The following is a 60,948-nucleotide window of genomic DNA, read 5'->3' as shown; positions in this document are numbered from 1 at the left end:
GTACATTTCCTTGACTGTACACAATAATTTAAGTTTTTTTCACTCAATACTGGTGGATCAGGCCGTTCCTTCTCTCTACATTCCATCAACTTGCTTTCTTCTCTTTAGCAGGCAGATTTTTACAGGCAATTAGAGGAAAACACACTGGAGGAGGGGACAGCTGCCGGTATAGTTGCATGTGCAGGCAGGCATACAAATGTTATGCCGTCCAAGTTTCTACTTTGAGCAACTTTTAGATCATTAAAAAAAAAAAAAAAATGTTGGAACTTTCAGAACGACGGCAGTTCAAAAGTTACAGCGAAGTCGTTACAGTAGAATTTGATCTTGAAGTTGTTCGATTTCACATACGAGCATTAACGACTAAAGCTTTGGGATCGTTTTTTTTATGAGATACTTGTAAATACTTCTCGTTCAACAAATGACAAGCATTCATCCATTAAAAACCTTTTTAATCTTTATTGATTGGAAAAACAATTACATTTTAGCATGTTGTTAATAAAATAAGTATTTGTTATAAATTAAACATTTTGAACATTAGTTTAAAATAATATTTATATGATTAGAGTTACAAAAATATAAGAATGTGAAGCATGAATGTGCTTAAAGTTTGCTGGGCTGTGTGACTGGGTTCACTCTCAGGACACCCTCCTGTGAACACGAGGCAGCCAGCACCCCGTCTCTCCTCCACAGTCGGCCCTGAACCAGTCCTCTGCTGCCCCCTGCAGGACACAACACAGACCACACGCTGGACTTCAAGCAGAATGCACAATGAACAAATACAGTTATTTAGACCTAACCAAAGTGTAATCCAATTTGAAAAGTGAAACATTTTTAAAAGACATTTTACTTGAAATACTGTAACATTAAAAACAATATTAAATAGCAATGTCTCTACTGTTTAAACAACTGTTTGTCTGTGCTTGGTGCCACAATATCACAGCGTGGTGTTCCGTTTAACATGTTAACCATATCTTTAATATCACATTCAAAATCATATGCTGTTTTGAATAGTTCTTAGCTTCATTCCTAATGTTCACATTCAAATGATAATCATGAATAACTTCAAGAAACGTTCTTCCCTCTCTGCCACTCTCTCAAACTGTTTATTTCCACAATCTGTATCTAACGAAACAGTCTGCTTCCAACCACATTCTAAAAAACTAAATCTTCACTGCAGTCAAAAACCCTCTCCCTTGCCACAGCAAAGCACGCACCTGAATTAATAAGCATGCGGTCTAGCAGCAATCCAACACCACCATAATTAAGATTTAACACAAATCATATATTTTTTCCCTCTTTTCTTGTGAAAGAGACAGTGAACTGGTTTGTCACTAAGTATTTAAAGTCCACTCGTCCCCCGTGCTGGTAAACGGGGCTCGGCAGGCGGACTGGCTCCTCCAGAAGCATCCTTAAATTAATCTAGAGATCGATTAAATAACATCTTAGCTCTGATAGGAAGTTAGTTAAAACTGCCCTAACATCGACGTAGGAGAAAACATTTGTTAAAATACGATCCTTCTGCCAATCGGCACAAACCTGCATGTGCAACAGAGTACTGTGAAAGCCTGTTCAGACAAACAACTAAAACACTGTGTAAACACAAAACGGTATAATTACATGTGCATATACTGTATGTAGCAAGTGTGACCTCCATTACTATTCACAACAGAAGCTGAATGACCCATAAAGTGGGGTGTAGCATTTGTCCGAGGTTTCCACTGTAGTCCCCCTTTTGCTGGTTCGGTTCGGTGTACGAGCTTCAATGGGTTTGATTCTATGCAAATTAAAAAGTAACCTACACCAGCAACCTGTGCCGATGGCGGGATGGCACTCGATCCAGCTTATGTTGGTTATTAATAAACAAAATGACAACTTCATTAACACATCGTCATGTTTGTTTATGAAAGAGCTAAAGAAAGAGGGCTCCATAGCCACTAGTGTCTGCATCAGCGCATCGAGCAGCAGGCTGTTTTTTGGACATCACGGATTCCTTCTGCACCCCCCCCCACCCCCCACCCCCCACAACTAAACTAAACTTTATGCACTTGCCAACCAGCAGTGACGACAAAGGTTCAGCTGTCGCCTTTTCAATATCACCGACACCAAGCAGAACCTAGATCTTAAGAGTTCAGGGTGAGGAAAGCACCAGGTCATTAAGGTGTTTAGGACCCTGTGGTGGATCTCCAGACACAACAAATGAAGTACAGCAGATAGGGAAGTGAACGACACACCGACCTGCCCAAGGGCTCTCGCACTCGTACAACATCCACTCGTCGGTGCGGAAAGTGCTGTGGAACCACATGGCGTGGTCCAGGGAGGCCGAGAAGTGGACCCTGTAGTTGGGATAGGGCAGCAGCGCCGTGCCCAGGAACGCATAGTCGGACACATAGGCAGCAACGCAGCAATGCAGCTTCATGTTGCCTTCGCCTGCATACATGCACAAATAAAACACTGTTTAGGTAGTAGTACACATTTTCAGTCAATCTCTTTGTGATCACAATATTATTTGCCTAGTGTGGACATTATTAGCTACTAAATGTTACAGCAAGATACTGGATTATTGTCATGCAACATAGTTGGTGGTAATTGTTTTGGTGCAGACACCACAAACCATTACACAAAAAGGTAACGCACGAACAACTAAAAGTTTAGCTCGAGTCCAGTACGGCAGAGTTGTGACCATTTCCAGTTTTGCCGGTCCGATTTTGCTGCAAACCGGCAGAACCAATTTTACTCATCAACGTAATATTGTGTTTGTTTATACGAGTGTCCGTTAGCAACAGAGGCGGCAATACGGAGATCAAATTTCAGTGGAAGCGGTATGTGCACGTTGTGTTTGTTTATCAGTAAAATCATTTTGGGGGGGGGGGGGTGATAATGAGACATGGCAGTTGCTCTCAACGAAAAATTCAACAATTTGGATTTGAAGCCGACGAAAGAGGAGAGGCAAAAACAGTCAAGGCCTCTATTTGTATATGCTCAGTATATAGTGTGTCATTGTTTTGTATGCTGGATCCTATTTTGGCTGCTTTAGTCATTCATCACCCCCAAAGGCACATTTAAAGTCAAGAGGCAAACAGAAGGCAATGTAAAGGAGAATACCTTTCTATTACTCAGTTTAGCATAAATGCTATTCAAACACTCGTGACGTCAACAATGCAAATGTGCATTTCATCCACTTTACCGATGTGCCCTCGTGCTCGCACCCAGAACAGCTTCTTCGGCTCACTTGCAGCGCGTCTGAAAGAGTGCGGTGGGTTGACTGGCTTCATCTCCATGGGGACCTCATTAGCCAGCAGTTTGTTCAGGCCTTGCTTCGATGTCTCCGCTAGGTCTGGTTCACTGTGGAACAGTAGAGGGAAATACAGATCAGGATCACAAAATGTGACCGCCAACCATAACCACACACACGCCCCCCACCCCCCCTTCGGCTGTTTAACAACTCAAACAAGGAATTCAAATAGCTCAACACAACTGATACTACAAGTGGTTTCTCCAAATTCAACACAAAATGCCACTTTCAATGACTACTGCAGTCTCAAAATTATTTAACCCCTTCACAACAAGCATCTTTAGTACTTAGAGCAGCCTTTTGCTGTTATGACCAGATGCAAACGGGATGACGGCGTTCCTGAGGAATCTGAGCTCTTTCCTCATGGGCCTCCAGTGGCCTCCAGCTCTCTGATATTCTTTAGGGGCAGGTTTCCAGTGCCAGAGGAAGCAAAGCAGCCCCAGAGCATCACCGAGCCACTGCCATGCTTCAGTGTAGGCAGGGTGTCCTTCTCAGCGTACGCTTCATTCTTCCCCCTCCAGACATACCGCTGATCCATAGGCCCGAAAAGTTCCAGTTTTGTTTCATCGCTCCACAGAACAGAATCCCAAAACTTCTGTGGCTTATTAATATGCTTTTGAGCATTTTGGAGTCGATTTTTTTCTTGTGCTTGTGGGTCAGTAGTGGTGTACGTCTCAGAGTTGGGGCATGGAGACCTTCAGCGTTTAGCAATGCACTAACTGTGGAAACTGAAACCTCAGTGCCTGCTGCCAGTCTTTTGCAGTCACTCAAGGGTTTTTGGCCACCTGCCTCCTCAGAAATCTGTGGCAGCCGTTGATACAGTAGCTTCCTCTTTCTGCCACGTCCAGGTAGTGTAGCCAGCGTTCCTTTAACTTTGAACTATGCTTCCAACGGTATCTCTAGGAACATCCAGTGCCTTTGCTATCGTTTTGTATCCTTTCCCTTGTTTGTGCAAGGCAACAATCTCTTCTCATTACTTTTTGGACAATTCTCTTGACTTACCCATATTTCTGATATGCAATCAAACGTCAGTCCAGGTATTCGATGTGTTCTATCCCAAGCACACCTGATACAACTAATGAGGCCCTTGATTAGTGGCACCTGATTTGCAAATGTGTGCTCTTATAAGGGATTCTATTAAGGGGTTGAATCATTTTTGAAACTGCAGTAGTCATTGAAAGTGGCATTTTGTGTTGAATTTGGAGAAACCACTTGTAACATTAGTTGTGTTGAACTATTTAAATTGTTCTTGTTTGAACACAGCTAGGGGTTGAATCATTTTGAGTTCAACTGTATACACACACGTGTAAGTGCCCCGTGTTTATAGGTTAGTGAGATGTAATAACGCCTAATGGTGCCCTCTAATCTAACCCACTGAGTATACAAATGACATGTAGGCCTTGTTGTGCAAGTATGTTTTTGTCTATTCAAGTCCCTTGTTCACATTGCTTTGTAACTAATAAAATAAACTGATTCTACCCGAGATCACGGCTGCAGCTAAAGAGTATTTCCATTATCGATCATTATCATCTCAAGTCATTCAGTTCATGATCACACATGACAAAGAAATGCGGCAAATCCTCACATTCGAGAGACAAATTAACCGATAACATAAAACAGTTGAACGCATTTTCTGCCGCCTGACTCATCGATGAATTGCGTAATCTCAGCAGCTTTACCGGAGATAAAGGTGAATGAGCTCCTCGACCGTGAGGAGGTCTTCGGGCTGCGGGACCACCGGCATGGTGAACTGGTGCTGCAGGGGACTCGGCTGCGGCATGTGGAAGGAGGCCTGGCATGTAAGTATAGGCTGCCCGTGCTGGATGGCCTTCACAGAGCGCACTGCGAAACTGCGTCCGTCTCTCGTGCGGTCCACCTGGTACAGCACGGGAACCTTAGGATCCCCTGGAAAACAAACACACACAAACAAAATACTGACTGGGACTGACTGCGGCCAATTTACCAGATCATTTCATTGATTATGATGCAACACAAGCCTTTTGTAGTTTCATTCATTCATTCAATCATAGATCTATTGAATCAACTATGAGCCAGAGATGGGCAAAAATACATCAAAATGTATTTTGATACAAAATACAAAATACCCCCAAATAAATGTATTACAACAAAATACAAAATACTGGTGCCAGAAAATGTAACAAAATACATGTATTTTGTATTTAAAATATAGGAAATACTTTTTTCTAGATTTTCTGTTTTCTCACAATTTGGTATAGCAGAGCATTCAGGTTTATATAATGTACACAAAGCTCTGGTGAACCGCACAAAAAGGAAGAACAGTCACAGAATGTCAGTGTAACTAAGCAAAGCTATTGAAAGACAACAACTTGATTATGTATATATATATTTTTATTAATACAGCCCATAAACTTTGGCTTTGTATCAACAAGAAAATATTCATCACATATGACATACAAGCTCCCAATCTCCCTCTTCCTATAGCTAGTGTTAGTGAAAGAGGACACAGACTAGACTGAACTCAATAGACTTAAAATCAAACAAAGTATTTATTCTTAACAGGAGTATTCTGACGCAGCAGATCGATACGAGCTCGGACCTAAATCAAAACTATCTGTGACAGCAAAGAAAAAGGCGCTCCCCAAGGGAGAACACAAAACTATATAGTCCTTAAGGGCATTTTTGTGATTGGTTGACTATTGTTGGAGGCAGCTCTTGGTTTAAACTTTCTGAGAGCCTCATTGGTGCACAGGACGTCCGTCCCTACCGGCACCCGGATAGCCGCTCCAGCGATGAGTCAGATCAGTGTGTGTGTGTGTGTGTTTGAGAGTGCGTTCTGAGGCCAAGGTCGCTTAACTGCTTCTTTGTTGAAACTGTTATTTTGTACCAAGCAGTGGCAAGACCGGGAGTACCTGGTTTCTGCTATTGGTCAGTTAACGATGGGCCTCTGCGTGGGTGAGAATCACTGCAGCCTCACTCTGTGACTTACACTTAAAGACATATTATGATTACTGCACATAGCATATGGTTTAAGCTTCACTAAATGTGTTTACGAATACATAGTGTTTACAAATATATAGCAGTGTTTACAAATATATAGCATATTTGTTAAGCTTATTCTTAATGTGTTTACACTAGCTACTCGACTGATAAGTTAACTTGCTAAACACTGGCTATGCACTAGCCTAGACAGCATGCTAGCGTTATTAGCATGTTAGCATCGATCGCTAGCTTGATATTATAACCATCACCATGTATATACAATAATAGGCTATGTAGCCAGACCCAGACATAAGTTATACATCAAGCTAGTTGACATCTGTCACACTCAGATACAATATTTAACTTGACAGACAATCCGTTGAACTTGAAGATCTGAAGACTGAACTCGTGAACTGTTTTTTGATTCGTGGAGAAAGTATTTTGAGTATTTTAAATACAAAATTACTCCACTCTAAAGTATTTTGTTACAAATTACGTTAGATTTTTAATCTGCCCTATCAAATACAAATTACAAAATACTCAAAAGTAATTGAAATACGTATTTCAAATACAAGTAATAGAAATACTGCCCATCTCTGCTATGAGCCCCCTTTTGAATATGTGGCCAGCACCTGTAAAATGACGCCACGTCTTACCTGCTCGTACGAAGTAGCAGTGGAGAGAATGGGCATAGAAATTATCGCCGACAGATTTGGCGGCGGCTACGAGGGCCTGACCCACTATTTGACCCCCAAACAAACGCTGACTGCGAGGCACCCAGTGGTGCGTCCCTCTGGGGGAAAAACATAAGAGAAGCAATTGAAATATATGTCCTGTAGCCTCACTAGAGGTAGGGTCGACGGTGAGAGGGAGCAACGTATTTAAAGCGTCATGAGCTCACTGGGTGGCCCTGTGCCCAAATGTATCGCCATCATATACTACTGTCATAAAATGCATTCTGTCTTTGTGAATTGAATTACTGCCCATAGACATTGTACCAACGAGGTGTCAATCAAAGATTTAACCTTTGAACCCTGGTGTCGTTGAATAGCTACATTACATTTATTGAGTTGATGGGTGTGTTCCAATATTCTCTCCCCCTTGAGCATGCCCATGGGAGTGTAATCAAATGACATTTTAACCTTTGCATGCTTCCAGTGTGGGCGTAAGTAACTGGATAGACATATACTGGTTTTGAAAAGGCTTCTAAAAAGGTTCTTCTTTTTATTATTGTGTTCTTGACCATACTGGGTAAACAGCAGAGGTAGTGGAGAAATCTCCATTATACGGAACTATTTCCCACAAAACACAAAAGTATGTAGCTAGTATATTTGTAGAATTGCCCCTCTCACTCTCATTGTTTTATATTGAATGTAACACTGTGCTTTGGCAATGTAACGCCAGTGAATTGGGGTTCAATTGCAATAAACGACGGTCGTTGTCTTATGGGGCGTCCATATTGGTTTGGTTTTCGAGAGCCTACGTATTATTAAATCAGACATATTGGAGCTTTTTAAACACATCCGAGTTGAAGGATATTCTTAAGTAACGTTAGGTGAGTGGTGGTAATTCAGAATTCATTTTGCAACTGTCGCCATTTAGGTAAAGTGACAAACTCCCCCCAGCTAGCTTACCTGTACAGGTCTACGTCGAGCTCTTCCAGGTTTAAAACGCTGGTGACCAGGACGCTTTTGAGGTCCTGGGCATGCTGAAACGGATCAGACTCTGAGCTCTCATCTTCAGGTGATTTCGTGGTCGGGTCGCTATCAACTGCTTCCCTCTCCGCCATGTTTCCACTTCTTTTTCTTCTTCTTCTTCTTTGGGGGTTGGGGGGGGTTTCTTCTTCTTCATTGGGGTTTATTGACGGTTGGCAAATATTGAAGTGCATTACCGCCACCAGCTGGTATGGAGTATGGATCGGGACGTCTGGTACTTGCATCATTTAATAATAAATAATAATACTGAATACTTATACTGAATTAGTACTCAATAACACATACTTCTTGCAGAATATCAATTAGATTAAGATGTATTTTTAACTTACTGAGGTTTTCAATTAGCTGCCGTTCCCCCCTCCTCATATTTCTGACAGTACAATAGCATGTACTGTTTCCTTTTGCACACTGTAGTCGCCTTTACCTGTATCAAGTTCAATTAATGAGCTTATTTTCATATGTCCCTGGGCAGGTTATTAGAAATTAGTGGCAAGCACATTACAACACAGTATGATGCAATACAATACACAGAGATGGGCAAAAATACATCAAAATGTATTTTGATACAAAATACAAAATACCCCCAAATAAATGTATTACAACAAAATACAAAATACAAAATACTGGTGCCAGAAAATGTAACAAAATACATGTATTTTGTATTTAAAATATAGGAAATACTTTTTTCTAGATTTTCTGTTTTCTCACAATTTGGTATAGCAGAGCATTCAGGTTTGGGCTATAATGTACACAAAGCTCTGGTGAACCCCACAAAAAGGAAGAACAGTCACAGAATGTCAGTGTAACTAAGCAAAGCTATTGAAAGACAACAACTTGATTATGTATATATATATTTTTATTAATACAGCCCATAAACTTTGGCTTTGTATCAACAAGAAAATATTCATCACATATGACATACAAGCTCCCAATCTCCCTCTTCCTATAGCTAGTGTTAGTGAAAGAGGACACAGACTAGACTGAACTCAATAGACTTAAAATCAAACAAAGTATTTATTCTTAACAGGAGTATTCTGACGCAGCAGATCGATACGAGCTCGGACCTAAATCAAAACTATCTGTGACAGCAAAGAAAAAGGCGCTCCCCAAGGGAGAACACAAAACTATATAGTCCTTAAGGGCATTTTTGTGATTGGTTGACTATTGTTGGAGGCAGCTCTTGGTTTAAACTTTCTGAGAGCCTCATTGGTGCACAGGACGTCCGTCCCTACCGGCACCCGGATAGCCGCTCCAGCGATGAGTCAGATCAGTGTGTGTGTGTGTGTGTTTGAGAGTGCGTTCTGAGGCCAAGGTCGCTTAACTGCTTCTTTGTTGAAACTGTTATTTTGTACCAAGCAGTGGCAAGACCGGGAGTACCTGGTTTCTGCTATTGGTCAGTTAACGATGGGCCTCTGCGTGGGTGAGAATCACTGCAGCCTCACTCTGTGACTTACACTTAAAGACATATTATGATTACTGCACATAGCATATGGTTTAAGCTTCACTAAATGTGTTTACGAATACATAGTGTTTACAAATATATAGCAGTGTTTACAAATATATAGCATATTTGTTAAGCTTATTCTTAATGTGTTTACACTAGCTACTCGACTGATAAGTTATAAACTGGTTCAGCCAAAGATTTTATTTTGTCAATAATCCAAAATCACATTGGCTTTTTGTCGAGGGAAACGGTAAGAGGCTAACTTCCGGGTTGGCCTACAAAGATGTCATCCCCGCAGCACTCTCTAGATGGCTCCATTCCTGACCAATAACCTGTGAATCAACTCCCAATGTACCCAGCTCCATCTGTTAGTTTATACCTAGTTTTGTTACATTTTATCTCTTTTTACTTTCACCCCTAATTTACAAACATTGCATATCATAGAAATACACATTTTCTAGATAATTTATCGTTGCCTCAGAAGAATCATGTGTGAAGGGAGCGTATGATATGTAAGTTGATGATAAAGAAGCTAAATTATAATGTACAGTTGTATTCAACAGATGGGGCTTTTGGTCAATACTGCTGTTGACAGATATTTTGCTTTCACTTCAACTAGATATGACCGCAGTGAGACTGGTCAACTCTAACAGCAGCTGCTCTGGAAGAGTAGAGATCTTCCACAACGGCAACTGGGGGACGGTGTGTGATGACGTTTGGGATGTGAATGACGCTCAGGTGGTGTGTCGCCAGCTGGGCTGTGGCAGGGCTCTGTCAGCACCAGGAAGTGCACATTTTGGACAAGGCATTGGACCAATCTGGCTGGATGACCTTCAGTGTTCAGGGAATGAGTCCTCACTAACAGACTGTACTCACAGTGGATTAGGAACTCACAACTGCCCAGTGAGCATTTTTCCGTTGAAAAGACGTTTAAAAGACGTCTACGCCCACCGTTGAAAAGACGTTCAGAATTGGTTCAAAAGTGAAAGTTTTTTCGCCGACTATTCATAGACGGTGATTGAACGTTCACGCTTAGACCAGATTTCAACGGGATTTGCAAAACTACAATTTTTCGTCCTCTACATTGTGCTAATAGTATATCCTCATATCCTGCCCGTCGTCCTTGCTCCCTAACGTGCTCCCGCACGTCGTCCTTGCTCCCTAACGTGCTCCCGCCCGTCGTCCTAGCTCCCTAACACGCTCTACTTGCTCCCTAACGCGCTCCCACCCGTCCTCCTTGCTCCCTAACACGCTCCCGCCCGTCGTCCTTGCTCCCTAACATGCTCCCGCCCGTCGTCCTTGCTCCCTAACACGCTCTCCTTGCTCCCTAACACGCTCCCGCCCGTCGTCCTTGCTCCCTAACACGCTCCCGCCCGTCGTCCTTGCTCCCTAACACGCTCTCCTTGCTCCCTAACACGCTCCCGCCCGTCGTCCTTGCTCCCTAACACGCTCCCGCCCGTCGTCCTTGCTCCCTAACACGCTCTCCTTGCTCCGTAACACGCTCCCACACGTCCTCCTTGCTCCCTAACTCGCTCCCGCCCAAGCCGGGGCTTCCAGGCCTTATAAGCCGGGGCTTCCAGGCTAAGAACACTTGCCTGCAAGCCGGGGCTTCCAGGCTAAGAACACTTGCCTGCAAGCCGGGGCTTCCACTATTTCACTGAATGAACACTAAAGAGTCCTCAAGGGCACAAATTTATCAAGGCTGTGAAATACTCTTCTCATTTTAACAGCAGTTAAAACATTTATAAGTGAATGCATCTTATCAATGGATTTGGATTTTTATCAACAATAAAAATCACAGGTGATTAGTGACATCATCTGTCTCTAATAGCTAAAGGTGGGGTGTTTAATTCTCTCAGAATTTCGACATACTATGACTTTTCTAAGACTTTTTTCGACATACTATACTATGACCGTTTTCTGACATACTATGTGTTTTTATAGCCAAACTTGGCATGCCTCTGCTCAACGTCAGGATGGCGAGCGGTCTAAGGCGCAGCGTTCAGGTCGCAGTCTCCCCTGGAGGCATGGGTTCGAATCCCACTTCCAACAAGCACCTTTTATGACCTTTCAACAAGCTATATAAGGCATTTATGATATGTTGTATAAACATTACAGTGGAAGCTGTGTATCGGGAGGTAGAACAGGTTGTCCACTGATTGCAGGTTTGGGGTTCAATGCCTAACTTAGGCAACACACTGAAACTGCTATTTGCGTGTGTGAATGGGTTAATGAGGAGCAAGCATTACAACTTTTTGTCCTATAACTGATTCCTTTTAGTGTAGCCCACCTACCTCTTTACACTCTGTATTGTAAGTGTAGTTCAATTACTTTTCTGTATGTTCTGTCTTAATATATTTGTGCTACTGTAGGCAAATATGTATATGCGTACCTTTGATCCAAAATGTGTTTCCTGGTAATATTTGTCATATAAATTAAACAATTTGTGGAACTGAACAGGTAAAAACTGCCTAAATTAGCCTAACTTACTCTACTATGATTTTTTTCCGACATGCTATACTATGACTTTTTTATACCTTTTTTCAACATACATTATATATATATTATATATATACATTAAATACTCTCCAGCTGTTAAAGCCGACTGACAGCTGATCCAGCTGTGATCAGAGCCGCCATCAGAAGCAGACGTCGCTTCACGTGACGCAACTGAGGAAAGGAAGTCTCATGTATCTTAAAACATGTTTCCTCGTTTTCTCTCTCCTCGCATGATTTCAAAGGACACAAGTGAGGGAAACGGGAATCCGATTAAGAGCTTTGGGATGTACCCGTGGATGCAATAGGCCCTTATCATCGCTGCCATTTTGACATGTAATTGCAGGGTGAACACAGGTGTGTTTAAAAAAATGGCTCTGTTCCATTTAGGTGGCTGGGGCCCTGGTATTGTGCATACTGGCTCACTGGAATGAATTTGAAACTAAATAGAATGGGACCTTCATCAGTTTGATCAATCACACCTGTGTTTACCCTGCAATTATGTGTCAGATTGGCTGCTGTGAAAAGGACATATAAAGAGACTTGGGATGTACCATGTGTTAGGATTGGTGTCAATCATTTAGCAAGCCAGAAGAGTCTGCTTTGATGCAGTTTGTCACAATGCCTCTTTTGTCCTATTCAGCAAGTGTGGGTGTTATCTCCTGGATGTGGCCCATGATGAGGGGGACTCGTGGAATGCTGTTGCTCCTGCTAATTCAGACGTTAACAGGATGGACAGGTAAAGTAATTGATGTATCATCAGGTTGAAGTTTAAATTGTTCTTTACATAAAGCTGCACTAATTGATAGTTTTATATCCACAATGGATCAAATCATTTATTGTAATGTGAAGGGAGTTGCAGAGAGAATGGAAACCACAGATAATTAGTTTTCAGTGGCAAAGTTCTGATCAACCCGCTGTACACTACCTGCCCTCTCGCTCTAAGGAGTTTGCTTTACTAATCGAGATAGTAAAGCAATTTACCTCAAAACAATAGATACTTTGCCTCAAACTCTCGCTTTACTGCTGGGGGGCATCATTCAGGATAACTACAAATATTGACTGAATTCCAAACTTTTTAAACATAAAATTGGTACGGTTGGCGTGAAATGCAACCACAGAGGCTGAAAGACCAATGGGTACACGCACATTTCTGAGTAGGTTTTCCACAATTAGTTTGTTCTATTTCATCACTTATTTCTAAAGGTGGTCATACACTACCGAATCACACATTATCCTGAATTAAGTATCCGGTTTATCACATTTGTGTAATATCTATATTTTCACAGTTGCTCAAACATCTGGTGCAGCATTGAGTCCTGCAGTAAGACTGGTCAACGCTAACAGCAGCTGCTCTGGCAGAGTGGAGATCTTCCACAACGGCAATTGGGGGACGGTCTGTGACGACATTTGGGATTGGAATGACGCTCAGGTGGTGTGTCAACAGCTGGGCTGTGGCAGGGCTCTGTCAGCACCCGGAAATGCACATTTTGGACAAGGAAGTGGACCAATCTGGCTGGATGACCTTCAGTGTTCAGGAACTGAGTCATCACTAATGGACTGTACACACAGTGGATTAGGAACCCACAACTGTGTTCATGCTGAGGATGCTGGTGTCATCTGTGAAGGTAACTTTGCCAATGTAAATTAAAAAAAAGAAATGTTCTACACAAATGTAACTGTGAAATAGAATGAAATCAGTAACCATGTTTTTCTAAATTCTCGAAACATTACTGCAATAACGTGCTGCTGGAAATGGTCCTAAAACCCTGCAATGAATTGAATTTTTAGACTCATTGAAGTCAATGGGATTTCTGATAAAATGCCTGAAATAAGGTTTGTGGTTAACACAAGATTAAGAGATTTTAACATGTTGTTCAATGACATAAAATTCATCAGTAAATATCCCACTTGTGAAATTTGACGCTTTTAAGTTTCTTAAGAGATGGTTACTGACAAGTGCCTAAATGAGACTAATGAACATCATCATGCTGAACTATAGTCTGTCTTTAGCTCAGTGGTGGCGGCGTGAAGTCATGAGACAGTAGTGTAGTCTGTTTATTGTCTTAACATTATCTCTTCACTCATGCCGATTGCATCTATGATTTAAATGACGAAAAGTGGTTTTCAATTGTGAAGCTGATTTTAGGAAACAAAGTGTTAGTACCATAAACTGGTTCAGCCAAAGATTTTATTGTCAGTAATCCAAAATCACATTGGCTTTTTGTCGAGGGAAACGGTAAGAGGCTAACTTCCGGGTTGGCCTACAAAGATGTCATCCCTGCAGCACTCTCTAGATGGCTCCATTCCTGACCAATAACCTGTGAATCAACTCCCAATGTACCCAGCTCCATCTGTTAGTTTATACCTAGTTTTGTTACATTTTATCTCTTTTTACTTTCACACCTAATTTACAAACATTGCATATCATAGAAATGCACATTTTCTAGATAATTTATCGTTGCCTCAGAAGAATCGTGTGTGAAGGGAGTGTATGATATGTAAGTTGATGATGATGATAAAGAAGCTAAATTATAATGTACAGTTACATTCAAGAGATGGGGCTTTTGCTCAATACTGCTGTTGACAGATATTTTGCTTTCACTTCAACTAGATATGACCGCAGTGAGGCTGGTCAACTCTAACAGCAGCTGCTCTGGAAGAGTAGAGATCTTCCACAACGGCAACTGGGGGACGGTGTGTGACGACGTTTGGGATGTGAATGACGCTCAGGTGGTGTGTCGCCAGCTGGGCTGTGGCAGGGCTCTGTCAGCACCAGGAAGTGCACATTTTGGACAAGGCATTGGACCAATCTGGCTGGATGACCTTCAGTGTTCAGGGAATGAGTCATCACTAACGGACTGTACACACAGTGGATTAGGAACCCACAACTGTGGTCATTCTAAGGATGCTGGTGTCATCTGTGAAGGTAACTTTGTAAATCTACACAATTGTTTTTTGTTTTTTTTCGAACAAATATAACTGGAGACTTGAGAAAAAATATGGTTATTAATTTCATTCAATGTCACAAACGATGCAGTAATATAGTTAGAATAAAGTGCTGTTGGAAATGGTCTTAAAACCAGTGGCAGGCCATGCATTTTATACTTGGGCCATCAGTGCTGTCCTACTACAGTTGAACCACCTCCTAATAACCGCACTATTACGCAGCATGACGGAATGCTTCGTCATTAACGTGCAATGCGTTTAGTCAAAATCAATGTAATTAACACCATGACGAGAACAAACTCAAGAACCAGTCTCGTACATTTCTTTGACAACAAAGCGGGTAGAATAACATAAAACCCAAATAACATGATTCAACAGGCCTCTGCACATTCTAGCAAAATTACGTTGCTAAAACACTCATTCCGTCCCACACTCGGGCACGGGGCCATTAAAATATTATTCACGTCAGAGAAAACAATATTAACAATTTCATAAAAACGATACAATAAAAATAGTTTAAACGGTAGTAATGATACTGCAGATGAAAAAGCAGTTTTTCAGAGTATGGAAACCACAGATAATTAGTTTTCAGTGGCAAAGTTCTGATCAACCCGCTGTACACTACCTGCCCTCTCGCTCTAAGGAGTTTGCTTTACTAATCGAGATAGTATAGCAATTTACCTCAAAACAATAGATACTTTGCCTCAAACTCTCACTTTACTGCTGGGGGGCATCATTCAGGATAACTACAAATATTGACTGAATTCCAAACTTTTTAAACATAAAATTGGTACGGTTGGCGTGAAATGCAACCACAGAGGCTGAAAGACCAATGGGTACACGCACATTTCTGAGTAGGTTTTCCACAATTAGTTTGTTCTATTTCATCACTTATTTCTAAAGGTGGTCATACACTACCAAATCACACATTATCCTGAATTAAGTATCCGGTTTATCACATTTGTGTAATATCTATATTTTCACAGTTCCTCAAACATCTGGTGCAGCATTGAGTCCTGCAGTAAGACTGGTCAACGCTAACAACAGCAGCTGCTCTGGCAGAGTGGAGATCTTCCACAACGGCAATTGGGGGACGGTCTGTGACGACATTTGGGATTGGAATGACGCTCAGGTGGTGTGTCAACAGCTGGGCTGTGGCAGGGCTCTGTCAGCACCTGGAAATGCACATTTTGGACAAGGAAGTGGACCAATCTGGCTGGATGACCTTCAGTGTTCAGGAACTGAGTCATCACTAACGGACTGTACACACAGTGGATTAGGAACCCACAACTGTGTTCATGCTGAGGATGCTGGTGTCATCTGTGAAGGTAACTTTGCCCATGTAAATTAAAAAAAAGAAATGTTCTACACAAATGTAACTGTGAAATAGAATGAAATCAGTAACCATGTTTTTCTAAATTCTCAAAACATTACTGCAATAAAGTGCTGCTGGAAATGGTCCTAAAACCCTGCAATGAATTGAATTTTTAGACTCATTGAAGTCAATGGGATTTGATAAAATGCCTGAAATAAGGTTTGTGGTTAACACAAGATTAAGAGATTTTAACATTTTGTTCAATGACATAAAATTCATCAGTAAATATCCCACTTGTGAAATTTGAAGCTTTTAAGTTTGTTAAGAGATGGTTACTGACAAGTGCCTAAATGAGACTAATGAACATCATCATGCTGAACTATAGTCTGTCTTTAGCTCAGTGGTGGCGGCGTGAAGTCATGAGACAGTAGTGTAGTCTGTTTATTGTCTTAACATTATCTCTTCACTCATGCTGATTGCATCTATGATTTAAATGACGAAAAGTGGTTTAAAATTGTGAAGCTGATTTTAGGAAAAGAAATGTGTTAGTACCATAAACTGGCTCAGCCAAAGATTTTATTGTCAATAATCCAAAATCAAATTGGCTTTTTGTCGAGGGAAACGGTAAGAGGCTAACTTCCGGGTTGGCCTACAAAGATGTCATCCCCGCAGCACTCTCTAGATGGCTCCATTCCTGACCAATAACCCGTGAATCAACTCCCAATGTACCCAGCTCCATCTGTTAGTTTATACCTAGTTTTGTTACATTTTATCTTTTTACTTTCACACCTAATTTACAAACATTGCATATCATAGAAATGCACATTTTCTAGATAATTTATCGTTGCCTCAGAAGAATCATGTGTGAAGGGAGAGTATGATATGTAAGTTGATGATGATGATAAAGAAGCTAAATTATAATGTACAGTTACATTCAAGAGATGGGGCTTTTGCTCAATACTGCTGTTGACAGATATTTTGCTTTCACTTCAACTAGATATGACCGCAGTGAGGCTGGTCAACTCTAACAGCAGCTGCTCTGGAAGAGTAGAGATCTTCCACAACAGCAACTGGGGGACGGTGTGTGACGACGTTTGGGATGTGAATGACGCTCAGGTGGTGTGTCGCCAGCTGGGCTGTGGCAGGGCTCTGTCAGCACCAGGAAGTGCACATTTTGGACAAGGCATTGGACCAATCTGGCTGGATGACCTTCAGTGTTCAGGAAATGAGTCATCACTAACGGACTGTACACACAGTGGATTAGGAACCCACAACTGTGGTCATTCTAAGGATGCTGGTGTCATCTGTGGAGGTAACTTTGTACATCTCCACATTTCTTTTTTTCTGAACAAAAATAACTGAAGAATTTAGAAAAAACATAATTTTCATTCAATTTCACAAATGACACAGTAATATAGTTACAATAAAGTGCTGCTGGAAATAGTCCTAAAACCAGTGGCAGGCCATGTATTTTATACTTGGGCCATCGGTCCTGTCCTAATACAGTTGAACCACCTCCTAATAACTTCACTATTACCCAGCGTGAAGGGATGCTTCGTCATTAACGGGCAATGCATTTAGTCAAAATCAATGTATTTAACACCATGATGAGAACACACTCACAAGAACCAGTCTCATACATTTATTTGACAACAAAGCGGGTAGAATACCATAAAACCCAAATAACATGATTCAACAGGCCTCTGTCCAGCAAAATTACGTTGCTAAAACACTCATTCCGTCCCACACTCAAGGGCACGGGGCCATTCAAATATTATTCCCATCAGAGAATACGATAACTATTTCATAAAAACGATACAATAAAAATAATTTTAACGCTACTGCAGATGTAAAATGAAAAAGCGGTTCACTTACCAAAGCTGCTGTTCACTATTTAAAGACAAAGTCCGTCTTCACTTTGATTACAAAGAGTTCAATGCCACGGTTGTACAGTACATCGGTGCGGTTCAGTTCCAGCAAGAGGTTCTTCTCTATTCATGGATGCCAGAGATGACAGTCGAGCCTCCAGTTGTACTTCTTGAATACGTAGTAATGCGATTGAGGGCTGAAAGTGTCCGCTCGACAGAGGCAGTAGATATTGGGATTGTCGCCACCAAACATGCTAAAAATGTAATGTCACGTAAAAACGTCTTTCATATCTTTAAACTTTAACTCTTACTACTACAAAGTTATGAACGCTAGTTTCGCAACAGTCACGCTAGCCCACTGACCAATCAAGCCGCACGTTAATGAAGACGTACTTTGGTAGGCCAGCTAGAAGGCTCTGACATGTCAAACTAAAAATCTGATTAGTTGAAGACTATGACAATCAACAATATCGTCCCCATTTACCTAAACTGCGAAGGGATTTAGTTGCAATTCTGAAGGAGTTCGGGCAGATTTTTTTTTTCCTTGGAGACAACATGGGGGCGAAATATGATTGGATAAAAGCTCTACTTAAAACGAGTTGCACTGGAAGCGGCGCAACTTAGGAATACTGTAACTATTCAATGAGATAATAAGCTAATGGGGGGGGGGGGGGGAATATTTAGAATACATGTAGTGTATTTATGAAAACAAATTTAATTATAAAATACCTATAACTTTGGGATTCTGTCTAGTCACGCAAAGGCCTTGCTGGCCCTGATGGCCCACCACTGCCTAAAACCCAGCTGTGAGTTTAGTTTTTACACTCATGGATGTCAAAGGCATTTTTGACTGGGTTTTTGGTAAGATGCCTAAATAAGGTCTGTGGTTAACACGAGATTAAGAGATTTTAGCATTTTGTTCTAGGACATAAAATACGTCTGTAAATATCCCACTTGTGAAATTTGAAGCTTTTAGGTTTCTTAAAAAAGATAGTATCTAACCAGTACCTAAATTAGACCATTGAACATCATCATGCTGAACTATAGTCTGCCTTTTAGCTTACAGTTGATGGCGGGATGAAGTCATGAGACGGTGGTGTAGTTTGTTTGTTGTCTTGACGTTATGTCTTTGCTTCTGCCAATTGCATCGATGATTTAAATGATAAAAGTGGTGTTCATTTGAGAAGATTATCTTCGTGAACAAAACATGTTGGTGTCATAAACTGGTTTAGCCACAGAGCTGATTTCCTGCAATAATCCAAAATCACATTGGCTTTTGTGAGGCCAGTGTGAGGCCTACAAAAAATGTCATCCTCGCAGCACTCTCTAGATATCTCCATCATCCTGACCAATAACCTGTGAATCAACTCTCAATGTACCCAGCTCCATCTGTCAAAGTTTATACTTAGTTTTGTTTCTTTTTATCTCAAGCTCTTTTACTTTACCCCTAATTTACATCCATTGTATGGAATATTGCGTATCATAGAACCCCACATTTTCCAGATAATTTCTCATCTTTACCTCAGAAGAATCATGTGTGAAGGGAGAGTATGATATGTAAGGGTTCATAATAAAGAAGCTAAATGAAGTTCAGTTACTTTGAGGAGATGGGGCTTTTGGTCAATACTGCTGTTGCCATATGTTGACAGATATTTTGCTTTCAATTCAACTAGATATGGCCACAGTGAGACTGGTCAACTCTAACAGCAGCTGCTCTGGCAGAGTGGAGATCTTTCACAACGGCAACTGGGGGACGGTGTGTGACGACATTTGGGATTGGAATGACGCTCAGGTGGTGTGTCAACAGCTGGGCTGTGGCAGGGCTCTGTCAGCACCAAGAAATGCACATTTTGGACAAGGCATTGGACCAATCTGGCTGGATGACCTTCAGTGTTCAGGAACTGAGTCATCACTAAAAGACTGTACACACAGAGGATTAGGAACCCACAACTGTGGTCATTCTGAGGATGCTGGTGTCGTCTGTGGAGGTAACTTTGTCCCTCTAAATTTAAAAAAAATGTTCTAAACAAATATAACTGGAGAATTTAGAAAAACATGGTTACTGATTTCATTCTATTTCACAAACGATACTGCAAAAAAGTGCTGCTGGGAATGGTCCTAAAACCCTGCTGTGAGTTGACTTTTTAGACTCATGGAAGTCAATGGGATTTTTGATAAGATGCCTGAAATAAGGTTTGAGGTTAACACAAGATTAAGAGATTTTAACATGTTGTTCAATGACATAAAATTCATCAGTAAATATCCCACTTGTGAAATTTGAAGCTTTTAAGTTTCTTAAGAGATGGTTGCTGACAAGTGCCTAAATGAGACTAATGAACATCATGCTGAACTATAGTCTCTTTAGCTCAGTGGTGGTGGCGTGAAGTCATGAGACAGTAGTGTAGTCTGTTTATTGTCTTAACATTATCTCTTCACTCATGCCGATTGCATCTATGATTTAAATGACGAAAAGGGGTTTTCAATTGTGAAGATGATTTTAGGAAACAAAATGCATTAGTGCCATGAACTGGTTCAGCCAAAGATTTTATTTTGTCAATAATCCAAAATCACATTGGCTTTTTGTCGAGGGAAACGGTAAGAGGCTAACTTCCGGGTTGGCCTACAAAGATGTCATCCCTGCAGCACTCTCTAGATAGCTCCATTCCTGACCAATAACCTGTGAATCAACTCCCAATGTACCCAGCTCCATCTGTTAGTTTATACCTAGTTTTGTTACATTTTATCTCTTTACTTTCACCCCTAATTTACAAACATTGCATATCATAGAAATACACATTTTCTAGATAATTTATCGTTGCCTCAGAAGAATCATGTGTGAAGGGAGAGTATGATATGTAAGTTGATGATGATGATAAAGAAGCTAAATTATAATGTACAGTTACATTCAAGAGATGGGGCTTTTGCTCAATACTGCTGTTGACAGATATTTTGCTTTCACTTCAACTAGATATGACCGCAGTGAGGCTGGTCAACTCTAACAGCAGCTGCTCTGGAAGAGTAGAGATCTTCCACAACGGCAACTGGGGGACGGTGTGTGACGACGTTTGGGATGTGAATGACGCTCAGGTGGTGTGTCGCCAGCTGGGCTGTGGCAGGGCTCTGTCAGCACCAGGAAGTGCACATTTTGGACAAGGCATTGGACCAATCTGGCTGGATGACCTTCAGTGTTCAGGGAATGAGTCCTCACTAACGGACTGTACACACAGTGGATTAGGAACCCACAACTGTGGTCATTCTAAGGATGCTGGTGTCATCTGTGAAGGTAACTTTGTAAATCTACACAATTGTTTTTTGTTTTTTTTCGAACAAATATAACTGGAGACTTGAGAAAAAATATGGTTATTAATTTCATTCAATGTCACAAACGATGCAGTAATATAGTTAGAATAAAGTGCTGTTGGAAATGGTCTTAAAACCAGTGGCAGGCCATGCATTTTATACTTGGGCCATCAGTGCTGTCCTACTACAGTTGAACCACCTCCTAATAACCGCACTATTACGCAGCATGACGGAATGCTTCGTCATTAACGGGCAATGCGTTTAGTCAAAATCAATGTAATTAACACCATGACAAGAACAAACTCAAGAACCAGTCTCGTACATTTCTTTGACAACAAAGCGGGTAGAATAACATAAAACCCAAATAACATGATTCAACAGGCCTCTGCACATTCTAGCAAAATTACGTTGCTAAAACACTCATTCCGTCCCACACTCGGGCACAGGGCCATTAAAATATTATTCACATCAGAGAAAACAATATTAACAATTTCATAAAAACAATACAATAAATATAGTTTAAATGGTAGTAATGATACTGCAGATGAAAAAGCAGTTCACTTTCCAAAGCTGCTGTTCACTATTTAAAGACAAAGTCCATCCTCTCTTTGATTACAAAGAGTTCAATGCCACGGTTGTACAGTAAATCGGTGCGGTTCAGTTCCAGCAAGAGTACATTCTTTATTCATGGACGCCAGAGAAGACAGTCGAGCCTCCCCAGTTTTACTTCTTGAATACGTAGTAATGTGATTGAGGGCTGAAAGTGTCCGCTCGACAGAGGCAGTAGATATTGGGATTGTCTCCACCAAACTTGCCAAAATGTAATGTCACGTAAAATCATCTTGCATGTCTTTAAACTTTAACTCTTACTACTACAAAGATATGCTCGCTAGTTTCACAACAGTCACGCTAGCCCACTGACCAATCAAGCCGCACGTTGATAAAGACTTACTTCGGTAGGCCAGCTAGAAGGCTCTGACATGTCAAACTAAAAATCTGATTAGTTGAAGACAATGACAATCAACAATATCGTCCCCAGTTACCTAAACTGCAAATGGATTTAGTTGCAATTCTGAAGGAGTTCGGGCAGATTTTTTTTTTTCCTTGGAGACAACATGGGGGCGAAATATGATTGGATAAAAGCTCTACTTAAAACGAGTTGCACTGGAAGCGGCGCAACTTAGGAATACTGTAACTATTCAATGAGATAATAAGCTAATGGGTGAAAAAATATTTAGAATACATGTAGTGTATTTCTGAAAACTAATTTAATTATAAAATACCTATAACTTTGGGATTCTGTCTAGTCACGCAAAGAAGGCCTTGCTGGCCCTGACGGCCCACCACTGCCTAAAACCCAGCTGTGAGTTTAGTTTTTACACTCATGGATGTCGAAGGCATTTTTGACTGGGTTTTTGGTAAGATGCCTAAATAAGGTCTGTGGTTAACACGAGATTAAGAGATTTTAGCATTTTGTTCTAGGACATAAAATAAGTCTGTAAATATCCCACTTGTGAAATTTGAAGCTTTTAGGTTTCTTAAAAAAGATAGTATCTAACAAGTACCTAAATTAGACCATTGAACATCATCATGCTGAACTATAGTCTGCTTTTAGCTTACCGTTGATGGCGGGATGAAGTCATGAGACGGTGGTGTAGTTTGTTTGTTGTCTTGACGTTATGTCTTTGCTTCTGCCAATTGCATCGATGATTTAAATGATAAAAGTGGTGTTCATTTGAGAAGATTATCTTCGTGAACAAAACATGTTGGTGTCATAAACTGGTTTAGCCACAGAGCTGATTTCCTGCAATAATCACATTGGCTTTTTCTCCAGGGAACCAGTGTGAGGCCAACTTCCGGGTTGGCCTACAAAAATGTCATCTTCGCAGCACTCTAGATATCTCAATCATCCTGACCAATAACCTGTGAATCAACTCTCAATGTACCCAGCTCCATCTGTCAAAGTTTATACTTAGTTTTGTTTCTTTTTATCTCAAGCTCTTTTACTTTACCCCTAATTTACATCCATTGTATGAAATATTGCGTATCATAGAACCCCACATTTTCCAGATAATTTCTCATCTTTACCTCAGAAGAATCATGTGTGAAGGGAGAGTATGATATGCAAGAGTTCGTAATAATAATAAAGAAGCTAAATGAAGTTCAGTTACTTTGAGGAGATGGGGCTTTTGCTCAATACTGCTGTTGCATATGTTGACAGATATTTTGTTTTCACTTCAACTAGATATGACTACAGTGAGACTGGTCAACACTAACAGCAGCTGCTCTGGCAGAGTGGAGATCTTCCACAACGGCAATTGGGGGACGGTGTGTGACGACATTTGGGATTGGAATGACGCTCAGGTGGTGTGTCACCAGCTGGGCTGTGGCAGGGCTCTGTCAGCACCAGGAAATGCACATTTTGGACAAGGCATTGGACCAATCTGGCTGGATGACCTTCAGTGTTCAGGAACTGAGTCATCACTAACAGACTGTACACACAGTGGATTAGGAACCCACAACTGTGGTCATTCTGAGGATGCTGGTGTCATCTGTGAAGGTAACTTTGTCCCTCTAAATTAAAAAAAAAATGTTCTACACAAATATAACTGAAATAGAATGAAATCAGTAACCATGTTTTTCTAAATTCTCCAAACAATACTGCAATAACGTGCTGCTGGAAATGGTCCTAAAACCCTGCAATGAATTGAATTTTTAGACTCATTGAAGTCAATGGGATTTTTGATAAAATGCCTGAAATAAGGTTTGTGGTTAACACAAGATTAAGAGATTTTAACATGTTGTTCAATGACATAAAATTCATCAGTAAATATCCCACTTGTGAAATTTGAAGCTTTTAAGTTTGTTAAGAGATGGTTACTGACAAGTGCCTAAATGAGACTAATGAACATCATGCTGAACTATAGTCTGTCTTTAGCTCAGTGGTGGCGGCGTGAAGTCATGAGACAGTAGTGTAGTCTGTTTATTGTCTTAACATTATCTCTTCACTCATGCTGATTGCATCTATGATTTAAATGACGAAAAGGGGTTTTCAATTGTGAAGATGATTTTTAGGAAACAAAATGCGTTCGTACCATAAACTGGTTCAGCCAAAGATTTTATTTTGTCAATAATCCAAAATCACATTGGCTTTTTGTCGAGGGAAACGGTAAGAGGCTAACTTCCGGGTTGGCCTACAAAGATGTCATCCCTGCAGCACTCTCTAGATAGCTCCATTCCTGACCAATAACCTGTGAATCAACTCCCAATGTACCCAGCACCATCTGTTAGTTTATACCTAGTTTTGTTACATTTTATCTCTTTTTACTTTCACACCTAATTTACAAACATTGCATATCATAGAAATACACATTTTCTAGATAATTTATCGTTGCCTCAGAAGAATCATGTGTGAAGGGAGAGTATGATATGTAAGTTGATGATAATGATAAAGAAGCTAAATTATAATGTACAGTTACATTCAAGAGATGGGGCTTTTGGTCAATACTGCTGTTGACAGATATTTTGCTTTCACTTCAACTAGATATGACCGCAGTGAGGCTGGTCAACTCTAACAGCAGCTGCTCTGGAAGAGTAGAGATCTTCCACAACAGCAACTGGGGGACGGTGTGTGACGACGTTTGGGATGTGAATGACGCTCAGGTGGTGTGTCGCCAGCTGGGCTGTGGCAGGGCTCTGTCAGCACCAGGAAGTGCACATTTTGGACAAGGCATTGGACCAATCTGGCTGGATGACCTTCAGTGTTCAGGGAATGAGTCATCACTAACGGACTGTACACACAGTGGATTAGGAACCCACAACTGTGGTCATTCTAAGGATGCTGGTGTCATCTGTGAAGGTAACTTTGTAAATCTACACAATTGTTTTTTGTTTTTTTTCGAACAAATATAACTGGAGACTTGAGAAAAAATATGGTTATTAATTTCATTCAATGTCACAAATGATGCAGTAATATAGTTACAATAAAGTGCTGTTGGAAATGGTCTTAAAACCAGTGGCAGGCCATGCATTTTATACTTGGGCCATCAGTGCTGTCCTACTACAGTTGAACCACCTCCTAATAACCGCACTATTACGCAGCATGACAGAATGTTAACGGGCAATGCATTTAGTCAAAATCAATGTAATTAACACCATGATGAGAACAAACTCAAGAACCAGTCGCGTACATTTCTTTGACAACAAAGCGGGTAGAATAACATAAAACCCAAATAACATGATTCAACAGGCCTCTGCACATTCTAGCAAAATTACGTTGCTAAAACACTCATTCCGTCCCACACTCGGGCACAGGGCCATTAAAATATTATTCACGTCAGAGAAAACAATATTAACAATTTCATAAAAACGATACAATAAAAATAGTTTAAACGGTAGTAATGATACTGCAGATGAAAAAGCAGTTTTTCAGAGAGTATGGAAACCACAGATAATTAGTTTTCAGTGGCAAAGTTCTGATCAACCCGCTGTACACTACCTGCCCTCTCGCTCTAAGGAGTTTGCTTTACTAATCAAGATAGTAAAGCAATTTACCTCAAAACAATAGATACTTTGCCTCAAATTCTCGCTTTACTGCTGGGGGGCATCATTCAGGATAACTACAAATATTGACTGAATTCCAAACTTTTTAAACATAAAATTGGTACGGTTGGCGTGAAATGCAACCACAGAGGCTGAAAGACCAATGGGTACACGCACATTTCTGAGTAGGTTTTCCACAATTAGTTTGTTCTATTTCATCACTTATTTCTAAAGGTGGTCATACACTACCAAATCACACATTATCCTGAATTAAGTATCCGGTTTATCACATTTGTGTAATATCTATATTTTCACAGTTCCTCAAACATCTGGTGCAGCATTGAGTCCTGCAGTAAGACTGGTCAACGCTAACAACAGCAGCTGCTCTGGCAGAGTGGAGATCTTCCACAATGGCAATTGGGGGACGGTCTGTGACGACATTTGGGATTGGAATGACGCTCAGGTGGTGTGTCAACAGCTGGGCTGTGGCAGGGCTCTGTCAGCACCAGGAAGTGCACATTTTGGACAAGGAAGTGGACCAATCTGGCTGGATGACCTTCAGTGTTCAGGAACTGAGTCATCACTAATGGACTGTACACACAGTGGATTAGGAACCCACAACTGTGTTCATGCTGAGGATGCTGGTGTCGTCTGTGAAGGTAACTTTGTAGATCTACACATTTTCTTTTTTCTGTTTCAATAAAACTGAACAATTACTAAAACAAAAACATGGTTATTAATTTAACCTCGCAGGTTTGCAGTAGAAGGACATCTGTTAACACAACCATTGGACCAATAACCTGTGTGTGTGTATTTGTGTGTATAGATATATCTATCGCATCAAAGCTGTCGTCTGAGCACAGTGAACTGTTCTGAATTTATAACCGTTTCCTTTTGTCTTGATCTTTAGGGGAGGACTGACTGAATGCTGTGTACATGTTTATAGATTTAAATGTATACGAAATGACAAAAAAAAATAAAATCAATATTCACTCTTATTTCATTCAATCATTTCTCTGCTACGCTGCTCAAAATCAACATATTTGGTATATTACATATATTACTTGATATCTAAGCTGTTTTAGCTGTTCTGCACCCTTGCAAAATGAATCCGCGTTTAATGTGGGGTACATGGAGACAAGACTATCGCACATGCTCAAACTCGCCCTAACTTAAGTGAGGGACTAGCACAGGCTAACATGCTAAAAATTACACATCCTTCAGTAACATTTAGCCAACAGATTTAGCATAAAACTACTCATTAAAACCTACCGATTTTGATGCCCAGGAGCCAGAAAATACTAGGAAATGCTATCTTATTCGTGTATCTAGCGCTACACGATCAGTGTTAATACAATACTTAACCACTAAACTACAACATGAAACTGTTGGGGTCAAAATCTAAATGACTGATAATATGTGCTTACAAAGTCTGGTGTCCTTATGTGGTCCTCGTTGTGTGAACTTCCTCTGACATTAAGTGCCACCACTGTGTAGTCTATCCGAAAGGACACTCGGCACTGCTTGTAATGATAAGTTGTAGACGGCTTCGATACTTCATGGCGGTGTCCCATTATAAAAGTGACCTTTGTACTAGAACTAATTGTTAAAGTGTCCAGATATGGAACTGTATGAAGGCAATTCGTGTTATCCTTTTGTGACGTATATTGCCTGTGACACTTTACTTAGTATAAATATCAGAGGCTCGGCGACTTATCTCAGAGCAGCCTTGATCCACGTATACTGTATGTGAATCAACTGTCTCCTTCTTCGCAAAGAATAAATGTCCTGTTTAATTGTTACCACGGCTTGAGTGAATTTTTCTAACAAACTCATTAGCCTTCTCCAAAATGATTGTGTAAATGTTGCGCCCGAAGTTATTCATTTGATATTTTGTGCACTTTGCCTGTCAGAAATTGCGAGCAGCTCGAGCCATGCTCATGTTACAGGACTCTGTTTGAAATTGCCGGACAGATGTCACTAACCCAAGAAAGCCGGAAAAATTATGAGGCAGGCAAACGTGTGGCTTGTCTTCTCAACTATGAGAAGACTCTGCATGTGCAGATACAAGTTGTGAGGCAAAACCGCAGTGCCAATTGGGTATTGTCTCGTATGCCTAGAGTTAGCCAGGTTGAATTTGATAGCACTGGCCATCTTATTGACGTGCTTTTTAAAATGCAATTATTTAAAATCTGACACCACCTTGATCTTTTCTCCTTAACAAAAACATTAGGTTTCTTTATGTTCAGCTGTAAACATGAATTGCTAAACCAGATACATGGAGTCAATGGTTGCTGTTAGTTCAATATAAAGAGCATGTGTCATCAACATACGTTTGACAGATTGGCAGACTAAAGGCAGGTCACAAGCTAAACAAAATGGGACCCAGTATTGATCCTTGAGGCACACCATTGTTCCAGTGAAGGCATGTTGAGTATTTCCAATACATCCACTTGGCTTCTTGTTCTCTCCGCCAGGATGATCATGCGATCGGTGCAGTGAATGTGCATCTGTAGCATTTCCCTGTTTGTCCACGGCCGCTCTTGCGTTCCTCTGCAACAAATGGCATTCTATTTTTAGTACCTGTTTATGGCTGCATGCCAGTGGTGTATAGTAACGAAGTAAAAATACTTTGTTACTGTACTTAAGTAGTTTTTTTGGATATCTGTACTTTACTTTACTATTTATATTTCTGTTGACTTTTACTTCACTATATTTTGCAAAGAAAACTCATACTTTGACTCGGATACATTTCCCCTGAAACCTTCGTTACTCGCTTTAGAAAAAAAATGAATCATGAGACCAACGTCGGGGACTGTGGTGAAACACAGACCGCAAGCAAGCAGGTTTGGCGAATTAGTGGACCTAGCTTGCAAGTTAAATCATTGGTTAATCACGTTAATGCGCAACTGCAAACAAGTGCTCTCAAAGCCGCGGTTTTTTGATTCCCAGTGATGCCCAGGATGCTAGCTAGTGAGCGACTACGTGAGTAGAATTCCACTCTACGATTACTGATTTCATGATGGAAGCACCTGCTGCTCCCGCAACAAATGACAGTGGTGACGAAGACCAACACCGTGGCCATATTTGCGAGAAATGTTTTCTTATGTTGGAGTGAAAGATTCTTCGTACCGGATGAAGTGCCTCTTATGCTTACCCGAAGCTACTGAACTATTGGCATTCAAAAACTCCCCATCCAACCTCAGGAAACACCCATGAGCCGCAACGTTAATGTTTAGTTATAATTATCATAAACCTGTTAAGATATCTAGCAGTGTTTCCCACAGAGTATATCTTTGGCGGGGGAGGGGGGAGACAGGTGTCTGATCTATAGCTATACATGGTGTATGTTAGGCTAATGTTCGCTAGCTATCGTAAATCAAATGAGACAATTAGTGTAGTAGACAGATCGCTAGCGAGTTAGTGAGCTGAGGAAGTGTTGACACTTGTGAGATGTTGATTTGAGTCATCATAGCTATAATCATTGCAGCACTAGTTTTATTTTATTAACAGCATTTACTTGTACTTTTACTTTCAATACTTAAGTACATTTAATATCAGAAAATTACTTTTGATACTTTAAGACTTTTACTCAAGTAATATTTTAATAGGTGACTTTCACTTTTACTGGAGTCGTTTTCCAGTAAGGTATCTTTACTTTTACTCAAGTATGGCTTTTGGGTACTTTATACACCACTGCTGCATGCATGCTCGTCCACCTCTTGTGGTTGGCCTGATGCAGACTTTCTCAAAACACCTTCTATTGCTCGTTTTATACTGCCTACTGACTCACTACACTTCCTGCACGGTCATTCAGGGGTCGCTAGCGCTAACACAGCCGAGTGCATCATTGACCCCCAGCCCCTACTCTGCGCCCACAGTGGACAGATGAGTTTGTGGTTTGGCTAATAGAATGGACAGCAAACACCGACTGGAACTACCAGTATACACACTGCTGTATAACTCGTGGCCAATGCTCTGGGGCTCACTTTTATTGTTTTGGACGGTGTTTAACTCCTAAAAGAGTAGTTGGTCACGAAATCTGAATTGGAGGTATCAAAAGGTTCATATCTGTGATTCTATTAGTATGTTACGGAATCAAAAGAAAAGTGGCAACCTTTTTAATTTTTAAACAACTTCAGTTTTCTGTTAAATTAACTGAGCATTTATTCTGTTTTACATTGTGCCAAATATGCATAGACACTGTTCTACTGCCAACCTGTCCGTCACTCCCCTCCAGCTCTCTAACCACTACGTCATGGCCTACTCCCTCTCCCTCTCCTCTCCCTCTTGACGTCCACCACCTACCCACATGGTTTCTACCCGTAGTCATCTTCGGTCCCTTTCCCCGGCCGATCTTTCTTCTTCTGTTACCTCTGCTCTCCCTGACCCTGAATCCTTCTCTCTTCTATCCCCTGATAATGCTACTAATCTCCTCCTTAGCACCCTTTCCTCTTCGTTGGACAACATCTGTCCCTTCACCTCCAGGCCTGCACGGCCAACTCCACCTGCCCCATGGCTGTTGGACTCAGTGCGTACTGATAGACGGAGTCTAAGAGAGGCTGAGCATAAATGGAGAAAAGGCAAACTGCCGGAGGACCTTCTTAACTTCCAATCTCTTCTTTCCACTTTCTCTTCCTCTCCATCTACTGCTAAAGCTGCTTTCTTCCGCTCTAAAATCCTAACCTCTGCTTCCAATCCTAAAAAACTCTTCGAAACGTTCTCTTCACTCCTCCAACCCCCACCCCCTCCACCTACTTCCTCCCTCCGCCCTGACGATTTCGCCAACTTCTTTGACAAGAAGGTAAACGATATCAGATCCTCCTTCTCTCCACTCCCCTGTCCCTGTCCACCCTCTCCCTCTCTACCCTGTTCAGCTCTTCCCCCAATGGTCTCCCTCCCCTCTCCATGCCCCAGCTTAGCCTATCTTGCTCCCCTCTCTCCTAACGAGGTCCTCAAACTTGTTACATCTAACCGCCCCACCACGTGCTCTCTTGATCCGATCCCCTCCCCTCTTCTTCAGTATATTGCGACTGAACCCCTTCCTTTCCTCACCCACCTCATCAACACATCTCTCATTTCAGGATGCTTTCCCACGGCTTTCAAGACTGCCAGAGTCACTCCCCTTCTGAAGAAACCATCACTTGACCCGTCTGACGTCAAGAACTTAAGACCGGTTTCTCTTCTACCCTCTCTATCCAAAACAATTGAACGTGCTGTCTTCAACCAACTGTCTTTCCATCTCCATCAGAACAGCCTCTTGGACCCCCACCAGTCCGGGTTCAAAGTGGGTCACTCGACTGAGACAGCCCTCCTTGCGGTGACGGAGTCCCTTCACGCCGCCAGAGCTAACTCTCTCTCCTCTGTCCTGATTCTCCTGGACCTGTCTGCAGCGTTTGACACTGAACCACTAGATCCTCCTCTCCACCCTCAAGGGGATGGGCGTCTCAGGCTCAGCACTCTCCCTGTTTGCATCCTACCTGACAGGTCGATCCTACCAGGTAACATGGAGGGGGGCCGTGTCGGAACCACGCTTGCTGACTACGGGGGTTCCACAAGGCTCAGTCCTGGGCCCCCTTCTCTTCTCGCTCTACACAACATCTCTGGGTTCTGTTATTCGCTCACATGACTTCTCTTACCATTTTTATGCCGATGACACCCAGCTGGTCTTGTCATTTCCTCCTGGTGACACTCAAGTGGAGGTACGTATAGCTGCGTGCTTGGTTGACATCTCAACGAGTGGATGACGACACACCACCTCAAGCTCAACCTGGACAAAACCGAGCTACTGTTCCTCCCAGGAAAGAGTTGCCCGCACCGAGACCTGTCCATCACCATGAATGATACCGTGGTGACGCCAACTCGGACTGCGAGGAACCTGGGTGTGACCCTGGATGACCAACTGTCGTTCTCAGCAAACATCTCATCGGTTACACGCTCCTGTAGATTCCTGCTCTACAACATCAGGAGGATTCGCCCCTTCCTCACTGAGGAGACGGCGCAGGTGCTCATTGAGGCTCTTGTCATCTCCCGCCTGGACTACCGCAACTCTCTACTTGCCGGAGCCACGGCGTCGGCCATCAGACCACTGGAGCTTGTCCAGAAAGCTGCAGCTCGTCTGGTGTTCGATCGCCCCAAGTTCTCCCACACAACTTCCCTTCTCCGTGCTCTACACTGGCTACCTGTAAGAGCTCGCATCCAGTTTAAGACTCTGGTGCTAGCCTACAAGGCAGTGAAAAGAACAGCTCCTTCCTATCTCCAGGCCATGGTCAAAGCCTACTCCCCCACTCGACCACTTCGCTCTGCTGCATCAGGGCGATTGGTTCCCCCGTCGCTCAGAGGTCCCTGCGGCCGATCGACCCGGTCAAGGCTGTTTTCTGTCCTGGCCCCGCAGTGGTGGAATAAACTTCCCACTGACGTCAGGACAGCGGAGTCAATGCCCATCTTTCGGTGCAGGCTGAAAACTCACCTCTTCAAGAGTACTACCCTGAGCCTTCCACTTAGCACTCATTGTATTTGTATTAGCTTGTTGCACTTATTTTATTCGTATTAGCTTATTGCACTTATTGTAATCGTATTAGTTCGTTGCACTTATTGTATTGCGTGTTAGCTCGTTGCACTTATTGTATGTTTATTTCTGCACTGTACGTTTGCTCTGGTTTATGCTCTTAGATACTTGTTTAGCAAATGATATGCACTTATGACTTCTGGTGACTAGTAGTTCTCTTAAATACCGATGTTGAATACACTTATTGTAAGTCGCTTTGGATAAAAGCGTCTGCTAAATGACTGTAATGTAATGTAATGACAAGCATCGGGGTCGGGTGCAATGCAGACCGGGCGGCGGGTCAGGCCGGAGGCCTGGGCGAGCCAATCGCCGGCAGCATAGACTAGCTCTAGGGACGTGGAACGTCACCTCGCTAGCGGGGAAAGAGCCGGAGCTGGTGCAGGAGGTGGAGCGATACCAGCTAGATATAGTTGGACTCACCTCCACACGCAGTACTGGCTCTGGATCCAAGCTCCTGGAGAAGGGTTGGACTTTGTCCTTTTCCGGAGTTGCCCAAGGTGAGAGGCGCCGGGCGGGAGTGGGGATACTCACGAGCCCCCGTCTGAGCGCCACTGTGTTGGAGTTCTCCCCGGAGAATGAGAGGGTCGCCTCCATGCGCCTACGGGTTGCGGGGAGCAAGGCTCTGACTGTGGTTTGTGCTTATGCACCAAACAGCAGTTCGGAGTATCCGGCCTTCTTAGTGCATGTTAGATATTATTGTAATGTTCTGGAGCTTTGCCCGAGGAGATTTTCTCAATCTGGACCTTTTGGAATTTTAATTGAATACCCCTAACATAGGGGGATCTGTCGGTGGTGAATTTGCTTTTCACTCGTGTAGGTGTGTATCCCTGTCAAAAGGTTCAGGTGAGTCTGTAGGTGCAGGCACCTTCTTACAGTGACTGTTTTCAGCTAGCTCGTTCTGCCACCTTTACAGCTGTGTGGGTGGTGAGGAGAATCTGGAACCGTCTATGCCACCGCTTAGCTTCCCAGTGCTTTCTCCTGAAGTCTTTTACCACAACAAAGTATCCTGGTTGGAGGGAGTGCAGTGGTTTGGAGGCAGGAGGTGGTAAGGCAGCTGCTACCTGTTGTCTTAGTGAGTGCAACCAGCTCTGCTGCCTGTGCTGAGAGGTGATGAGGAAGAGGGCCAGACACCACTTCATCATGTTTTCATGAGAATTTGATATAGTATAAAGAGGTGTAACCTGTTCTAAAACAGTTATACTATACTAATTGTGGATAGCACATATACTAATAACTGTACTAAATGTGGATCTATCTTTACAATAAAATTAAAAATTACATTACATATTCCCCCTTTTGCCACGTTATCTCTGCTGTGAGCTAATTTAGCGTTACAATGGAAGAGATCACATGGCAATTGTCTCGGCTCATCCATACATAATTTTTGTACAGCAGTTTGGCTTCATTTTGAGAGCCTGAATCCTATCTGAGCCCTGTGTTGTGTCTGTGATCCATGGAGCTGTCTTGTCTGACTGCAGTCTGTCTGTGTCTATGGAAACCTAACTCAGCAGCCCATTGGTCGATTTCAGTCAATGAACTATCCTTCGATGCGTCAGAGTAGAATTGTAGAATTTGTAGAATTTAGCTGGGACAACGTGGTATTGATTGACAGAATCGTTAGCCAGTCTGAATCAAAACCGTGCTGTCCCTCGCGAAGCGTAAAATCCGATACGCCCCCTGCTCCCCTAAGTTAGATTGACTCCCCTTTCTTCAAGGAAACAGTTCAATAACAAACAGGATATACATCGAACACATATTTGAATGGAAATAACTGGGAATTTATCCGTTCTCATCACGGAATCAGCTCACAGTGAGAAGCATTTATGATTATTATTGACAAAGCAGTTTGTGGTTCTGGTGCTTGTTTGCTCATAGCTCTGCAATGGTTTCACGGAGAGACATTTTGAAGATATTTCTGGAATCTGTGTCGAATTACCTTGCTTTCTGATATATTGGTTGTCCGTGTTAGCTTTTAACTTTGTGCTGGTAGCTTTGTTCGTAGTGCGTAGCTGCGGACTCATGGCGAAAAATACGTGATATTGTGGTAACTCTTCTAGTTGATTATATTAGTTGTGTAGAATTGTGTTTGCAGTGTGTAAAAATGGCTTACATGATATTGTTGCCAGACTTTTTTCTTTAACTGGGTATATAACATGTGTGTAACATTCATTGTATTCGTTCCTGAAATGTGCATTCTACGACACTCTTCGCTAAACTTTCTCGCTGGAACCCCAAATGGTCCTCACTCGGTACCAAAAAGTTAAATGCTCAACCAGAGAGAACATTCTAGATCACTGCTACACAACAATCAGCGGGGCCTATCACGCTGTCCCTCGTGCTGCACTGGGATTCTCTGACCACGTCATGGTCCATCTGATTCCTGCATACAGGCAGAAATTAAAGCTCTGTGGTTCAATTCAAGAAGTGGACCAGTGAAGCTATGAGGATCTTTGGGCGTGCTTGGACTGTACAGACTGGGATGTTTTCAGGACTGCTACCAACAGTCTGGATGAGTACACAGGGGCTGTAACTTCATATACTTCTGTGAGGACAGCTGTGTTCCAACAATCACCAGGGTGAGTTACAACAACGACAAACCCTGGTTTACAGTGGAACTCAGACAGCTAAGGCTGCACAAGGATCAGACATTTAGGAGTGGGGACAAGGACTTGAACAAGGAGGCAAAATACAGGTTTAGTAAGGCGGTGAGGAACGCTAAATGTCTGTAAACACCAGCTCTCAGCAAGTGACTCTGCTTCTGTCTGGAGAGGTCTCAGACAGATCACCAATTACAAACCTAAAACCCCCCACTCTATGAATGACCGCCGCCTGGCAGACAAGCTAAATGAGTTCTACTGTATATTTGAAAGACAATGGGACAGTCCTGATTCCATCCTCCACAGCTCCATCAACCAGCCCCAGACCACCAGTCCCCCCCTCCCCCAGCTCAGCAGAGGCTCATGCCTGAAAACACGTCTCATCCTCTCGGACCATCAGCACCAGTTCCCCCCAAGGCTGCGTTCTTTCCCCTCTGCTCTTTTCCCTGTACACGAACAGCTGTACCTCCAGTCACCAGTCCGTCATGCTCCTGAAATTTGCAGATGACACCACCCTCATTGGACTCATCTCTGTTGGAGATGAGTCCGCCTACAGGTGGGAGACTGATATGTTATGTCTATGTATTGTCTCTCGTCTTGCAATAAAATATAAAAAAATAAAAAAAAAATAAAATAAACACCACTCGCCCTTGCAGCCATTCAAAACATTTTTGATAAACATCCAGACAGTGAAATATTACAGTTACTCCACATCACAATCATTAGGAACGACTTTGAATTTAACAGTAACCACTATCTCCAGCTGTGCGGGTGTGCAATGGGCCGTAAATACTCACCATCGTATGCAGACATATACCTGGCCCACTGGGAAGAAACGGCATTCCTTAAAACCCAATACAAACCCCTGCTGTATTTCCGGTATCTGGACGACATCTTCGGCCTCTGGAATAACACAGAACAGGGTTTTCATACAGTTTTGGACACACTCAATTCACATCACCCCAGAATTAAACTTAAACACAACATCTAAAAAGACAAGGTCGACTTCCTTGATACACGGGTCTTCTTCCGGGACTCGAGTGACCAGAACAACCGTATGATATCCGCCTTTCGTAGAAACAAAAACGTAAAAGATATCCTGGTCCATACAAATCTAAATAAAGAGAAGACCAGGAGGAAGGCGCTGCGAGGTTCGTAGATCGGTTTTATTCGTCTCCCCCATAATTTTAATGCAAGGGTTGGTTTTAACCTATAAACACAATTTACGCTGTTAGATGCAGGGCCTGCTACAAACTGTAAGTGGGGGAGACAAAGAACAAATTGAACCTAAGAATTAAACAGCACATTTACTGTATATGATCAACAGTGGTAACGGTACAAGCGTCCTGTATACACATTTTAAACTCCACGGTGCACACAACGTACAGGCTGGAGAGCAACCAGTGTTGCCAAATTAGTGACTTTCTCGCTAAATCTGGTGACTTTTTTGTTAAAAGCGACTCGTGAAGAAATCTAGCGACTTTTTCAATACCTATGTTGAACACACTTATTGTAAGTCGCTTTGGATAAAAGCGTCTGCTAAATGACTGTAATGAAATGGTATTGGAGACTTTTCTGGTGATTTGGAGACTGACGTGAAAGCACGTATCGTTCTGCAGTTACTGTCCTCAACGAGCAGCAAGTGCTGCCTTGAGCCCCTCCGCCATCCCAAAGCACTCGCAGGCGGTCAGTCTCACAGTAGCCTCGCGCAGCAGTCCCAGCTGCAGTCAGAGCCGAGAGGAGACCCACACTCTACTCCGCATCCAGACTGCAAATGAATTGCTCGTGCGTAAAGCAGCCGCTGAGCCCACACTGGGTTACAGAGCTGGATGTAAATGTAAATGTTTCTTCACTGTCACACTAAAAAAGAAATCACTGCATTTGACTCACACAGCCTCAGTCACTTACTCACCTCGTCCACTGTATGTGTGCCTCTCTGTGACATAAGCTAAACATCGAGCTAGCTAGCTCATCATATCTCAGTCTAAATAAAGTGCTGAAGGAGGAGTATGGCCTCAAAGATCTGGTTCTTATTCGCTGTGTGTGTGTCACTCTCTGCAGCTTGCTGTAAGACATGCTTTCAATGACACCATCCCCCATAGTGTGGAGTACTTGGTATGGGAGACTTATAACTGCAGGTCTTACACACTTCTCTGCACTTCTATTAGAGCAGTTACCCACCCAAAACCATACAGACTGTGTCTGCCCCACGGCCACTTAAATGAATTAAATCAAAAGTAAACAGTCGAGGAGTTAAACTAAATAACCTAATCCAGTGGTTCTCAAACTTTTTCTGTCATGCCCCACTTTGGAGGAAGAAAAATGTTCACGCCCCACCGCCCTGACAAAAGTGTAACAAAATGGTCCATGTTGAACTTTTATTGAAATAACATTTTGTGACTCCTCCATCTGTGCTTTTTCAAATAGAATAAAGAAAATTGCAATCACTTTTAATTAAACCAGATTGCTCCAGATAAAAACAAATACAATGTGCAAACCCTTTGTTAGAACAATGCAAATAAAGTTCTATCTGTGGACAAAATAACTAATATTTGGCAAAAAATAGCTTATTGTGGAACATAACGGAACTTAAACTTTAACGGATGGAAAGACTGTGTAGACATCTTAACGCTGATTGGCCAAGACTCGACACCTCACATCAAAGATGTTTTATTGTGAAGATCACAACATCACCTTTTCTCCTCGTCTCACTCCAATCTGAGAAACGCTGGCTGGCCGGTTGACCCCTCCCCAAAAAAACTCTCTACGGATCTACACAATTCACATGGATGATATATTTTCATTGAAAACGCCGAATTTCGCCGAAAAGCGGCAAGTTTGCAAATATGAATAAAGTTCTTGAAATAAAAAAATTCTGCATTTCCCTCTGCGCCCCTCCTGCAATACCGCTGCACCCCACTAGCCTAGAGGGGCACGCCCCACAGTTTGAGAACCACTGACCTAATCCAAGTTAATACTAACGCAACAGTGCAACAAAATAGGATAATTAAATGTGGACTCTTAAATATCAGATCTTTGTCATCTAAAGCTGTATTAGTAAATGAGTTAATATCAGATAATCATATTGATCTATTTTTTGGTTTCAACCTGGCTGTGTAATGAAGAATATGTCAGCCTAAATTAATCAACTCCAAGTCACAATAATACTCATATTCCTCGAGGCACTGGCCGAGGAGATGGAGTAGCAGCCATTTTTGACTCAAGCCTATTAAACCCTAAACCTAAACTAAATTATAACTAATTTGAAAGACTGGTTCTTAGTCTTTCACACCCAACGTGGAAAACAATACAGCCAGTTATATTTGTTATAGTGTACCGGGCCCCAGGTCCGTATTCTGAATTCTTATCGAAATTTTCACAGTTGTTATCAAGTCTTTCAAACAGATAAAGTAATTATTGTTGGTGACTTTAATATTCATGTGTATGTCGAGAATAATAGCCTCAGTACTGCGTTTATCTCGTTATTAGATTGGCTTCTGTCAGAGTGTACAGAAACCTACTCACAGTTTTAACCACACCCTCAAACCTGGTTCTGGCTTATGGCATTCAAATAGAAGATACCACAGAACCCTCTTATATTAGACTATTATCTAATAACTTTCGAATTCCTACTAACGGAGTGTACACCATTAGGCAAAAGTTTCTACACTAGATGTCTATCTGATGGAAAAGATTGAGATCTGAAGAGATTCCGTCTTTATTTAACTCAATATAACAGGACTCCTGTGATAACTTTAGTCCGTCCCAGATTGATCATCTTGTCGATAGTGCTGTGAATGACACTAGACTATTCCTCCTCTAAAAAAGAAGATGGTAAAACAAAGGAGGTTCGCTCCATGGTATAACCCTCAAATTAAAGCAAAAATCGGCGTTCCACCAATTTGGAAGAATCTCGGTTAGTCTGGCGAGACAGTCTTAAGCCATATTAGGGGCGACCATGGGTCACTGGGTTGTCTGGTAACCGCAAGGTCGACTGTACGGCTGGGACGTGTCATGTGTCAAAATGTCCCTGAGCAAGACACTGAACCCCTAACGGCTCCCCGGGCGCCTGTCATAGGCATCCCACTGCTCCCTATATACAGCGGACATACTAAGGGGCCAACAATTGGTCAAAACCTCATTACATTTGAAATTCATAAATGATGTATGGAATTATAGTAAGGACAATCAATACAAATCTAATCTTGGCTTTGAAACTGATATGTATATTTGGAAGAATAAAGTGATGACACAGTATCTAAAACAATAAATGCTCAGGTAAATTAACTGCTTAAAAAGGTTAAATTAACAGAAAACTGAAGTGGTTTAAAAATGAAACAGGATACCACTTTCCTTTTGATTCTCTTTTAACATAGTGTAACAAACTAATAGAATCACAGACATATGAACTTTTAACTTCCAGCACCTTAGTTAAGAGCAAGCCAGGTGGAGCGGTGGTTATCCGGCAACATAGGGTAAAAGAAATATCTGAATCAGCAGTGATGGACATGACAGGCTATTTTAGAAAATCATAGTCTGGCCCATTACTCATCTGATTAATCAGGCCAACGATGCACTGAGCTGCATTCAGAGATGGGCAGTATTTCTATTACTTGTAATTGAAATACGTATTTCAATTACTTTTGAGTATTTTGTAATTTGTATTTGATAGGGCCGATTAAAAATCTAACGTAATTTGTAACAAAATACTTTAGAGTGGAGTAATTTTGTATTTAAAATACTCAAAATACTTTCTCCACGAAACAAAAAACAGTTCACGAGTTCAGTCTTCAGATCTTCAAGTTCAACGGATTGTCTGTCAAGTTAAATATTGTATCTGAGTGTGACAGATGTCAACTAGCTTGATGTATAATGTATGTCTGGGTCTGGCTACATAGCCTATTGTATATACATGGTGATGGTTATAATATCAAGCTAGCGATCGATGCTAACATGCGAGCGATCGATGCTAATATGCTAATGACGCTAGCATGCTGTCTAGGCTAGTGCATAGCCAGTGTTTAGCAAGTTAACTTATCAGTCGAGTAGCTAGCTATTTAAGCAAAGCAACTTCACGTGGAGAATCTCCAGAAACTGAGCAGAGTGGATCTGCTTCTGTGTTGAAGGCATAATGATATGAAATGTTCTTATTGTAGAACATATGATGTGTCTACTGAACTAATCTACATCAAATTATTTTTATTAAACATGTTTCTTTTTGTTAACTTGTTTAGAACTTTTCTTCTTTTAGTATACAAGTGTTCATGACAATAAAATCTTAAACTGCCTTTAAATATTAGTCTTGGCCAATGTAAACATTAAGAATAAGCTTAAATAAATATGTTATATATTTGTAAACACACACTGCTATATATTTGTAAACACTGCAATATATTCGTAAACACATTTAGTGAAGCTTAAACCATATGCTATGTGCAGTAATCATAATATGTCTCTAAGTGTAAAGTCACAGAGTGAGGCAGTGTATTCCACCTGCGCAGGGCCCCCTCATTATCTAATACAAAACAGGAACCAGGTACTCCCCGGTCTTGCCACTGCCTGGTACAAAATAACAGTTTCGACTAAGAAGTAGTTAAGCGACCTTGGCTTTAGAATGAACTCTCAAACACACACACACACACACACTGATCTGACTCATCGCTGGAGCGGCTGGCTATCCATGTGCCGGTGGGGACGGACGTCCTGTGCACCAACGAGGCTCTCAGAAAGTTTAAACCAAGAGCCGCCTCCACCAATAGTCAACCAATCACAAAATGCCCTTAAGAACATATAAATCATTGTGACTCCGCCTTTTTCTTTGCTGTCACAGATAGTTTTGATGAGGTCCGAGCTCGTATTGATCTGCTGCGTCAGAATACTCCTGTTATGAATAAACACTTTGTTTGATTTTAAGTATTTTGAGTTCAGTCTTGTCTGTGTCCTCTTTCATTAACACCAACTAAAGTCCAAAGAACCTGAAATGTAGAGATGAGTATAGTGTCAGTAAGCCGTTGTAATGAAACATGTTGGTTAGATGTCTTTAGGAGAAGATATATCAACCAACATACTGTTGTCTGAGGTGCAGGGGAATGTGTCACAGACTTTCAGATGTGAAATAACTAAATAACATTACAATGAATGAGAGAGCTTTAGGGCTCGCTTAGTGTTTGGAGCTAAGTTGTATTTCCTAAATGTGCAAAAGGACTAAATATCTGTTTTAAGTTATCAATTTTGTATCAGAAGGCACATTTGTGAGGCTTATAAGGACTTAAGTGTGAAATGTTTGCCTAAAGCAGAACAGCTGGAGGTCAGAGTGGGTGACATCAGCTGCTCCGCTATCGCCCCCTTCTGGCTTGGGCCCCGTTCCTCGTACGTGGTTCAACTAAGTCAATCAAATGTCCTATCATCCAGCTTAAATTAACCCGATGATTGATGTCAGGCTATCTCGGGTCCTCAAAGGCTGATCCGCGCTCAAACAATCTCGTTAATTCGAACCAGAAACCATGATTTTCTAACAGTACAACGGCCAATAAACTCAAAGAAAGAGCCTCTTTTTGTCCGCTGATGAGCAGGAGATGATCATGAACGCATATGAGGAAGTTAAATGCGTAAGTGTTGGGAAAATGTATAGGTTAATTTTAAGTGCCTCATCACCCCAATCAATCAGATGATATTTCTTTAAATGTGCCTGCTGGCAGTAGGCTTAATGGAACGCATCATCCAATGAGATCTTATAGTGAAAATTATTATCTCAACTCTTTCAGAATAAGTAGATAAAAACAAGCCCAAAGAGTATCTAACTGATACGAATGAATAGATACTTATGAGGATATATGTACTGTATGCGCTTATGTATCATGTACTATATATATGTGTATATACATGTATGTGTAGTTTACCATATACAACTAGGAGTTTGAATATGCGTGTGCGAATCTGTGTATGGGCGTATCAGTATATGTATTATTCATAATCAGTAATTCAATCAATTGAAGCAGTGAAAATAAATTGTGTGTGATTCTCTCTATTCTTATCATGAGTCCACCTTAATCATGTTCTACAATAATGATATGCTATGGTGTACTAATAATACTGTCATATAATTATGAGTGCTTTCAACCATCATGTAGTTGCAACCCAGCTATCAAGAGGACATGGGAGCGAGTAAAAACTAAGCACTAAAACATTATTCAGAATGGTGAGTCAATATGAAGGCAAATCACTGTCAAAATCTGAGAGCGCAAATGAGATCCATGCGCGAGCGAAAATCAAACAGCCGCGCTGTTACTTTGACGAGCGCTTTTATATCACTCAGCGAGCAAAAGTCTGTCTCGCACGAGCGAAAGTCGCTCGCGAAGTTTAAACCTGCTCGCTCGTGAGTCTTTTTCCTGCTCGCTCGCGAGTAGTTTTTCTTTTTGACAGTAAGTGGGCGGACCCAGTCTCCCTTGTATCTCTACATATAATTGGTTACAAACCTCGTCTTTGGATAAACTGGATATCACTCTGACTTTTCAGATTTTCAGATTGCACTACAGGTCAGGGGCAAATAATGTACATTTTACTGCACGGGTACTTTTACTTTCTGCACATAAAGTACATTTTGCTGATAATAACATACTTGACTAAGGTTTTGATTGCAGGTATTTTACTCGTAGTGGATTATTGTTTCATCAGTATTTTATTAGTACGTTTACTGCAGTGAGGATCTGAATACTTTTTCATCCACTAATTACTTAGTGATTTAAGTTGGGCAAACAGTTAATATACAAATAGTGGTCCCTAATCTCGGCTCCAGATCCTTGAGCGGGTCCAAATTGTTGCTCATATTATATCTCTTAACTTCTGTAAACATAACAGTATGATTAAATATGATCATCATGTTTTAATCAATTAAGATCAAAAAGTGTCACAAGAGGTTTGACTATCAAACACACATTGTCTGTAATAGAATGATGGAGTGAATTTAAACCAATCTGAGCAACTTGACTTTAACACATTTTGTATTATTGTATTCAATAACGCTATTAAATTGAATTGAAAACCACCTCTATCAGACCTAGCATCTGCGTCAGAGTGATATCCGGTTTATCCAAAGACGAGGAATTTAACCAATTAAATGTAGAGATACAAGTGAGACTGGGTCCGCCCACTTACTGTCAAAAAGAAAAACTACTCACGAGCGAGCAAGAAAAAGACTCGCGAGCAAGCAGATTAAAGTTTCGCGAGCGAACAGGTTTAAACTTCGCGAGCGACTTTCACTCGCACGAGAGTGAATTTTGCTCGCGCGAGACGGACTTTTGCTCGCGGAGTGATATAAAAGTGCTCATCAAAGTAAAATACGCTCGCGGCTGTTTGATTTTCGCGCGCGCATGGATCTCATTTGCGCTCTCGGATTTTGACAGTGATTTGCCTTCATATGCGGCGTGCGGTGTTAAATGTATGGCTTGAGAAGGTCTTGTAAATAAATGATTCCGTGTCGGCAGAATCGATAGCGCTCGTACAGGAAGTCATCATGCCATACCAGACAGTGATGCCTGTGGTGAGGGTGCTCTCTACCAGTCCTCTGTAGGCCTGGGTGAGAGGGCGACGGCTCAGACCAGCTTTCCTGAGCAGCCTGATGAAATAAAGCCTTTTCTGGGCTTTCTTTACTGTGGCTGTGGTGTTAGGAGTCCAGCTCAGGTCCGAAGTAACCTGCATTCCCAAGAATCTGTAGCCGTCGGTCCTCTCCACCTCGGTCCCCTTGATGATAAGAGGCTGTAGAGGGGGAGGATTCTTCCTGAAGTCTATTATTATTTCTTTGGTTTTGTCTGTGTTGAGGATGAGGTTGTTCTCTTCTCCGTAGACAAGAATGTTATTTACCAGGGTCCTGCACCCTGACTCGTCCCCTCTGTATATATGTGGCCTAATTAAAAGGATGAGACCAAACACTCAGATACATTTAGATTTTATGTGGGTCTGTCGTGTAGACAAGTTAACAAATTGAGTTCGAGGCGTTTACTTAGATTCAAGCAATAGTTTTATTTATCACAGAGATATTAGCCGAGCAGTTAAACGTGCACGGTCCTAACAGTTCCTCTCCGAGTGAGAGCAACGTGAAAAGGCGCTTGGACACGGCAGCGCGGTAAGTTTTGTAGGTTCTCCTTAGAGGAGCCATTGGTCAAAGTCAAGTTGCAGGCGGGATCGATTTTAGCAGAGCGACGGCCTGGTTGGAGCACTGAGCATATCCGCTCACACTGGCTCTCGTCAGGGAGCCTCCTTCGATGCGTCTTCAGTGTGTGTGTATGTTGTGAAAGCCTAACAGGCTCCAAAGTGTGACGTCTACGTTTTGCTATCTCAAGCTGTGGTACGTACTGTTCTCAGCTGGCAGTTTACTCCAAGATTTGATATCAGTGTATAGTTGCCCAAGCGTGTCCTTCAGAGTTACAGTTTTCTCATTCCTTTGTACAGGCGAGTGCTAGAGCGCCCCGCCTGGAGTTTTAAACCCTTCATAACCTGTAACTCGCAACTCCGCTAATTAGCACATAACGCTCTGATTAAGTGTATTTACATAACAGGTCTTTTATTTCCCCCCGACTGCACTCACAGAGTACAGCGTTAATTAGTCAGATTTTAAGGCACTTTACAATTTACAGCAAACCTAAACCATTGCTTTTTACTGAATTTAAGGTTACGATATACATATAGCTACATATAAAACACAACAGCAGTGGCTTCCTCCTGCCAAACAGAAACAAAGAACCTCGGCATCTGGGCCATGCTGTTCAACTCTCCAAGATATGCAGATAACATTCATTTACACAGGAACACAATTTATCACTCCCTCATCAGCAATCGACCTGTGCGCTCTGATCCACACCCATGGAACTGACGGCAACTTCCGTCTCCCCTCTAATCGAGGCAGATGTACACAACTCAACACCAGATGCGTACAACTTAACACCAGTTAACAACAAACAGTTAACCCCAATTTCAAGGTGATTCTGCATTTATTCGTAACTTACGCTGAGCCGTAGTTCAGGTATTTCTAATCAGCTCAGTACTCAGCAGCCTCTGATTCCCGCTCTTTATTTACACATGTCGCGTGAACTCAGTCCTCTCGCGTAGCTCACGCTTCACGGTTCTTAAAGTGACAGTACAAAAACCTTCCTACCCCCACTTCGCCTGGCTACACATATATATATATATATATATATATATATATATATATATATATATTTGTGAGCTGTGGCCAGGTTTTAACACGTCAAGCACTTCTACATATCACAATTAGAAGAGCAATATACACTCTAAAAAGCACAACACAGCAAATGTGTAAACCATTCGCCGTCAAGTCAAGGCTCCGCTCCGCCGTCAACTGCCGACAGGCTCCGCCCCGCCCCATCCCGCTCCGCCCCACCCTGCCCCGCTCCGCCGTCAAGTGCAGACAGGCTCGACGGGCTCCGCTCCGCCGTCTAGGCCGACAGGCATGCCGGCAAGCTCCGCCGAGCCACAAGCTCCGCCTGGCACACAAGCTCCACCGAACCGACAGGCCTCTGCCAATGCCAACAAACTCCGCCGAATCCGACAAACTCCGCCGATGCCGACAGGCTCCTCCGATGCCGACAGGCTCCGCAATGCTGACAAGCTCCACCGAGCCGATCGGCGGTGCTGCTCCGCCGAGGCTAACGCTCGGCAGAACCTGTCGGATCAGCAGAGCCGCTCGTCGGACGCTCGCGGATACTGTCGGATCGGCGGTGCCGCTCCACCGAGCCTGATGCTCGGCGGAACCTGTCGGATTGGTGGAGCTGCTCCGCCGAGCAGGCTCGGCGGAGCCATGAAGGCAAAGCTCCCGGCGTCAAGGCTCAAGCGGCCGCCATCTAGGCTCAAGGCTTCGCGGTCTACACTCAGGCTCCAGCGTCAAGGCACAAGGCTTCGCAGTCAAGGCTCAAGGCTCTGCTCCGCCGTCTGTTCTAGGTAGGGCCATCCAATCAATTTCAGCAAACTTCCCAGTATGATTTAATGCAAACAAATTAAGGTATCAAACACGCATTACTACCTTGCAGTTAAATATTTAACATTATTCCAACACGAGAAAAAGCAGTAAATAACATCTTATTTTTGTCACCCTCGCAGGCAATTCAATATATATATATATATAATAATAATAATAATAATAATAATAATGACGACTATAATACATTTAATTTCACTATATTTTTTAAATAAAGATGTCTACATTTCCCTTTCTCTCCTGTAAGCTAAGCTCTTTTTTATTCTACTAAGTTAATAATCAATGTGAACAATTTGATGTTCAAGGAGGGATTTGGTAATCCTACAATCAGTCTGGTGGCACCAAACATCCTGAGCCAAATAACAAAAAGTGGTAGCAGTCAAAGTCTATTCTGAATCCAAAGTTACAGGTCAGATATGCTACTGGTTTACACGACAGGAGTTTGGTGCAAGTATCTTACCACAGCATCCTACATCAGACCCACGGGAAGCTTTAAGTGAGCTCTGAGGCAGACTGGCACAAAGACTTCCTGCCCCCAGGTAGCACTGAAAACTGGCCGACCATCTTAACACTCTGCTGACGGCAGCCTGCGGCTTGCCCCACCCAGCGAAGTAAGCCACACAGTGACCTATCATTGGCAGGACTCAAGAGCGCGACTGAGTCTTCCCCCCAGTTCAAACACTCACCGTCAGCATTGGCTCCGAGAAGCCAGCTACTACCTGGGGGCAGTTCTGAAAATATGCTGCGGCCTACCTCAGAGCTATCCAGCTGTCCTCTGTGGAGTTGTTTTTTTTCCATACTATACAACATTTCTACAACTGTGTGATTATAAATACCGTGGCTCATTGGGTAGAGGGGGTCGTCCGGTAACCGCAAGGGCGGCGGTTTCATCCTTGGCTGCTACATGTCCTGTGCCGAAGTATACCTGAGCAAGACACTAAACCCAGCCCACTGCTCTCAATATGCTAGGGATTGGTTAAATGCAGAGCTTGAACTTCATATGTATATAATGACGACTATAATACATTTAATTTCATTATATTTTTTAAATAAAGATGTCTACATTTCCCTTTCTCTCCTGTAAGCTAAGCTCTTTTTTATTCTACTAAGTTAATAATCAATGTGAACAATTTGATATTCAAGGAGGGATTTGGTAATCCTAAAATCAGTCTGGTGGCACCAAACATCCTGAGCCAAATAACAAAAAGTGGTAGCAGTCAAAGTCTATTCTGAATCCAAAGTTACAGGTCAGATATGCTACTGGTTTACACGACAGTCAGTTCTGAAAATATGCTGCGGCCTACCTCAGAGCTATCCAGCTGTCCTCTGTGGAGTTGTTTTTTTTCCATACTATACAACATTTCTACAACTGCAGTTGGCAGAGCGCTACCGAGTCTTCCCCACAGTTCGAACGCTCACCGTCACCTTTGGTTCCGAGAAGCCATGGGCTACTATCCAGAATGTAGTTGTTAACATATACTGCAGGACACTCTCCAAACAGCTCAACACAGTGAGCATGAATCTGCTTACATGAAAGGGCAACACCCGACTGTAATAGGTTGAAAAGCCTCAGCCAACGAGCCGGATGATAGACCTTCACGTCAACAGGGAGCCCCCCAGGAAGCCTGACCACAGTCAAATAAAATAAAACTACTATAAATTATGAGCAGTTGTTTTCCCACGGCCTACCTCAGAGCCTCAGAGCTGTCCGGCTGTCCTCTGTAAAGTTTTGGAAGATACTGAGTTTAATTTGCATATTAACCTGGCTTCATACATAAGATGACACGTCAACATTCTAATTTATTCGAGTCAGAGAACAGTGCGTGTTCCATCCAGCATTCTATTCTATTCTCAAGGGCAGATAATGTCTTCTTTTATGAATTCACTATTTGCTAGTCCAGCGTTCACTATGTTTTCCATGGCACAGTTTTCACAAAACTCCACACATTATGACCAGTTAGCAGTAATGAAATAACACTGTATATTACAAATAAAATGTGTCTATTGCTTTGCAGAGTCACAAGTCAGAACAAAAGTTTAAGCTGTTGCAAGTAACTCAACAAATTCTCCTTTTAACATTGTTAAGCTGTCTATGTTTGCAAATTCATATTCAAATGCTAATATATTGCATCCCGTGTACTTGATGGTAACTATAGCAACATCCAATCTCACCTGCTCCTGAGTTTGGGAATTAGTCAGTTGATGGATTTAAGACCTTAAAACTGTTTTGAACTGAAGTATTTGGTGGTTAATAGTTATTAAGACAAATAATAATAATAAGTCTTTCTATTACCCAATTTACATTTTACTTCTATGACTTTTTTTGACATAATATAGGCCTACTATGACTTTATTCAATATGCTATACCAGGGGTGGCCAACCAGTCAGAGACCAAGAGCCACATTTTTTACTGTGTTACCGCAAAGAGCCACATCATACACATGGGCACACATGAACATCACCCTATCCCTTCCTCACACACACACATACCTTTGCTCAGCCAGATTTATTGTAAATGTCACACACCAATATGATAATGACAGAAATTGACTCCTAAGACCACAGGCCAGTCATTTTCAACAATGAACATTGTGTACACCAGGGGTGTCAAACTCATTGTCGCTCTGGGGCCACATCAGCATCATGGTTGCCCCCAAAGGGCCGGTTGTCGGCGGGGGGGGGGGGGGGGGCTGCTGCTGCTCCTTCTTTGTCGGCGGGGAGGGTGGCTGCTGCTGCTGCTTGCTGCTGTCACATACGCTGGTGGAGGTGTGCGCGGCGCGTGCGGATCGGGGAGGAGCTCCGCCTTGCGCGATACAACGGATATTTGTAAATTGTCCGACTTTTACATTTTTACTTAAAGCGGGGCTTTCAAACAGTCCGTCTCGGCGTTAAATGGGTCGACGAGGAACGTAATCTGTGGCCGCACATGCGCGTTTGACGAAAATACCGTATTTAACTCAAGCGAAGCGAACACGAACATTAAAAAAACACAAATACAAACTTCGATATGAACGTAAGAGCCGCATGAAACCGGGCAAAGAGCCGCATGCGGCTCGCGAGCCGCGGGTTGGCCACCCCTGTGCTATACTGTGACTTATTTATTACTTTATTCGACATGCTAAAGCTAAACTATGACTTTTTTAGCTTGTGAAGTAATTCATATTTTTCTAGCTACAACGTTAGCGAGCAAGCAAGCTAAGGTTAGCCAGCTAGCTGCAATTTAGCTATGCTGCATGGATTTGGCAAAAACGTTTTGGACATACTTTATATGACTTTTTTCAATATACAATACTTAAACTTTTTAGACATACTGTAATATGACTTTTCTTTGACTTGGTCCATATTATTTTGCGACAAAGGATGCTCTGCTTAATATTTAAAATGTAAAAGGTATTGTGGACTCTCATCTTAGTATAAATATTCATTTTTAATTGAAAGCTTCCTAAAATTCCTCTTTTTGGGGTCCCAGTAAAGGAGGACGATGCTGTAGGATCTCTGAAATACTTAAACTGCAGGCTTGCTATCTTAGTGAGTGTGCAGTATGAGAACAACAGAACTGTGACATCAGTGGCGGCTGGTGGAAAATCCCAGTATGGTTTAATGCAAACAAATTAAGGTATCAAACACGCATTACTACTTTGCAGTTAAATATTTAACATTTATTCCAACACGAAAAAAAGCAGTAAATAACATCTTATTTTTGTCACCCTCACAGGCAATTCAATATATATATATATATATATATATATATATATATATATATATATATATATATATATATATATATATATATATATATATATATATATATATATATATTAATATAAAATGCATATATAGATATAAGCTATGATGAGTTTTCACTGTTAATTTACCATCTCAATTAAATATTGATGCCTCCATGACCAAGTTAAGCAGATGAGACTGAGGACAACTATGTAGAAGAAAAGATGTTCACTTTGCCTAATATGTAGATGACAGAGTTCTCATGTGTGCCCTGGTGTTCTCATGTTTCCTTACCTCCTCATCCCGCACTCCCTAACTGTCCGTGCTGGATCTGTTCCCGTTGTTTTAAGTTATTAGCATGACTGCATCCAGCTAGCCAAACCTGTCTGGTACAGCTAGTAGAGAAGCTTCATGTACTGCTTCCTTTTCCCGCTAGTCTGCTGTCTGATTGTGAGGTCAGGCTTATCTGGGGTCAGCTCTTTGGCCTGTAGTTTCTCCTAAAACTTCTCCTCTCAAACGGGTCTTGGGGGAGTAGCGCTCGCGCTCGCCTGTGGAGACTTCTCCTGACGAGAACGCGCAGCTTGGGGCCAAATCATTTTGGCCCCACTCTGAATCTATTTGAGGACGCTGATTGGGTAAATTGTATGTCACTCATTTCTATCTTTAATCAGCAATTGGCTAAACTGCTTCATAGACCCGCCTCGGTGGGGCCAGCCCCACTAGCTGCGCGTTTTGAGCCGTGCACACAAGCGGAGATGATGAGCAGACAGGCTGCATACAAAATCCCCTTCAAAATAAAAACACTTTTCTTTTCTTCTTTTTTTTTGGGGCTCAAGGTGGGGTCAGGCCCCATGGCCCCCTATTGACCAGCCGCCACTGGAACCAATGTTCACAGGGTAGGCATTGCACGTAGAAATGTGTTCTCAATTATATGTTATCTATTTGTATTGTCATATGCAGGCTTTATAGAGTTAATTCAGATACTGTGTGATGGACAAAGAGAACAGCCAATAAGAGGTGCTGAAGGTGACGTGTCAATAAAGTTTTACTTTGAAAAAAGAGTTCCACTGAACAGAAGTGATGCCCCACGTTGTTTTATTCCTCCGTAATTACATTTGGGTTAGCACTGGGTATACACGCCAGCATCGCTGTACAATCTACATCTGCTAACAGGTTATGGGCCCAGAGTTATCCAGAGCTACCCAGGGTCACCCAGAGAAAATTATCCAGCGAAGTACCACCGAGAGAAAAGTCGCAACGTACCGCGTGTCCAGTGAGAGTTCGCATACTATGCTAGCACCATGAGTAGGCGAAATTATGAACTGTGGGAGACGAAATTTTTGGGCCATCTTCGGTTGCAAGGGCTAAAGGATACTATTTTAAATGAGCCCACCGAGGATGAAGAACCGGCAGCCTACGAGACGAAAAATGCCAAAGCATACGCAGAGCTAATCCAGTTTCTGGATGATAAAAGTTTGTCGCTAGTAATGAGAGAAGCGGCAGACGATGGGCGGAAAGTACTGACGATTCTGAGAGACTATTATGCTGGCAAAGGGAAGCCACACGTAATTAGTGTGTATACAGAACTGACTTTGCTTCAAAAGTCGAGCAGTGAGAGTGTGACGGAGTATGTTATATGCGCAGAGACCGCCATCACAGCATTGAGAAACGCAGGTGAGACATTGAGTGACGGGCTGTTAGTAGCAATGATTTTGAAGGGACTGCCAGAATCATTTAAGAAGAGGGAGATTGGGAGCTTGTATGTCATATGTGATGAATATTTTCTTGTTGATACAACGCCAAAGTTTATGGGCTGTTAAGTCCCATTAATACAAATATATATATACATAATCAATCAAGTTGTTGTCTTGTAATAGCTTTGCTTAGTTACACTGACATTCCGTGACTGTTCTTCCTTTTTGTGGGGTTCACCAGAGCTTTGTGTACATTATAGCCCAAACCTGAATGCTCTGCTATACCAAATTGTGAGAAAACAGAAAATCCAGAAAAAAGTATTTCCTATATTTTAAATACAAAATACATGTATTTTGTTACATTTTCTGGCACCAGTATTTTGTATTTTGTATTTTGTTGTAATACATTTATTTGGGGGTATTTTGTATTTTGTATCAAAATACATTTTGATGTATTTTTGCCCATCTCTGGCTGCATTAGCGACCCCTGAATGTGCAGGGCAGGTTAAGAGTAGTGAGTGAGGAGTCGGTATAAAACAAAAAAGGTGTTTTGAGAAAGTGGAAGTCGGGCCGACCGAGAGGTAGTTGAGCATGCAGGCAGCCATAACTTGGCACGCAAAATAGAATGCAGTTTGCGGCAACACACACTGACATAAGAAGCCAAGTGGACGTATTGGCAATACTCAACATGCCTTTACTGGAACATTGGCGTGCCTCAAGGATCAATACAGGGTACTATTGTGTTTAGCTTGTATATCAATGACCTGCCTTTAGTCTGCCAAACATATGTTGACAGTTCTTTATAACAGTTCTCATAGTTTGCCTGCCTCATAGTTCTTCCGGTTTTCTTGGGTTAGTGTCATCAGTCTGCCGGCACTTTTAAACTGAGACCTGTAACATGAGTATGGCTCGAGCTGCTCGTAACTTCTGATATGCATGATATGTTATTCATTCGAGTGACCTCAAATGAATAACTTCGGGACCAACATTCACACCGTTTTGAAGATGAATGCACTTCATGTTTTAGTTTATTGGTTGAGTATTGTAATTAGACAAATCGTGTAGTGCCAACACTAGGTTAAATGTTACTGAAGGACGAGTGTAAGTTTTAGCATGTTAGTTAGCCTGTGCTAGTCCCTCTCGCCTAAGTTAGAGCTAGTTTGAGCATGTGCAATAGTCCCGTCTCCATGTACCCCACATGAAACAGGTTCATTTTGCAAGGGTGCAGAACAGCTAAAACAGCTTAGATATCAAGTAATGACACCAAATATGTTGATTGAGCATACAGGCAAAGTAAAAATGCAATAAGAGTGAATATTGATTTTATATATATATATATATATATATATATATATATATATATATATATATATATATACACATACACACACACACACACAGCATTCGGTCAGTCCTCTCCTAAAGATCAAGATGAAAAGAAAGTTTCAGAACAGTTCACTGTGCTGAGAGGTCAGGTCTGATACCAGGTTATATTTCGTACTCACAGGTTATTGGTCCAATGGTCGGTGTTAACAGATGTCCTACTGCAAACCTGCGAGGTTAAATGAATAACCATGTTTTTTTTTTTTTGTAATTGTCCAGTTTTATTGAAACAGAAAAAAGAAAATGTAGAATATGTGTAGTTTTGTTAATTTTCCAGTTATATTTGTGCAGAATTTTTTTTGTAGATGTACAAAGTTACCGTCACAGATGACACCAGCATCCTCAGAATGATCACAGTTGTGGGTTCCTAATCCACTGTGTGTACAGTCTTTTAGTGATGACTCAGTTCCTAAACACCGAAGGTCATCCAGCCAGATTGGTCCAATTCCTTGTCCAAAATGTGCCCATCCTGGTGCCGACAGAGCACTGCCACAGCCCAGCTGTTGACATACCACCTGAGCGTCATTCCAATCCCAAATGTCGTCACACACCGTCCCCCAATTGCCGTTGTGGAAGATCTCCACTCTGCCACTGCAGCTGCTGTCAGAGTTGACCAGTCTCACTGTAGTCTTATCTGGTTGAATTTAAAGCAAAAATATCTGTCAACATATGGCAACAGCAGTATTGAGCAAAAGCCCTATCTCTTCAATGTAACTGTATTTAATCATTTAGCTTCATTATTATTATTATTATTATTATGATGAACTCTTGCATATCATACTCTCCCTTCACACATGATTCTTCTGAGGTAAAGATGAGAAATTATCTGGAAAATGTGGGGTTCTATGAAACTCAATATTTCATACACTGGATGTAAATTAGGGGTAAAAAGTAAAAGAGTGGATATCTCTGGCCTGCGTCACTTTATCGAAGCCAATTTTTTTTTTGAAGGACAGCTGACATGTTGTGCTATGATTTGGGAGAGTTTAGGCCTTCGTCTGCATCATATCAAATCAATAGCATTAAAAAAAGTGCTTTGTTTTTCAGGCGAACCTGAACTTTTTCAATTGAGCCGTGTGTTATATTCATTCAGCATTTACCGGTAACATACACCGATATGTACACATATTAACAAACTATCACAAGTGTTAGTATTATTATTATTCCATTGAAATTATTCAAATAGACCTTGTAGTTAGAGCGAAAAGCACCTTTAAGTATGGGTATGAAATTTTCGAGCAGAGACCTCAAAATAGGCTTGGGGTTAAAAGGTTAAGTAAATGGGGACGATATTGTTGATGTCATAGTCTTCAACTAATCAGATTTTTAGTTTGACATGTTGGGCGTATTCTTTGACATGCCAGAGCCTTCTAGCTGGCCTACCAAAGTAAGTCATCATTAACATGCGGCTTGATGGTCAATGGCTAGCGTGACTGTTGGGAAACTAGCTAGCAGAACATTGTAGCAGTAAGAGTTAAAGTTTAAAGATATGCAAGACATTTTTATGTGACATTACATTTTTTGTGTTTTGGCATGTTTGGCAGCGACAAATCCCAATATCTACCGTCTCTGGCGAGCGGACACTTTCAGCCCTCAAACGCATTAAAATGTATTCAAGAAGTACAACTGGGGAGGATTGACTGTCATCTCTGGCGACCATGAATAGAAGAGGACCTCTTGCTGGAACTGAACCGATGTACTGTACAACCGTGGCATTGAACTCTTTGTAATCAAGGAGAGGATGACTTAGTCTTTAAATAGTGAACAGCAGCTTTGGTAAGTGAACTGCTTTTTTACATCTGCAGTATCGTTACTACCGTTTTACATTTTTTTATTGTATCATTTATGAAATGGTTAATATAGTTTTCTCTGATGTGAATAATATTTGAATGGCCCCGTGCCCTTGAGTGTGGGACGGAATGAGTGTTTCAGCAACGTAATTTTGCTGGAACGTGCAGAGGCCTGTTGAATCATGTTATTTGGGTTTTGTGTTATTCTACCCGCTTTGTTGTCAAATAAATGTATGAGACTGGTTCTTGTGAGTTTGTTCTCATCATGGTGTTAATTACATTGATTTTGACTATATGCATTGCCCGTTAATGACGAAGCATTCCGTCATGCTGCGTAATAGTGCGGTTATTAGGAGGTGGTTCAACTGTAGTAGGACAGCACTGATGGCCCAAGTATAAAATGCATGACCTGCCACTTGTTTTAGGACCATTTCCAACAGCTCTTTATTGTAACCATATTTTGTGAAATGGAATAAAATGAATAACCATGTTTTTTTATTTTCCAGTTATATTTGTTCAGAATAAATTAGTAAAGAAATGTGGAGATTTACAAAGTTACCTTCACAGATGACACCAGCATCCTCAGCATGAACACAGTTGTGGGTTCCTAATCCACTGTGTGTACAGTCAGTTAGTGATGACTCAGTTCCTGAACACTGAAGGTCATCCAGCCAGATTGGTCCACTTCCTTGTCCAAAATATGCACTTCCTGGTGCCAACAGAGCCCTGCCACAGCCCAGCTGGTGACAAACCACCTGAGCGTCATTCACATCCCAAATGTCATCACACACCGTCCCCCAATTGCCGTTGTGGAAGATCTCCACTCTTCCAGAGCAGCTGCTGTCAGAGTTGACCAGTCTCACTGTAGTCATATCTAGTTGAAGTGAAAGCAAAATATCTGTCAACCCACATGGCAACAGCAGTATTGTCCAAAAGCCCCATCAATTCAATGTTCAATTCAATGTGACTGCACTTGATCATTTAGCATCATCATGAACTCTTACATATACTCTCACTTCACACATGATTCTTCTGAGGCACCGATAAGATTATCTGGAAAATGTGTGGTTCTATGATATCCAATAGATGTAAATTAGGGGTGAAAGCAATTAGATAAAATGTAACAAAACTAGGTATAAACTTTGACAGACAGATCTGGGTACATTGAGAGTTGATACACGAGTTATTGGTCAGGATGATGGAGATATCTAGACTGCTGCAGGGATGACATTTTTATCGGCCAACCCGGAAGTTGGCCTCTTACTGGTTTCCTCGACAAAAAGCCAATGTGATTTTGGATTATTTCCAAAATAAAATCTTTGGCTAAACTAGTTTATGGTACCAACACATTTTGTTTCCCCAAGATCATCTTTACTAATGAACACCACTTTTATCATTTAAATCATAAATGCAATCGGATTGAGTAAAGCGATGACGTTAAGACAAACTAGCTCAGTGGTGGTGGCGTGAAGTCATGAGACAATGCTGTAGTTTAAGGCAGACAATAGTTCAGCAATATGATGTTCATTAGTCTCATTTAGGCACTTGTTAGCAACCATCTCTTTTAAGAAACTTAAAAGCTTCAACTTTCACAAGTGGGATATTTACTGATGAATTTCATGTCATAATATCTTAATCTTGTGTTAACTACAGACCTTATTTCAGGCATCTTATAAAAAAAAAAAAAAAAAATCCTCTCAAAAATCCCATTGACTTCCATGAGTCTAAAAATGTCAACTCACAGCTGGGTTTTAGGACTATTTCCGGCAGCACTTTATTGCAGTATTGTTTGGAGAATTTAGAAAAAAACATGGTTACTGATTTCATTCTATTTCAGTTATTTGTGTCGAAAAAAAATTAAATGTAGATGGACAAAGTTACCTTCACAGATGACACCAGCATCCTCAGCATGAACACAGCTGTGGGTTCTAAATCCACTGTGTGTACAGTCCATTAGTGATGACTCAGTTCCTGAACACTGAAGGTCATCCAGCCAGATTGGTCCAATGCCTTGTCCAAAATGTGCGCTTGTTGGTGCTGACAGAGCCCTGCCACAGCCCAGCTGTTGACACACCACCTGAGCGTCAGTCACATCCCAACCGTCGTCACACACCGTCCCCCAATTGCCGTTGTGGAAGATCTCCACTCTGCCAGAGCAGCTGCTGTTAGCGTTGACCAGTCTCACTGTGGTCATATCTAGTTGAAATGAAAGCAAAATATCTGTCAACATATGGCAACAGCAGTATTGAGCAAAAGCCCCATCTCTTCAATGTAACTGAACTTGATTTAATCATTTAGCTTCTTTATTATTTTTCTGAACTCTTACATATACTGTCCCTTCACACATGATTCTCCTGAGGTAAAGATGAGAAATTATCTGGAAAATGTGGAGTTCTATGATACGCAATATTTCGTACACTGGATGTAAATTAGGGGTAAAGTAAAAGAGTTTGAGATAAAAAAAATAAATTAAACAAAACCAAGTATAAACTGACAGATGGAGCTGGGTACATTGGGAGTTGAGTCACAGGTTATTGGTCAGGATGATGGAGATATCTAGAGAGTGCTGTGGGGATGATATTTTCTAGGGCAACCCTGAAGTTGGCCTCAAAATGGTTGCCAGGAGAAAAAGCCAATGTGATTTTGGATTATTGCAGGAAATCAGCTTTGTGGCTAAACCAGTTTATGACACCAACGTCCTCCCAAATGAACACTACTTTTATCATTATTTAAATCATAGGTGCAATCGGCAGAAGCAAAGACATAACATCAAGACAACAAACAAACTACACTACTGTCTCATGACTTTACGCTGCCACCACCACTGAGCTAAAGGCAGAATATAGTTCAGCATGATTATGATCAATAGTCTCATTTAAGCACTTGTTAGCAACCAACTTTAAGATTTTGTTCTAAGACATATTTTATGTCATAGAACAAAATGTTAAAATCTCTTAATCTCGTGTTAACCACAGACCTTATTTAAGGCATTTTACGAAAATCCCAGTCAAAAATGCCATCGACGTCCATGAGTGCAACTTATTTCAAGTAGAGCTTTTATCCAATCATATTTCACCCCCATGTTGTATCCAAGTAAAGAAATCTGCCCGGACGCCTTCAGAATTACAACTAAATCCCTTTGCAGTTTAGGTAAATGGGGACGATATTGTTGATTGTCATCGTCTTCAACTAATCAGATTTTTAGTTCGACATGTTGGGCGTATTCTTTGACATGTGTGAAGAATTACAGTATGAAGTATTAGTAGTAGAATTTATAGCACCCTTAGTGGTGAATAGAAGTGTCACAATGATAAAGAGCCACAATATATTTACTAAAGAATGAATTATATGTTTATAATATGTTTACATAAAGGATATTATATGTTACAGTATATTGACACATTGAATGTATTGAAATCATAATCACTGGACGACTTAAACACTGAAGAATAGCCTTCAGGGAAAGTTAGGGATTATTCAAGGTGAGGCTTTTTCAGAGACAGGGGAGGGGAAGCTGAGACTGCCGTAAGACAACAGGAGAGGACTCCTGGGAAAGACCATGCAGCCGCAGGTCAGAGGTGACAGAGGTAGCCTAGCCACAGAGATGACCAGCGGATCGATGGAGGGGTCAGAGCAATCTGAGACCAATCACTGACCCCAGATGACGGCCTTTGTGTTTTGCGACAGGTTTCTGACCATCAAAGAACATAAAAAGAATGTTTGAGAGAGCGTGCTTGAGGACACTGGACTTTGTTTTTCAGCAACTGGCTAGGTCGGCCCTGTCAGTGAAGTTACATGTGTTCTCTGCTCTCGAGAACATTACCACGTGTGGTGTATTTTAGTTTGCATTTGTAAAACATTAGGTTGCATTTGTTAGGACCAGTTTGCATTGTTACCATTGTGGTTGCAGTTGTATCTGCCATCTTTTATTAAATTACTATTTTTGACTTTAAATTGGATCCAGTTCGTTTTTGGTTAGACTCCGTTGCTGAAAGTTAGCAGCAGCGAAAGTTTTGCAGCCTGCTACCTCTGGTGAAGTTTCCAGCCTTGACACATGCCAGAGCCTTCTAGCTGGCCTAGCCAAGTAAGCCTTGATTAACGTGCTGCTTGATTGGTCAGTGGGCTAGTGTGACTGTTGTGCAACTAGCTAGCAGAACTATGAAGCAGTAAGAATTAAAGTTTAAAGATATGTAAGACGTTTTTACGCGACATTACATTTTTAGCGTTTTGGCAGGGACAAATCCCAATATCTACTGCCTCTGCCGAGCGGACACTTTCAGCCTTCAAACACATTGAAATGGATTCAATAAGTACAACTGGGGAGGCTCGACTGTCTTCTCTGGCGTCCATGAATATAGAAGGTACTCTTGCTGGAAATGAACCACACCGATGTACTGTACAACCGTGGCATTGAACTCTTTGTAATCAAAGAGGATGACTTAGCCTTTCAATAGTGAACAGCAGCTTTCGCAAGTGAACTGCTTTTTTTTTTTTACATCAGCAGTTTCGTCATTACCGTTTTACATTGTATCGTTTTTATGAAATAGTTTTCTCTGATGTGAATAATATTTTAATGGCCCGTGCCCTCGAGTGTGGGACAGAATGAGTGTTTTTGCAACGTAATTTTGCTGGAATGTGCAGAGGCCTGTTGAAGCATGTTATTTGGGTTTTACGTTATTCTAACCGCTTTTTTGTCAAATAAATGTATGAGACTGGTTCTTGTGAGTTTGTTCTCGTCATGGTGTTAATTACATTGATTTTGACTAAATGCATTGCCCGTTAACGACGAAGCATTCCGTCATGCTGCGTAATAGTGCGTTATTAGGAGGTGGTTCAACTGTAGTAGGACAACACTGATGGCCCAAGTATAAAATGCATGGCCTGCCACTTGTTTTAAGACCATTTCCAACAGCACTTTATTGTAACTATATTACTGCATCGTTGGTTATTAATTTCATTCAATGTCAATGTTTTTCTAAATACTCCAGTTATATTTGTTCTGAAAAAAAAAAGAAATGTGTAGATGTACAAAGTTACCTCCACAGATGACACCAGCATCCTTAGAATGACCACAGTTGTGGGTTCCTAATCCTCTGTGTGTACAGTCAGTTAGTGATGACTCAGTTCCTGAACACTGAAGGTCATCCAGCCAGATTGGTCCAATGCCTTGTCCAAAATGTGCACTTCCTGGTGCTGAGAGAGCCCAGCCACAGCCCAGCTGGTGACACACCACCTGAGCGTCATTCACATCCCAAACGTCGTCACACACCGTCCCCCAATTACCGTTGTGGAAGATCTCCACTCTGCCAGAGCAGCTGCTGTCAGAGTTGACCAGTCTCACTGTAGTCATATCTAGTTGAAGTGAAAGCAAAATATCTGTCAACCTACATGGCAACAGCAGTATTGACCAAAAGCCCCATCTCTTGAATGTGACTGCATTTGATCATTTAGCATCATCATGAACTCTTACATATACTCTCACTTCACACATGATTCTTCTGAGGCAACGATAAATTATCTAGAAAATGTGCATTTCTATGATATGCAATGTTTGTAAATTAGGGGTGAAAGTAAAAAGAGATAAAATGTAACAAAACTAGGTATAAACTAACAGATGGAGCTGGGTACATTGGGAGTTGATTCACAGGTTATTGGTCAGGATGATGGCGCTATCTAGAGAGTGCTGCGGGGATGACATCTTTGTAGGCAAACCCGGAAGTTAGCCTCTTACCGTTTCCCTCGACAAAAAGCCAATGTGATTTTGGATTAGTGACAATAATCTTTGGCTGAACCAGTTTATGGTACGAATGCATTTTGTTTCCAAAAATCATCTTCACAAATGAAAACTACTTTTCGTCATTTCAAATCATAGATGCAATCGGCATGAGTAAAGAGATGACGTTAAGACAATAAACAGACTACACTATTGTCTCATGACTTCACGCCACCACCACTGAGCTAAAGAGACTAGAGTTCAGCATGATGTTCATTAGTCTCATTTAGGCACTTGTCAGCAACCATCTCGTAAGAAACTTAAAAGCTTCAAATTTCACAAGTGGGATATTTACTGATGAATTTTATGTCATTGAACAACATGTTAAAATCTCTTAATCTTGTGTTAACCTCAAACCTTATTTCAGGCATCTTATCAAAAATCCCATTGACTTCAATGAGTCTAAAAAGTCAACTCACAGCAGGGTTTTAGGACCATTCCCAGCAGCACTTTTTTGCAGTATCGTTTGTGAAATAGAATGAAATCAGTAACCATGTTTTTCTAAATTCTCCAGTTATATTTGTGTAGAACAAATCTTTTTAAT

At 41.6% G+C, this 60,948-nt stretch overlaps 3 protein-coding genes across 3 annotated transcripts in view; 1 reads left to right on the top strand and 2 right to left on the bottom strand.

Annotated features, from left to right (window-relative positions):
• Nucleotides 1-441: 441 nt before the first annotated feature.
• acot8 (acyl-CoA thioesterase 8) lies at nt 442-8,085 on the bottom strand. Its single transcript, XM_079186604.1, has 6 exons — nt 7,888-8,085; nt 6,910-7,046; nt 4,972-5,197; nt 3,185-3,342; nt 2,236-2,427; nt 442-719 (listed from the first exon to the last, which is right to left on the bottom strand). The coding sequence occupies exons 1-6, from the start codon at nt 8,040-8,042 to the stop codon at nt 601-603; spliced, it is 987 nt and encodes a 328-aa protein (XP_079042730.1). The 5' UTR covers nt 8,043-8,085; the 3' UTR covers nt 442-600.
• A 1,948-nt stretch (nt 8,086-10,033) lies between these two features.
• On the top strand, nt 10,034-26,803 carry LOC306715807 (scavenger receptor cysteine-rich domain-containing protein DMBT1-like; the record flags this gene model as incomplete). The annotated part of the gene is made up of 12 exons (XM_079186284.1): nt 10,034-10,280; nt 11,357-11,443; nt 13,198-13,536; nt 14,523-14,771; nt 15,844-16,185; nt 17,170-17,418; nt 19,714-20,028; nt 21,009-21,323; nt 23,586-23,900; nt 24,885-25,133; nt 26,200-26,541; nt 26,793-26,803. The coding sequence occupies 12 exons, from the start codon at nt 10,034-10,036 to the stop codon at nt 26,801-26,803; spliced, it is 3,060 nt and encodes a 1,019-aa protein (XP_079042410.1).
• A 26,063-nt stretch (nt 26,804-52,866) lies between these two features.
• LOC306715806 (scavenger receptor cysteine-rich domain-containing protein DMBT1-like) overlaps nt 52,867-60,948 on the bottom strand; it is a gene marked incomplete at both ends in the record, with an annotated part of 8,413 nt that continues 331 nt past the window's right edge. The window contains 5 exons of the mRNA XM_079186283.1: nt 52,867-52,877; nt 53,161-53,475; nt 55,191-55,505; nt 56,513-56,827; nt 59,669-59,983. Coding sequence (XP_079042409.1) covers nt 52,867-52,877; nt 53,161-53,475; nt 55,191-55,505; nt 56,513-56,827; nt 59,669-59,983 — 1,271 coding nt within the window. The remainder of the gene's footprint in view (nt 52,878-53,160; nt 53,476-55,190; nt 55,506-56,512; nt 56,828-59,668; nt 59,984-60,948) is intronic.

Source organism: Pholis gunnellus, assembly GCF_910591455.1.
Source record: "Pholis gunnellus genome assembly, chromosome: 3".
Classification (NCBI taxonomy): Eukaryota; Metazoa; Chordata; class Actinopteri; order Perciformes; family Pholidae; genus Pholis; species Pholis gunnellus.
This window is presented reverse-complemented; position numbering and strand designations above follow the sequence as displayed.

Bases quoted from the DNA above. Each gene is read 5' to 3' on its own strand.
- acot8 (XM_079186604.1), bottom strand. From the start codon at position 8,042: ATGGCGGAGAGGGAAGCAGTTGATAGCGACCCGACCACGAAATCACCT. The intron at 7,047-7,887 runs GTAAGCTAGCTG...TTTTTCCCCCAG, and splicing joins CTCGACGTAGACCTGTACAG to AGGGACGCACCACTGGGTGC. The intron at 2,428-3,184 runs GTAAAGTGGATG...GCATGTATGCAG, and splicing joins GCGAGCACGAGGGCACATCG to GCGAAGGCAACATGAAGCTG.